This window comes from Erythrolamprus reginae, chromosome 2, assembly GCF_031021105.1.
Source record: "Erythrolamprus reginae isolate rEryReg1 chromosome 2, rEryReg1.hap1, whole genome shotgun sequence".
NCBI lineage: Eukaryota > Metazoa > Chordata > Lepidosauria > Squamata > Dipsadidae > Erythrolamprus > Erythrolamprus reginae.
This window is the reverse complement of record NC_091951.1, coordinates 14,237,686-14,306,949: the sequence shown is the minus strand read 5'-3', so window position 1 is coordinate 14,306,949 and position 69,264 is coordinate 14,237,686. Positions and strand designations below refer to the sequence as shown.

Genomic DNA, 69,264 nt, shown 5'->3' with positions numbered 1-69,264 from the left:
TCCTCCAGACACCGGCACTTCCACTGCTTTGCTGAGTAGACATGGGTTGGAGATGTACAGCTGAGTGTCTTCAGCGTACTGATGGTAGCTCACCCCATGCCCTTGGATGATCTCACCCAATGGTTCCATGTAGATATTAAACAGCAGAGGGGAGAGGACCGACCCCTAGGGAACCCCACAAGGTAGGGATCTAGGAGTCAAGCTCTGACCCCCCCGTTAACACCAACTGTGACTGGCCAGAGATGTAGGAGGAGAACCACCATAGATCGGTGCCTCCCACTCCCAACCCCTCCAGTCGGCACAGTAGGTTACCATGGTTGATGGTATTGAAAGCCACTGAGAGGTAAGGAGCACCAGGACAGAGGATAAATCCCTGTCCCGGGCCCACCAAAGATCATCCATCATTTGCGACCAAAGCAGCTTCTGTACTGTAGTCAAGTCTGAATCCTGACTCCCGAGGGCCTAGATAACCAGCTTCTTCCAAGGACTGCTGGAGCTGGAGTAACACCACCTTCCCAACAAACTTCCCCATAAAAGGAAGGTTGAAGACAGGACGATAGTTAAATACAGCTGGGTCCAGGGAAGGCTTCTTGAGGAGGGGGGCACACAAGTTGGTAAACTCCTGGACCCAGCTCCATGTCACCCCCTTGCTGGCTAAAAGCAGCCAGGAGGGGCACGGGTCCAACAAACAGTTGGCGGAACTCACAGCTCCAATTTCATCATGTGTCACCAGTCAAACCCGCTCTAAACAGGTGGACCAAGACGAGCCCCTGACAAGGTACCTCGACTGACTCATTGTCAGCTCACTCTGCACTCCAATTGGAGTCAGGATCAGTCCAGATCTGAGTGATTTTATCTGCGAAAAACTTGTTAAAGGCCTCAGCACTAACCTGCAAGGGCTCCCCATCCCTCCCCCCTGGTTGAGAAGGGAGAGGCGGCCTGGTGGGATTCCACAGAGGCAATCAGGCTGACATTGTAAGCATGTTTTGTCAACCTGATTGCCACTTTGTAAATCTTAATATGAACTTTTACAAGTGTTTGGTCAGATTCAATTCTGGTCTTTCTCCAACACTTCTCCAGACTTCTCTTCTGGTGTTTCATTCCCCGGAGCTCCTCGGTAAACCAAGGAGATCTCCAGGGTCTGTTGCCACAGAGAGGTCGCAAAGACGCAATTCGGTCTATAGCCTCTGTCACAGCTGTATTCCAGAATGGTGTATTCCATTGTAACTACCTGCCCATCTCCAACCAAAACCAACTCCCATTCAACCAAGACTAGGAATGCATGCCCCTTACTTCCTCATTATTAACCACTTCTAACATTAAATGTAAACTAATAAACGCAAGAAGCACTGCTAACAGAATACCCAAACTCCTTCTCATACTAAAACCCACCAAATTTGACATAATGAGCCGAGGTGGCGCAGCAGGTAGAGTGCTGTACTGCAGGCCACTGAAGCTGACTGTAGATCTGAAGGTCAGCGGTTCTAATCTCATCACCGGCTCAAGGTTGACTCAGCCTTCCATCCTTCCGATGTGGGTAAAATGAGGACCCGGATTGTGGGGGCAATATGCTGGCTCTGTTAAAAAGTGCTATTGCTAACATGTTGTAAGCCGGCCTGAGTCTAAGGAGAAAAGCGGCATAAAAATCAAATAAATAAATGAATAAATAAATAAATAAATAAATTTTTAGATGTGAAACATAGTTAATTACATCCCTCCCTGACTCCATTATCACTACAAAAGACTACCACATTTTCTGATCTGATTCCGCAACCCGTAGAGGAGGTACAGTTGCAATCTTCTACAAGAAATCACTCAACATAAAGCAAATCCAAGTTAAACAAGAACTTTACCTCCCTGAAACTATCATCAACCTCAGACACCACACTCCACTTCCTCCTATGCTATAGAGCCCCTGACTATGACATCTCACATGTGAACAAATTAACCTCACTACTAATGTGGGCAACCTCCTACCAACATCCCCTCATATTTCTTGGCGACCTAAATCTACCACATATTAACTGGTTCCTAAACGAATGCACAATTGAACCCATTCACTCAACCCTCTACAATGTTATCACTAGTCTATGGCTAGTGCAACTAGTTACTGACAACACCAAACTCAACAACTGCCTAGAGCTCATCTTCTGCAGCAGTGTACATTCAATTTATGGACTCCAAGTAAGAGATCCCTTTTCTAACAGTGAAAACAGCACAATCAACTTTTGCCTCAGAGTACGACCTCTGATAAACAACGCCAAAAGCAGAACAACCAATTTCAATTTTAAGAAGTCCAACTATGACAACCTCTCATCTCTTGATTGGAACACAATATTCTCCAGCTGTAGATGATTATTACAATAAATTTCTGCTCGTGATCCAAAGAGTCATAAAATCACATGTACCGCTAATATACACCAAAACCAAGAGAAATAAATTATCCAAAAATAAGAAAGCTACAATCCAGAAAAAGATTACTTTGGTGTAAAAACAAAACAGGCTATGTTGCAAACCTTAAAAACTGCTATAAAAATTTATGTCATCAAATAAAGACTGAATGTACCAACTATCATATGCCTGCCTAGCGTGGAACCGGCCCAGAGCCCTAGCGCTACGTGGACTCCCCTGAAACCCTGAAACCAAGACTCCTAGAGCCCAGCTACCTGGAGCCCCGACGCCCAGCTGACTACCCGGTGCGAAACCGGCCCAGAGCCCTAGCGCTGTGCAGATCCCCTGGGACCCCAGCATAACCCCAACTCTACAAAGATCTCCAAAAGCTAGGAGGACTCCCCATAGCCTCCGTAGCCCTCAGAAGCCCCACCAAGAAGCCACAAGCCCTTTGCGACCTCCCTCCCCACCGCCGCCATTACCTCGTGGCTGAAGACCAACTCTGCTCCTCATAACCTCTATCCTTCTTAAACCTAAAATCGCACAGCTTACAGTGAAGCTCCAACCCCATCTAGTGGCTGAAAATAAAAATAACAGTGCAGTCACTTCCAATCCCTTCCCATTCAAAGCTACAGATCCTCACAGAATCATCAAACAGAAGCTCCAACCCCATCTAGTGGCTGAAAATATCATTGCAGCCACTTCCATTTCCTACTGATACTCTCAGAATCTTCAAACAGAATTCCAATTCTCACCCCCAAACAATGCCATCCAAGAAGAAACCTCAAGCAAACATTTCTGTTAACAATTGCGTTATATGCAACACTAATGTAAATACACAAGAAGGAACCACAAAGTGTCAATCCTGCAAAAAATTGGCTCACCATACCTGCCTTAACATCAACAAACATGTTGCCACCTTCCGCAACGACAATCCCTCATTCTACTATTCCTGCCCATCCTGCACACCCAAATCAGACTCACTCGACAATTTATCCGAAGTAATCTTATCTGCAGTCTCAAAAACCCATCAAGCATATACCGAAAGTATCGAACCACGGTTCGCCTCCATAGAAAAAAATATCCAAGACCTGATAAACACCAAAACACCTAATCAACCACCCTGCAGCACCCTACCACCACCACCACCACCACCATACTCCCAACCCAGACCACCAAAACCTCTTCCTCTAAACCCTACCACCGACATCTCCACCCTGGTGAACGATGCCATGGAAAGGGCACAAAAACGCCACAATGCCATCCTTTTTGGCCTTGAGGAAAACGGGGAAACTGACTTAACAAATATACAAAACATTATCCACAATCAACATCCTCAAACAATTACCCCTGATGACATCTTAGAGGTTTCCAGAAGCGGCCCCATCCTAAAGTACAGCGATGGATCAACGGCCCCCCGACTGTGCAGAATAGTCTGCACAAACGAAACTTCCAAACAACAATTCATCAGGACCATGAACTCCATCGCCAGAAACTACACCAAATACAACAAACTCAGATGCAGACCAGACCTAACATTACTCCAACGCATCCGCTCCCGTGAACTACGTGCTGAACTTAGGAGACGTCGTGAACTCGGGGAAAATAACCTTTTCATTGACTACTGATCTGATTGCATTAGAACCAGAACCCACAACCCTCCCTTCATCCCCAAACCCACTACCCCTCCTGCCCCTCCCCAACCTTCCCACACTTCTCTGCCCACCAGCCCTCATCAACAATCTGACCTCCCCAGCACCTCCAGCAATGAATAGGAAAATGCGCCCCTTACTACCTTGCCTCAATCCCATCCCAACTCAACCCAATTAAATCTCATCCCTGAACACAAATTCAATCTCAAATGCAAACTCATCAATGCAAGAAGCTTAATCAATAAGTTATCAGAATTCCTCCTTCTACTTGACACCAACCTATTTGACCTAATCTTTGTCTGCGAAACATGGTTGAATAGTTCCTTTCCTGACTCCATCATCACGCATAATAACTACCTGGTTCTACGGTCTGACTGCGAATCCCGCAGAGGAGGTGGTGTAGCCATATTCTATAAAAGCTCACTCAATCTAAAAAACATTCAAGTAGCACATGATCTATCCCTTCCTGAAACCTTAATCTGCGATCTTTCCCTCATCACTCCTCTTCGCTTTTTACTGTGCTACAGAGCTCCAAACTATGACACTACCCATGCATCAAAATTAACCTCCCTACTAACATGGGCATCCTCCTGCCCCTATCCCATCATCTTCCTAGGTGACCTTAACCTACCACACATCAACTGGACACTAAATGAATGCTCCACCGAACCCATACATACCACCATTTATAACACCGTCACCAGCCTGGGACTAGAACAACTAGTATCCAACAATACCAGACTCAACAACTGTCTCAACCTCATCTTCTGTAACAGCAAAAGTGCTATTTATGGACTGCATATCATAGAACCCTTCTCCAACAGCGACCATAGTTTGATCAACTTCAACCTCAACCTATACACCATCATAACACTCAACAGAACAACACGGCACCTAAGTACAATTTCAGGAAAGCCAACTACGAACTCATAGACGCCAATCTCTCACTAATCAATTGGCATTCCTTGTTCTTCAACTGCATCACCATTGATGAACTTTAGAACACGTTCTTACACCAAATTAATAATCTCATAAATCTGCATGTCCCAATTACCTCTCCTAGAAGAAAACAAAAAAATAACATTCCTGTCTCAATAAGGAAACTTCAAACCAAAAAAAGATCCCTCTGGCGTAGAAACAAGAAAGGTCCAGTAACCAACTTTAAAAGCCGCTACAGAAGCATATGCCAACAAATAAAAGCAGAATGTCTCAACTACCACAATGAACAAGAGGAAAACCTCCTACGCTCCAAATCTAACCGTGCCTTCTACAACTTCGTCAACAACAAACTTAACGACTCCAGACCTATTCCACCTCTCGTAGGACCACACAACATAGAATACCACGATGACCCATCCAAAGCTAACCTCTTCAACTCCTTTTTTGGCTCTGTTTTTGTTAACAGTAATGGCTCATCCCCCCTCTTCGCAAACCGCACTTCTAACTCATTAAACAACCTAACCCAAATCATCTTCACTACAGACCACATTGAAAAAGCAATCCGTGATCTCAAACCTTCCCTATCTGCTGGACCAGATGGTCTTTGTGCATACTTCTTAAGAAAACTTTCTTCTGCCATAGCTGAGCCCTTAAGCATTATCTTCCAAAAATCCTTCAGGACCAGTACTCTCCCCAAGCTGTGGTCTAAAGCAGTAGTCATCCCCATCTTCAAAAAAGGAGACCCATCACTAGTTGACAACTACAGACCAATATCTCTATGCTGCATTCCTTGTAAAATCATGGAATCAATCATAAATCAATCAATTACCCTTTACCTAGAGTCTAATAACCTACTATCAAAAAAACAATTTGGATTCAGAAAGAAACTATCCTGCAACCTACAACTACTTCACTGCAAAAACATCTGGACTACCCACCTTGATCAAGGAAAATCCATCGATGCAATTTATATCGACTTCTGCAAAGCCTTTGACTCAGTGGTTCATGACAAACTTCTCCTAAAACTCAAATCCTATGGCATCTCAGGACTCCTCCACAACTGGATTACTGCATTCCTGTCAAACAGGCAACAAGTTGTCAAAATCGGAAGCGCCATTTCCTCCCCTGTCCCTGTCAAAAGCGGCGTTTCCCAAGGCAGCGTACTAGGTCCTACTCTTTTCATCCTATACATCAACGACCTCTGCGATAATATCTCAAGCAATTGTGTGCTCTTTGCCGATGATGTGAAACTTTTCAACACCACTGACAACACACTCACTCTCCAAAAAGACCTTGACTATGTTTCAGATTGGTCTAACATCTGGCAACTTCGAATCTCAACCAACAAATGCTCTACCCTCCACATCGGCAAAAAGAACCCAAACCTCATATATGAACTGAACAAACAAATTCTCACAGCAAACCCACACTCAGTAAAAGACCTCGGAATACTAATTTCAAATGACCTAAGTGCTAAAGCCCACTGCAACAATATCGCCAAAAAGGCTTCCAGAGTTGTAAACCTGATTCTACGTAGCTTCTGCTCTGGCAATCTCACACTACTGACCAGAGCCTACAAAACCTATGCCAGGCCCATCCTCGAATATAGCTCATCTGTCTGGAACCCTCACCACATCTCAGACATCAACACTCTCGAAAACATCCAAAGATATTTCACCAGAAGAGCCCTCCACTCCTCCACCCGAAACAGAATACCATACGGAAACAGACTAACTATCCTGGATCTTGAAAGCTTAGAACTGCGGCGCCTAAAACACGATTTAAGTATTGCCGACAAAATCATTCGCTGTAATGTCCTTCCGGTCAACGACCACTTCAGCTTCAACCGCAACAACACAAGAGCATGCAACAGCTTCAAACTCAATGTTAATCGCTCCAAACTTGACTGTAAAAAATATGACTTTAACAATCGAGTCATCGAAGCATGGAACTCATTACCAGATCCAATAGTGTCAACCCCCAACCCCCAACATTTCTCCCTCAGACTCTCCACGATTGACCTCTCCAGGTTCCTAAGAGGCCAGTAAGGGGCGTACATAAGTGCACTGATGTGCCTTTCGTCCCCTGTCCAATTGTCTTTCCTTTCCCTTTTATCATATATATTCTTTCCTTCCCACCTACTTCTCTTCCTCTTTACTTCCTATCTTTTATATATCACTTAATATCTATTCTCTTTCATATGTATTGTATATTGGACAAAGAATAAATAAATAAATAAAATAAAATAAATATCAAATAACTTTGTAAACAACAAACTTAAAGACTCTAGATCCATCTCATCCCTCATAGAATAGAATAGAATATAATTTTTATTGGCCAAGTGTGATTGGACACACAAGGAATTTGTCTTGGTGCATATGCTCTCAGCGTACATAAAATAAAATATACATTTGTCAAGAATGATGTGGTACAACACTTAATGATTGTCATAGGGGTCAAATAAGCAATGAAGAAACAATATTAATAAAAATCTTAGGATATAAGCAACAAGTTACAGTCATACAGTCAACATGGGAGGAAATGGGTGAAAGGAATGATGAGAAAAACTAGTAGAATAGAAGTGCAGATTTAGTAGAAAGTCTTACAGTGTTGAGGGAATTATTTGTTTAGTAGAGTGATGGCGTTCGGGAAAAAACTGTTCTTGTGTCTAGTTGTCTTGGTGTGCAGTGCTCTGTAGCGACGTTTTGAGGGTAGGAGTTGAAACAATTTGTGTCCAGGATGTGAGGGGTCAGTAAATATTTTTCCCGCCCTCTTTTTGACTCGTGCAGTATACAAGTCCTCAATGGAAGGCAGTTTGGCAGCAATTGTTTTTTCTGCAGTTCTGATTATAGGACCAAATGACAAAGAGTATATTGATGAAACAATTAAAGCCAACCTCTTTAACAACTTCTTCAGCTCTGTCTTTGTGAATAGCAACGGCTCATGCCCAGCATTTCCTAGTCGCACCCCAACTAACTTCAATGATCGAACACAAATCGACTTTACCGAAGAAAACATTAAGAAATCACTGCACAACCTAAAACCAGCTCTATCTATCGGACCTGATGGACTATGTGCATCTCCTCAACTCTGGCTGAACCCCTAAGCATAATTTTCAAAATAACTTCTACAACTAGCTTTTTACCTAAACTCTGGTCTCTAGCCACGGTCATCCCTATTTTCAAAAAGGGTGATCCTAGCAATGTTGAAAATTATAAACCAATCTCTTTGTCCTGCGTCACTTGCACAGTCATGGAATCCATCATTAATCAATCCATTACACTCCATCTTCAAACAAATAACCTACTTTCCAACAAACAATTTGGTTTCAGCAAAAAATTATCCTGCAACCTGCAACTTTTACACTGCCAAAACACATGGACTACCCAAATTGACCAGGGTAAATCAATTGATGCAATCTACATAGACTTTTGCAAAGCTTTTGATTCAGTAGTTCACGACAAACTTCTTATGAAACTAAAATCTTATGGCATCTCAGAACCACTGCACAATTGGATATCAGCGTTCCTGTCAAACAGACAACAGGTGGTCAAAATAGGTAATGCCATATCTAATCCTGCTCCAGTTAACAGTGGCATTCCCCGAGGCAGTGTCCTAGGACATACTCTCTTTATATTCTACATAAACGATCTCTGTGACAATATTACAAGCAATTGTGTTCTCTTTGCTGATGATGTTAAGCTATTTAATACCTCTGATAATACTTCTACCCTTCAAAAGGACCTTGACCATGTAGCTGAATGGTCTAACAACTGGCAACTGGAAATCTCATCCAACAAATGCTCTGTCCTACACATTGGTAAAAAGAATCTGAATACTAAATACACACTTGGACAAACTGAACTCAGTCAAAGACCTTGAAGTACTCATTTCCAATGACCTAAGTGCCAGAGACCACCGCAACAGCATTGCCAAAAAAGCACTAAGAGTCACAAACTTAATTCTATGCAGCTTCTTCTCTAGAAGCACCAATCTACTAACCAGAGCATACAAAACATTTTTCAGACCAATTCTTGAATACAGCTCACCTGTATGGAATCCTCAATGCATAACAGCCATTAATAGGAAATACTTCACAAGAAGAGTCCTCCACTCCTCCTCACACAACAAATTACCTTACTCCTCCAGACTTCAATTACTATGTTTAGAAAATTTACAGCTACGCCACCTCCGAACTGATTTAACTGTTGTTCATAAAATCATACATCACAATGTACTCCCTGTTGGTGACTACTTCACCTTTAACAACAACATAAGAGCATGCAATAGATAAAAACTAAATGTAAATTGCTCCAAACTAGACTGCAGAAAATACGATTTCAGCAATAGAGTGGTCAACGCCTGGAATTCACTACCGGACTTTGTTGTTTCTTCCCCCAATCCCAAAATCTTCAACCTTACATTATCTACAATAGACCTCCCCTTTTCTAAGAGGTCTGTAAGGGGCGTGCATAAGTGCACCATTGTGCCTACCATTCCTGTTCTAATGTGTTTTTATCTTTTCTATCTCTACTTTATCCTTATATTATGTTAAACATACTACAAACAATACTATATTTGTATGACAAATAAAAATAAATGAAACAAAAATACTAATTAAAAATATGTAAAAAAATATGCACAGGAATTGGAAGAAAATATAGGAATTAAATCTGTTAAAAAAGTGAAATATTTAGGAATCTGGCTATCAGCTAAATGTAATTCAATAAAAGAGAATAATTATGAGAAATTATTAAAAGATATCCAGAATGATTTAGCAAGATGGTCCAAACTACAAATATCACTACTAGGTAAAATATCTGTTATTAAAATGAATGTACACCCAAAATTTCTTTATTTATTTCAGACTGCCCCAATAATAAATGAACAAAAATTTTACAATCAATTGGATAAAGCAGTCAGGAAATTCATATGGATGGGGAAAAAAACCCAGAATTAAATATAAACTTTTACACGACATAAAAAGCCAAGGAGGTATGGGTTTACCTAATTGGAAAATATATTACCAAGCAACTATGGCCTTATGGTTAAAAGATTGGGTAACTTTGGAAAATAAAAGACTGTTAACTATTGAAGGCCATGATTTGCAATATGGGTGTCATAAATATTTGTGGAAGAACAAGGAAAAAATACATAAATATTTTAAAAATCACTATATTACAGGCATATTGATACAAAATTGGCTAGAAATTTAAAAAAATTGCTTTAATATCCCAAAATGGCTTTCCCCATTAGAGGCAATAATATATCCAAATTTAATTGAGTTAAACAATACTATTACATATCAAAAATTGTTATCAAATCAAAATGAACTTAAAACAAGGTCAAAATTAGTAGAAGAAGGCATAAATATTGATTGGTGGCCTTATCTGCAATTACAGAATAAACATAAATCTGATCTTGAAAAATGTGGCTTTCAGTCCAGAGAGCAGGAAATTGATATTTTTTTTCTAAATCCAGAGGGAAAAACAATTTCAAAGTTTTATAAATGTTTCTTAAATAAGGAAATGGGGGAACAGAAAGTTAAAGAAGTGATGATAAAGTGGGCACAGAACATAGACCACGTGATAGAATTGGAGAAATGGGAATCCCTTTGGAGCTACAATTTGAAACTGACTATTTCAGCTGCTTATAAAGAAAATTTGTATAATTTTTTTTAGCGTTGGCATTTCACACCAGCTAAATTAGCAAAAATATGTCAAGAAAGATCTCCAAATTGTTGGAAGTGCAAAGAGGAAGTAGGAACTTATTACCATATGTGGTGGACTTGTGGAAAGGCTAGATATTTTTGGAGGAAAATATGGAGATGTGTAAAAGAAATTACTTTAGTTGAGATAAAATTTGAACCGGAAATTTTTATATTAGGAATGATTGATAGCAACATTAAAAAAGAGGATAAATACCTTGTTATTAGTGATGGGCGAACCCAAAGGAGTTTGGGTTCAGTGAGTTGCCATGAAGTTTGGGTGAGTTTGCTGAACCCGAACTCGAACTCCAAACTCTTCTGGAAATAAAGCCACACTTTATTAAAATTAAATTGACACAGAGCTCTAATGGCTTTAGATTGCATAGAAAAAGGAAATGCATAAAAAGAAAGTGTCCCTGTGGTTGACACCAAATTAAATTTAGAGAGAGAACTAGAGGCTTTAGATTACATAGAAAAAGGAAATTCAGATAAAGAAAGTGGCCCTGTAGTTGACCCAAAATTATATTTGCAACAGGGTGAAGAGGGGGAAGCAGAGTAGCAGGAGGAGGCAACAGCAGGCACCTGCTTTTTTCCAGCAATCCTGTGTAATGGAAGGGCATGTCCTGTGTGGTGCACTTGGTCTGGACATCTCCTCTTTCTCCAGGAGAAGCTCCGGGATATCCGGAAGCCAAAGATCTGCAACTGTGGATGGGGCAGGTGCACGGCCCCAATTTAAATTGACAGAGAGCTCTAGTGGCTTTAGATTAATTAGAAAAAGGAAATGCAGAGAAAGAAAGTGTCCCTTTGGTTGACCCCAAATTAAATTTAGAGAGAGCACTAGAGGCTTTATATTACATAGAAAAAGGAAATGCAGAGAAAGAAAGTGGCCCTGTAGTTGACCCAAAATTATATTTGCAAGAGGGGGAAGAGGGGGAAGCAGAGTAGCAGGAGGAAGCAACAGCAGGCACCTGCTTTTTTCCAGCAATCCTGTGTGATGGAAGGGCATGTGCTGTGTGGTGCGCTCAGTCTCTGACCACTGTGGCCAGTAGTAACAGCAGACTAAACGCTGAGGGTTTGCAGCCTTCTCCCTCTTCTGCTGGCTGACTGGGGCTGTGAGACCACCACAGCCTCTTCCTCCTCTGAACTCTGCTGGCCTTCGGTCCATGTGGGATCTAGCACCTCGTCACCCCCCCCCCCGGCATCTTCTTCCACCCACTCCTCCCCGCTAGCCTCCCTCTCAGCCTCAACATTGCAGTAAGCTGCAGGAACAGGGATCTGGGTCTCATCATCCTCCCCCGATTATGTCCTGGACACCTCCTCTTTCTCCAGCAGAAGCTATGGGCTATCTGGAAGCCAAAGGTCTGCAACTGGGAATAGGGCAGGTGGACGGACCATGGCATCCCAGTTACAAGTGTCAACAAAGAGCATTAAAGACTCCACTGCTTTTGACTGAGATGGCCTTACTGCTTTTAAGGTGGGTGATGATGAGGGCTCTTTGTGGCTTTGCACACAGAATTAAATTGGCACACTTTAGAACTGGAACTGGAGGAGAGAGGAACTGGCACTCCGCTCACCAAAGTCTGCTTGTTCTGGTGCCCTGGCAGGCTGGCTTTGCGCAAAGGACATACTGGCACACTGGCAAACTGCAACTGGTGGAGAAAGAACCTGAACCGTGTTCGCTAAACCCGAACCATCATGGGATTCCCCACCTCCTTTTGCTTGCAGCGCCGCGGCGGTGTCCTTTTACATAAAAAAATATTCTCCCATAAATATCTCAGATTTTCAAAAGGCGACAGTTCTGGGAGGAACATGCATTTAGGCTCCCTGGAACCATTTTTCTGAAAGATAATTTCTTTTCCTGGCCAGGTGCACAGTACAGCCATTGACTGGATTTGAACTCAGGACACTCTCAAATGTTCCAATGGAAATACACCTGAATATCTCAGATTTTCAAAAGGTGACACACCTTGGAAAGAACATACATTTAGGCTCTCAGAAAACATCTGTGCAAAAAATAATTTTATTGAACACAAACTTTATTTGAACACAAACTATTCCCAAACATTTACCATAAAAATATACCTGATTATATACATACATAAGATGAATTTTACAGCTGTCGGGAGGGGGGAGGAAGTGGTGTAAATAAAACTATTAAAAAATATATAATTTGTCGGTTGTACAATTCAACAAATTTTGCAATATCCTTCTCCATCGAGTGGGGAGGAAATGGAAATTTTGCAGTATCCTTCCCCTGAAGTGGGGTAGGAATGGATATTTTGCAGTATTATTCCTGTTGTGAAAAGTCAGTTTACAACAACTTATAAAAGTTCTTGGTCCTTTATTCTCTGCCTTGCAAATTCATCACTATCTTCCCTGTTTTGAAGTGTCAATCTTTTTTTCCCGTGATTTTTTTCCTCCTACATTTTTCAGAATTCAAAAATTTCTAAAGAATTAAAATAAACTTTTTTCCATTTTTTAAAATTGAAAAATAAATAGAAAAAATGAGCACATTAAAAATTGAAAAATAAGTTGAAAAATTGTAAAACCAATTTTAAATAATTGAAAAAAATAAAATTTTGAAAAATATAATTTGAAAAATATTGAAAAATAAAATTTGAAAAAGAAAAATTGAAAAAGAATATTTGAAAACATTTTTTAAAATCAAATGTATAAAATTTTACTAAGTTTCTTCGCCTCTGTGAAGTGATATGCACTTCTTATGGAAATCTCTGGCTGTTTTCTAGGAGATGCTTTGTTCTTAACCTCCTGGCCTTGGAAATTAGCCCTTTCCTCCCTGTTTAGAAGTGTTCAGGGACGATTCCTTGGTGTTAAGAAGACAGGGAGCTCTAGAATTAAATGACAGAAATCTACACTGGAACAAAAGTCCACAGATCTGGGTGATCTTCCCCAGCAGTTTGTGGAGACAGTGTACCCCAATGGAGGACTTCACAATGAGACAATTCCCTAGGTATTAAAGTATCTTTCTCCAGCATCACTTTCTGGACATGTCCTGACAGGACTGTAGAAGAGTGTCCCCAGGGATCTATCTGTGAGATTTCATACACATCCTTTTTTTTCTTTGTACACGGAAGAGGCTCAGAAGTCCCAGGGGACAAATGATCACTCACAGTAAATATCCTAGACTGTGAGACATCTGCTGCAATTTTCCCAGTGACTGTCTGTGATATAACATTAGGCTAAAGCAACAGTGAATGCATCAGAAAAAAGGGGGGGGAACCCCTCTACTTGTGCTGAATGATTTGCACAAGATTTAGGGGCTGTTTTGCTGAATGCGCTGTCTTCCTTTTCTATGCGAAACTCGGTTTGTCTGTTCAAAAGGGGAAAGCCACTGGATATTTCCTTTCGTGAAAGTGCTTTGAATTCACATATCTCTTCTTTGGAAACAGAGGATTGATTCAGCCTCATTAATTATGGACCCCCTGCTTCTGCTTCTGCCACTGCTGGTATCCCAGCAAATCTCTGGGAAGCTTAGAAAGAAGTGTTCACTGAACTTGGAGCATCTAGGTGAAAATAGACCATGGAGTTACTACAGGCCAGGAGACCATCTCATAAATATAATCACCAGTACATTTACTATGGCAGAGGATATATTGAGTTTCAACGTGTTTCCTCTAACTAAATCTCACTTGTAAGTCTTTCAGTGTGATGGAGTTGTATTCTCTCCATCTGCATTACTAACACCCTCATTCTTTTATTTTTATTCCACTTACTCCTATATTGTAGGAATTGACTAATCTCTGGAATTCACCTCTCTCAATTCCTAAGAGGTCGGAAAGGGGTTGCATAAGTACACCAGCATGCCTTCCGTCCTCTGTCCTAAGGCTTCTTTTTTACTGGTATCATGTATATCAATATTATTATATCTTTATCTGCCACCAATAGGTACTTCACAAAACAAACAAATAAATAAATTGTTCTGATTTTGATAGGCTCTCTCTCTTTTGTCATTTTTTTTTGAATATGACAGAAATATAGCAGAATAAGTGGCTTGGAAGGTAAACCTGGAGATGTCCCTGTACAAGCAGGAGACTTTATACCATTTCAGACAAATGGCTATCCCATCTCTTCTTAAAATCATCCAGTGATAGAGCAGCCACAACTTGTGAATGCAAGCCATTCCACTGATGAATTCTTCAAACTGTTAGGAAATTTCTCTCCTTGATTAGTTTCCATCCATGGTTTCTTGTTCTGACTTCAGGTGTTTTAATGAATAGATTGTTCATCTCTTATTTTAGATATTGGAACACTGCTATTATATCACTTCCAATGCTTCTCTGCATTGTACTAGAAATACTATGTTCTTGCAACTGTGGTCATATGTTTTTGTTTCCAGCAACCTAATCATTTTCGTTATTCCTCTTTGCATTCTTATTAGACTATCAACCTCCTTTTTTATTGTGTTGACTAAAACTTGACAAAATATTGCATGTGTGCTCTTATCAAGATCCCTTTCACAGTTATTACTATTGAATAATACAATCTATTGTACACTGGGGAATTTGATACCAAACCCCAAAGGTAGAACCTTACTTTTCTCACCACTGAATTTCATTTTGTTACTTAAGACCCAGTGTTCAAGTCTGTCGAGATCATTCTGTATTTTGATTCTATCTTCTGGAGTGTTGTCTATACCTGCCAGCTTGGTGTCATCTGAAAATTATATTAGTCCTCCTTCTATGTCCCCATCTAAAACATTTGTGAAGTTATTAAAGTGTACTAAGCCTACGACAGAGCCTTGGGATACCTCACTGCATATTTCCTTTCAAGTAGATGCAGTTCAGTTAAGGGCTAAATCTTGAGTATGGTTGGTCAGCCAGTTATGAATCCATCTGATGATCATGCTGTCTAATCCAATTTTTTCTATCTTATCAAGTAATAGGTTGTGGTCTTCTTTATCAAATGCTTACTGAAGTCCAAGCAAATTATGTCCACAACATTTCATAGCACTTCAAGGAAGAACCACTCCAAGTCCTCGGAGAGGGGCAGCATACAAATCTAATTATTTATTTATTTATTTATTTATTTATTTATTTATTTATTCAATTTTTATGCCGCCCTTCTCCTTAGACTCAGGGCGGCTTACAACATGTTAGCAATAGCACTTATTGCTATTAAGAGACACAAATGTAATGATAGGATGTAAAAAATACCTGAAAGTCTACATTATTTTCCTCTCTGCCACAAATTATAGAATTAATGACTTAAGGAAGTCATAGTTTCCTTTCACCAGCTCATTTCTATATTTTTATAACCAATCATTGATATTCAGTTCAGTGCCTAATTTGTGTAGGATTGGAGGGTGACTTGAATTAAAATGGCATTTTTTTCAATCACTTTTGAAATATCCACTTCTTTATTACAGTGCTACAAATAATGGACTATTTGTGATTCTTAATCTTATGGAGTAAATGACTATCTCTTTTCCAATTTCTCAATATTTACAAATATTTAATGTTCATGGATTATTTGCCTCTGGGTTTGGATGAGTATTTGCTTTAGACTCAATAGTCATATATTGACAAAGGGGATGAAATTTCAAAAAAAAGTTATTTGATGATTACTCTTGATTATGGTGATATTAACTATAACTGGCTTTTTTTTTTTTACAATAGAGTACCTTATACTAACAAAAACAAAGAACGCTTTATTTTCACCATCCAAGAGATTAACAAGAATATTCAGCTAATGAATAATCTCACACTTGGGTACAACATCCATGAGAACTATTTGCACGCACTTGGCACTTCAAATGCCTTGCTGGACATGCTCTCAACTGGAAAAGCCAATGTTCCCAACTACAGCTGTGGAAGGAAAGACAATATTTTGACTTTTCTTGATGCAGCTGACAGGGAAATATCCATCCAGATGTCAACTTTAGTAGGCACCTACAAAGTCCCACAGGTGTGTGTATGTTTCTGTTGCACAGTTGTAAAGGTGAGGAAAGGCTGATGAATTAAAAACTAATTCAGTACATGAGATGCTGAGAAAGCCTTCAATAACCTCAATTGGAATTTCTTTAAAAAATTAATAAATATCATGGATTTAGGAGGAAATTTTGAAAATACGATAAATAAAATATACTCCAAACAAAAGGCAAGGATAATTATAAACGGAGATTTAACAAATTCATTTGATATTAAAAAAGGAGTGAGACAAGGCTGCCCATTATCTCCCTTAATATATATAATGTCTATAGAAATCCTATTAAATCAAATCAGAGGGAAATCACTAATACAAGGCACCAAAATTAAACAGCAAATATATAAAGCACAGGCTTTTGCCGATGATCTGGTCTTCTTGTTAGAAAATCCAGTCAGCTCAATGATGCATTTAATAAAAGAATTAGAGAATTATGGAAAAGTGGCCGGATTAAAAATAAATAGGAATAAAACTAAAATATTAACCAAGAATTGTAATCAAGATTTAAATAAATTATTAATAAAGGAAACAGGTTTTCAAATAGAAAAAAATTAAATACTTAGGAATTTGGTTCATGGCAAGGTACTCTTCACTAAAAGAATTAAATTATATGAAACTACTAAACAAAACAAAAGAAGACTTAGAAAAATGGACAAATTTAAATTTATCCTTAATGGGAAGAATTAATACCATAAAATCTAATATACTTCCAAGGTGGCTCTACCTCTTCCAAAGAGCACCAATACAATTAAACAAATAATTCTTTTCTAAAATAAATAAAATAATTTCCAAATTTATCTGGTGCAACAAAAAACCAAGAATAAATATGAAAGCCTTACAAGATCTAAGAACAAGAGGAGGATTTGGCTTGCCCAACTTAGAAATATACCACCAAGCCACCAAACTATTATGGATTAAATAATGGGTCAACCTAGAAAACTCTAGGATTTTAACAATAGAAAGTCATGATATAAATGAAGGTTGGCACACACATTTATGGGAAAAAGAACAAACAAAACACTCACATTTTAAGCAACATCAAATTCGGAAGACATTGTTGGAATACTGATGAAAAGTTAGGAAAAAACATTATAATGAAATACCCAGATGGCTATCTAAATTAGAAGCCCAAATTCATCCAAACATAATTAGCCAAAAACAAATAATAACCTATGAAGTTCTCTTAAATACCAAAGGAAGCCTAAAAATTAGAGAAAGACTTAAAGATGAAGGCATAGTAATAGACTGGCTACCATATTACCAAATTCAAAGTAGATACAAAAAGGACCTGGTGAAATTCGGAATATGTCAAAAACAAAATGAAATAGACAAAATATTAACAGGCTCTGATAAAAAATTCATAACCAAAATGTATAACTATCTACTAAACTACAAAAATATCGAAGAAATAGTCAAACATAATATGATAGCTTGGATGACCAACTTTGGCTACGCGATCCAACTGGAAGACTGGGAAAAACTATGGTCAGTAAACTACAAGATGACGCTATCAACACCTTACAAAGAAAATCTCTATAAAATGTTTTTCCGATGGCACTATGCGCCAGCGCACTTAGCCAAAATAAATGTGAATGTAAGCAACAAATGTTGGAAGTGCAAAAAAGAGGTAGGAACATACTACCACATTTGGTGGCAATGCAAGGAAGCAAAAAAAATTTGGACCCAAATCCAGACATGGATGGAAGAAATATTAGATTATAAACTTGAGATAAAACCAGAAATGTACCTATTAGGAATAATTAGAGGCAAACATAGTAAAGAAAATTATTACTTAATAAATCATATACTCACAGCTGCAAGATTAGCATATGCACAAGTATGGAAGCAAAATAAGACACCAAACAAAGAAATGGTGATTAAAAAAATATTAGACTGCGCCAAATTTAGTAAATTAACATACGAGATACAAAACCAACAAAATAAGGACTATTACAGAGTGTGGGAGAAATTATACAACTGGGTGGAAATTAAGAAAAAGGTATAGTAAGTAGAACTGTAAAAGATAAATTTTGTATATATATAAATCGTAAATGTTTAATGTTGTTTGTATGTTGTTGAAATGTTTGTATGTCAAATAAAAAAAAAACCTAATTCAGTACAATAGGAAGATGCAGCACTGATGGAAAGTTCACATTTTTGTACATAATCTTAGAAAAAAAATATTTTTCAATGCTGAACGAATCCAATATTCATGAAAAAAAATCTCCATCTTACCTATTGTTAAGAAAACATACCATATTTTTCAGAGTATAAGATGCACCTTTTTACTTCCTAAAAGAAGCTGAAAATTCAGATGCGTCTTATATTCTGAATGCAGCTTTTTTTGAAGCTTTTCCCCCCAGCCCTAACTAAGTGCTAACGATCTTCCCAGGTTCTTTCATTGTTACTGTCTTTGAAGAATGTTATCCAAGCTCTAAGTCTTTGCAGGGTTTTTTTCATTGATCTAACTAGCTTCAAATGTTTATTTCCAGCCCTAACCAGGTGTTAACAATGTTCCCAGCTCTGACCAGCTTGTAAAGTCTTTCATTGTTATTCTCTGCAAAGAATGTTTTCCAAGCCCTAAGCCTTTGCAGGTTTTTTTCATTGCTCTACTTGCCTAGAATTTTAACCAGGTTCTAACAATGTTCCCAGCTCTTACTGTCTTGAAAGCTCTTTCATTGTTATGCTCTCCAAATAAGGATTTTTTTTAAAGCCCCAACCAGGGGATAAAATAATGTGCTGAAGCTGAGCAGACTAAGGATGCTAGCCAGATGAATATCTGGTAAGCAAATTCTTTTCCCTATTTTCCTCCCCCAAAACTGATGTGCGTCTTATGCTCCAGTGTGTCTTATATTCCCAAAAATACAGGCTCATAGTGATCAATGGCAGTAATTAATCACGTTATTTAAAAAGCTACAAATATATGAGCCAACATGTCAACAACTTTTTACCTTAATGTATTCATAATCAAATGAATCATAAAAGGCTTGAAGAACAATAGAGCCACTGGAAAGGACTTTCTATCAGCTGAATTATTCAAACAATAAAAATAATACCTGCTATAGTTGTGAGGATAATAATAATAATAATAATAATAATAATAATAATTATTATTATTATTATTATTATTATTATTATTTATTAGATTTGTACGCCGCCCCTCTCTGAAAACTCAGGGCAGCTCACAGCAACAATAATCAATGTACAACAAATCCAATAATTAAAACTATGGCTAAAACCCCTATAATTAAAAAACAGACAATACTACTCAATCACAACCATACATAAATCTTACTAGCCAAGGAATACGTCAATTACCCATGCCTGGCGACATAGATAGGTTTTCAAAGTCTTGCAAAAGGCAAGGAGGATGGGGGCAGTTTGAATCTCCAGGGGAAGTTGATTCCAGAGGCAATAATATTTTCTATTTTAAAAAAGTGTATAAAAAGCACCCTAGTTATTATTGCCTCATTGTTCAAGTAGATATTGTGGTTAAAATAAATGCTAGAATCTCTTGAGAAGTGTTGATAGTGGGTAGATGAACAGGGTAAATGTACATGGTGGCTTAGTGGCTAAGACGCTGAGCCTGTTGATGTGAAAGGTTGGCAGTTTGGTGGTTCGAATCCCTAATGCCACATAATGGAGTGAACTCCCATTACTTGTCCCAGTTTCTGTCAACCTAGCAGTTTGAAAGCATGTAAAAACACAAGTAGAAAAATAGGGACCACCTTAATGGGAAGGTAACAGCTTTTTGTGCACCTTTGGTATTTAGTAATGCTGGCCACATGACCATGGAGATGTCTTCGGACAGCGCTGGCTCTTCTGCTTTGAAATGGAGATGAGAACTGCCCCCTAGAGTCAAGAATTACTAGAACATATGTACGAGGGGAACCTTTACCTTTACCTTACTTTACTTAACTCCATATTTTAATCTAATTGTGGTTAATTGTGGAGGTGTTATTCTAATTTATTTTATTTCTTGTATCTGTTTTTATATACAGTCTTATTAATATTATGGGTTTATGTGTTTATGTGTTTGATACTTAAAAAAATGACTAATCAATAAACCATTCAAATATATTTATCAAAACAAACCTCGTCATTTTTCATTACTTTTTTCAGATCAGGGATAAAATTGCTTCAGAGATTCTGAGTGATAAAAGTGATTTCCCCTTTTTCCACCGGATGCTTCCCAAAGAAGGGTTTCACTACCCAGCAATTATCCAGCTGCTCCTCCATTTCAGATGGACCTTGATTGGTCTCCTTGCTCCAGAAACAGAAAAGGGAGAGAATTTCCTGAGGAGTTTTCCTCCTTTGCTTGTCAGGAATGGGATTTGTGTTGTTATATCTCACCAAATTCCAATGACTATTTATCAAGAACCCCTTGGGGGATGCAGCTCTACGTGGAAACAAGTCAATGTCTTTGTTCACCTCACAGAATATATTATTGTTTCGAGCGCATTCCGTACTTTCCATTTAACACTTAAAGATTTGCCAGGACCCATTGAAGGGAAAGTCTGGATCACTACAACTTTGGGGAAATATTCAATATATCATCATGGGTATCTCAAATACATCCATAGTATTTGGAAGTTTGATTTTCTGCAACAATCAAGGCCAAAGTATGGTGATTTTGAACCCTATTTCTTTCTAGATCACCAGTTTGTACAACAATCTTTTCACTGTTCTTCTTCAAAATATGCCTTTTCTGTCAAAGGTCGAAGAAGATGCATCCAAAATGATACAGTAAAAACCCAAGAGAAAAAGGGCGCGATTAAGATTGCAAATAGTGACTCTATTTATACTATGCTTATTACTCTGGCCCACATCCTGAAGGATGCGTATTCATCCAGATCTTGGAGAAGGAAGAAGGTCCAAGAGACATTGGAAGCTCCAAGACTCCAGCCATGGCAGGTATGGGATCCCAACAAGGATCCAACAAATTAAACTCTTTTGGAGAAGAAATCCATAGGAAAAGGAGGAGATGATCTCTGGTGGAGATGATTTGATGGATGATCTCTGGCGGGCCCGGGAAAGGGGATTATCCTCTGTCCTGGTGCTTCTTGACCTCTCAGCGGCTTTCGATACCATCGACCATGGTATCATTCTGCGCCGGCTGGAGGGGTTGGGAGAGGGAGGCACTGTTCTTCAGTGGTTCTCCTCCTACCTCTCTGGTCAGTCACAGTCAGTGTTAGTGGGGGGCCAGAGGTCAACCCCGAGGTCTCTCCCTTGTGGGGTGCCTCAAGGGTCGGTCCTCTCCCCCCTGCTATTCAATATCCTCATGAAACCGGTGGGGGAGATCATTCAAGGGCATGGGGTGAGGTATCATCAGTACGCTGATGATACCCAGCTTTGCATCTCCACCCCATGTCCAATCAACGAAGCAGTGGAAGTGATGTGCCGGTGTCTGGAGGCTGTTGGGGCCTGGATGGGTGTCAACAGACTCAAACTCAATCCTGATAAGACGGAGTGGCTGTGGGTTTTGCCTCCCAAGGACAATTCCATCTGTCCATTCATCACCCTGGGGGGGGGATTGTTGACCCCCTCAGAAAGGGTCCACAACTTGGATGCCCTCCTCGATCCACTGCTTACATTAGAGAACCATCTTTCAGCTGTGGCGAGGGGGGCGTTTGCCCAGGTTCGACTGGTGCACCAGTTGCAACCCTATTTGGACCGGGAGTCACTGCTCACAGTCACTCATGCCCTCATCACCTCAAGGTTTGACTACTGTAATGCTCTCTACATGGGGCTACCTTTGAAAAGTGTTCGGAAACTTCAGATCGTGCAGAATGCAGCTGCGAGAGCAGTCATAGGCTTCCCTAGGTATGGCCATGTTACACCAACACTATGCAGTCTGCATTGGTTGCCGATCAGTTTCCGGTCACAATTCAAAGTGTTGGTTATGACCTATAAAGCCCTTCATGGCATCGGGCCAGAATGTCTTCGAGACCGCCTTCTGCCGCATGAATCCTAGCGACCGATTAGGTCCCACAGAGTTGGCCTTCTCCGGGTCCCGTCAACTAAACAATATTGTTTAGCGGGACCCAGGGGAAGAGCTCCCCCCAGAGATTGGAACTGCCCCCACCCTCCTTGCCTTTCGTAAACTCCTTAGAACCCACCTTTGCCGTCAGGCATGGGGGAATTGAAACATCTCCCCCGGGCCTATATAGTTATGTATGGTATGCTTGTGTGTATGTTTGCTTTTGATAATGGGGCTTTTAGTGTTTCTTTTAAATTATTAGATTTGTTATATATTGTTTATTATTGCTGTGAGCCGCCCCGAGTCTACGGAGAGGGGCAGCATACAAATTTAATAAAGAAAAGAAGAAAGAAACTTTGGAGTGTTCTGCATGCCGAACCCGAACCCGAACTTTTTTAAAAGTTCAGGTGAAGTTCGGGTTCGGGTTCGCCTGGGAGGAGAGTTGGATTCTGGGGGCATGGCTTTGATGTCACAGAGACTACTTCCTGGCCAGCTGAAATGGGGAGGAAGAAGTCTCAGTGATGTCAAAGCCCCGCCCCTGGAATCCCTTCATGGGATTTCCCACCTCCTTTTGCTTGCAGCGTCGCTGCAGCATCCTTTTCTGTAAAAAATAAAAGGAAGCAAAAGGAGGTGGGGAATTCCCCACCTCCTTGTTTATTTTTAAAGAAAAGGACGCTGTAGTGGCTGCTGCTGTTCAGGTTCGGCTAAAGTTCGGGTTCGGCGAACTCATCCGAACTTCACGGCAAAGTTCGGGTGAGTTCGCTGAACCCAAGCTTCATGAAGTTCGCCCAACACTATTCTTTAGATCTTTTTTGTATTACTTTTTGTATTACTTTTTTAAAGTTTATATTTTAATGTTTCAAATAAAATAAAATAAAATTTAAAGGAAAAAATGTAACATGAAAATAAGAGGTAGGATAAGAAACAACGGTTTCTGCTTTTAAAATTCTTAGGTGTTTCCATTCTAGTTCCATCCCTTTCTGAAGAAAAATGAGTTCTATAATCTTTCTCATTGGAAACTCTACATGGACCAAAATGGAGAAGTAACTGCAGACATAGACATTATGTGCTTGTTGGCTTCAAGGGGTTTGAAGAAAAGGAAAGTGGGGAGTTTTGAAAGACAGAGACTTGTTATTGACCAAAGTGCTCTTTCATTGGTAAAGTTGCCCCACCAGGTGGGTAAAATATTTCTGTGTTTTTTCCTTATGAGCCATTTCAAGCAGATTAATTTTAGTTATAATGGCAGATTACTGTTTTCTGATACTACTTGTTGTTATCTTTTTTAAGGGTAGGCTGTATATGCAGAGCAACCCTTGAGTTATAAAGGACATGTACCTAGAAGTGGGATATTGCAGTAGATATAAATAATTATTCAGTTTCTATGTTAATTCAAGGGTTGCTCTGTACACACCTCTAACCTATGTTATGGGCCCAGTGAGATATTGCCAGTGAGATATGTTATAGTGTGAATATTCAGTTTTTCTTTTTGGCGGGGGGTGGGGTGGGTATAAATTTTTTATTGTTTTTTTTCCTTCGTACACTTTAGTAATATCTTCTTTTCCTTCGTACACTTTAGTAATATCTTCTATTTCCAGTGCAATAAAATGCAGTATTTTGTTAGTAACTCGTATAATCCCAGAAAAAAATCATAATACAAAATTATTAATTTCTCTATAAATCTTTTATCCCTTATTGCATTTTTTTAATCTAATCTTGTCGTCCAGCAATCACAATCATCATGTATTACCTCTCTTCATTAATGTTCCCTCAAGTATATACTGACAAATAAACAATATTTCTAACATTCTAATTAACTGGTAGGCTGTAGCGCCTCCTATTTCTCTTTACACATTTTACTTAAATCTAAATCACATTGAAAATACTAAAGAAAGGGGGGGGAAGAGAAAAGAAAAAATATAACCAATTTCATTCCTTTTTTTTAGTGCACCAGAAATCATCTATTGTTCATTAATTCCATTTTTATGATTCTTTCAAAATAATTTATGTTCTTATATTCCAATTTTACTTATCAAATTCGACTTGCTTTATTAATATACTTCTTTAAAAATATCGCTATTCTTATATTTCAATGTTACTTATCAAATTCAATTTGCTTTATTTGTACATTTCAATAAAACTAATTAAATTTATTTTAATATAATCAACCAACCTAATATTTCCTTAATATATTCATTAAAATTATTTGAATCTATTTTAATATATTCAACAAATCAAATATTTCCCCAAATTCTGAGCATATTTAATACATTTAATTAAATTCAGTTAAACCTATTTTAATATAATCAATAAACCTAAAATTTCCATAAAATCCACACATCAAATCCTAAATAGGACATATATTAGAAGCTAATAATTGTAATCTAAATCTAGTAGTATTTTGTGTTTTCCTGATCTTTCAGCTCCAGTGTTAATTTGTTCGCTTCTGCACAATCCAGCATTTTTTAATCAAGTGTCGATCGTTAGGCAGTGATTCATTTTTCCAAAACTGCGCTATAGCTATCTCGTCATTAGATGTTGAGTCAAATAATATTGTTCTTTTGTCATACTTTTATTGATAATACCAAGTAAAAATATTTCCAGTTTCATTTCTAATTTGATGTTAATTATTTCTTTTATCCATTTTTGTAACTTATACCAAATTTTCTTGACTAGTGGGCACGTCCACCCCATATGAAAGTAAGAGCCATGTTATTCTCCACATTTCCAGCAATTAGGTTTGACGTTAGTGTACATCTTGGCTGGGGGTGTATGCCACCTGTAAAACATTTTTACTGAATTTTCTTGATAGGAAGTAGACCTGGTCATTTTATAATTTATGTGCCACATTTTTTCCCATTGATCCAGATGAATGGGGTGTCCAATATTCTTAGCCCAAACTCTCATATTACCTTTGACAATTTCTTCTAAATTTTTATGTTCTGACAATAGTTTGTATATATTAGTAATTGCTTTTTTGTTTGGGCCCAGTAGGATTTTATCAAGCGGTGAGTCACACTTCTGAATTCCATATTTTTCTTTATCAACCCGTAGTCTAGATTTTATCTGAGTGTAGGGCAACCAATCTATTTTAATTGCTTCTTCGTTTAGCTGTGTTAATGATTTCAGGTTCGTGTGTCTATCTAGCACTTGTGCATATTTCACCATTTTTCCTAGACTTCATACTTGAAAACCATAACGGTGCCTTAATATAGTGCTGTTTCTTAATTATATTCCAGATGTATAGGAGCTATCTTCTAATCAAGTGATATTTAAAATATGAATGTGTAAGAGACCTGTTATCCCAAATAAAACTGTGCCAGCCTGTTTGGATGTCGTGACCTTCTAAAGCTAATAATCTTGTGTTCTTAAGTTGGATCCATTCTTTAAACCAGCGTTTCCCAACCGGTGTGCGGCGGCACACTAGTGTGCCGCGAGACACGGTCAGGTGTGCCGCAAAGCTCCTAGGGAAGCTCCAGCTGGGCGGGGCGCTGCCGGTGCCGGTGCCTCAGACCTGGAGCTCCCACTCGCAGCTGTGCCCCGGCTACTGCCTGATGCCGCTGTTTTAGGTGCTCTCCTGCTGGGCCCCAAAGAAGGAAGACGGGAAAAAGGAGAGCGTCATTCTTCGCGCCGCGGCATCGGGCAGTAGCTGGGGGACATCTGCGAGTGAGAGCTCCATGTCGGAGGCACCAGCACCAGCAGCGCTCCGCCCAGCTGGAGCTTCCCTGATGTTGGCGGCAAGTGCCCTTTGGGGCCCGGCGGGAGGGCAATGGTGGCGGGAGCAGGAGGGTGCCGGCTGTAGCAGCCCCAGGCAGTCGCGGGGAGATGGCAGCGGCGAGATGAAGCTCCAGGGTGGAGGCAACGGTGGCGGTTGGACGTGCTGCTGGAGACGTACATGCTGGCACTGCGGGGCTGGCACTAGCTTGCTGGCTGGGCCGGAGGTGCCAGCCCCACGCCCATGCCCAACGCAGCGCCAGCATATACGGCATCCAGCAGCACGTCCAGCTGCCACCGTCAGGCCTCCCGCTCGCAGTCAGCCCCTCTGCCGCCACCCTTGGCTACTGCCTGATGCCGCTGTTGTCGGCATGGTAGAAAGAGAGAGAGAGACAGAGAGAGAGAGAAAGAAAGAAAGAGAGACATAGCAAGAAAGAGAGAGAGAGAAAGAAAGAAAGAGAGATAGTAAGAGAGAGAGACAAAGAGAGACATAGCAAGAGACAGAGAGAGAGAGAGAAAGAAAGAATGATCACAAGAGAGAGAGAGAGAGAAAGAAAGAGATAGAGAGAGAGAGAAAGAGAGAGAGAGAGAGAAAGAGAGAGAGAAAAAGAATGAAAGAAAGAGAGATAGCAAGAGAGAGAGAGAGAGAGAGAGAAAGAGATAGCAAGAGAGACGGAGAGAGAAAGAAAGAGACATAGCAAGAGAGAGAGAGAAAGAGAGACATAGCAAGAGAGGCAGAGAGAGAGAGAAAGAAAGAAAGAGATAGCAAGAGAGACAGAGAGAGAGAGAGAGAAACAGCATGAGAGAGAGAGAAAGAGAGAGGGAGACATAGCAAGAGAGGCAGAGAGAGAGAGAGAAAGAGAGACAGCAAGAGAGACAGATAGAGAGAAAAAGAAAGAGAGACAGAGAAAGAGAGACAGAGAAAGAGAAAGAGAAAGAGAAAGAGAGACATAGCAAGAGAGGCAGAGAGAGAGAGAAAGAAAGGGAGACACAGCAAGAGAGACAGAGAAAGAAAGAGAGAAAGGGAGACATAGCAAGAGAGGCAGAGAGAGAGAGAGAAAGAAAGAGAGACATAGCAAGAGAGACAGAGAGAGAGAGAAAGAGAGAGAAAGAGAGAGAGAGAAAAAGAGAGAAAGAAAGAGAAAGAGAGAGAATGAAAGAGAATGAAAGAGAGATAGCAAGAGAGGCAGAGAGAGCAAGGGAGAGAGAAAGACATAGAGGGAGGGAAGGAGGGAAAGAGAAAGAGAGCAAAAAAGAGAGGATGAAAGAAAGAAAAAGGGATGGAGAGAGAGAAAGAAGGGAAGGAAGGAAGAGAGAGAAAGCGGAAGGGAGAAATAGAGCGAAATGGAGGAAGAGATTTTTTTTGGTCCAAACTTTTCTTTAGCCGCCCCCCGCCCCCCAGTTCAGTGTTCCCCAGGATTTTGAAAATATGAATAATGTGCCGTGGCTCAAAAAAGGTTGGGAAACACTGCTTTAAACCACACTAGAACTGCCACTTGATAGTATGTTCTGAAATCGGGTAAACCCAGTCCACCTTGCTTTTTACTGTCTTGTATCCATTTAAGTCTAATTCTTGGTTTTTTGCCTTCCCATACAAATTTGGATATTAACTTTTCTAATTTTTTTTAAAAGTTCCATCTAATTTGATTGGAATTGTTTGAAAGAGATATAGGAATTTAGGTATTGACTGCCGCTATTCTTCCTAATAATGAAATTGGAAGTTTAGCTCTGCTCTCTAATTGTAACTTTATTTTGTTCATTAACAAGTCGTAGTTATCTTCTTTTATGGTAATGCATTCAGGAGATAGGTTTATTCCTAAGTATTTAATTCTTTCCATAATTTCCAAATCTAGGTCTCTAGCTAGGTGTTCCTTGGCATTCATTGTCATATTTTTAGTAATAATTTTGGTTTTAAATTTATTAATTCTGAACCCTGCTAGGACTCCATATCTGTTTAACTCATCCATCAGTTTTAGACCGACTTCAGTAGGATTTTCAACAATAAAAGCTATATCATCGGCGAAGGCTTGTAATTTAAATTCCTGTCCCTTAGACTTGAGGCCTGTTATCTCTTTGTTGTTGCGGACTTGTCTTAATTAAATTTTGATGCAGAAGATAAAAAAAGTAGTTTTGTATATCATTTTCCTTTATTTTTTCTTTCTGATATAGTCTTTGGTAGAATTACATTGCTATCTTTTTTTTCCTGTTAATGTAAATTGTGCTACTCCTTTCTTGTCCTCTAATTGTTGGATATATTTATTTTCCTTCTCCTTTTTAAATTTATATGCCAACCATTTACCTATTTTGTTTGCGTGTTTGAAATGGTTTTGTTTTACTTTTTTAATTTGGGACACTATATCCTCTTAGATAACCAAATTAATTCTGTGTTTTAATTTATCTTTTTCTTCACCAAGGGTATCTATCATCTTGGGTCACTTTGTAATTTGGTCTTGTATTTCTTCTAGTTTTTGGTTTTTATTTCTATTTTTCCTACATACGTATGAGATTGATAAGCACCTAATATAGGCTTTAGCGGTGTCCCAGAGGTTTTGTAGTGGGGTATCATTGTTCCAGTTTTCTTTTAGAAAGAAAGTTAGCTCTTTTTCCATAAATTTAATATATTCTTTATCCTTCATTATATTAGCATATAATGACCATCTCTTATTTCCCTTTTCAGTTCCTTTTAGCATTAATATTGTTGGTTGGTGATCTGCCCCAAATGTTCGTTCCAATGCTAATTTTTTATATTTGATTTTCTATCTCACTATTGGTCCATATCATATCTAATCTAGACCATGATTGGTGGGGTGGTGTAAAGTAGGTGTATTGTTTTTTAAGTTTATTCCTTTCCCTCCATACATACTTAAGTCTGAATTCTTCCACCATGTCAAAGAATACAGAAGGCAATTGCTTTCTGTTGTTACCTTTATTTCTTTTATTCCCTAATTTGTAATCAATATCATTTTATGGTCTACTGAGATTTCTAGGATTAAAATTCTACCTTCATCGTCTGAGTATATATGTCTGGGGACAAACCATTCTTTCACATACACTGCAATACTTCTTTTTTTGGTTTCCGCTGAGATTACAAATAGTTTGCCAAATTTTATATATTTTAATATTTTATTTTCAGATTTTTTAATATGTGTTTCTTGTAAAGAAATTACGTCTGCATTTTCTCTTTGTAATTTTTTAATTGTTTGTTTCCTTTTGATTATAGAATTTAGTCCATTAATGTTAATATTAGAAGAACTTGAATTATTAAAGACAAATAAGGCAATGCGTCCAGATGGCATCCAGCCCAGAGTTCTGAAAGAACTCAAATCTGTGAATGCTGCCCCCCTGACTGATTTTTTTAATCAATCCCTTTTAACAGGAGATGTTCCTGATGATTGGAGAATGGCCAGTGTTGTGCTTATCCACAAGAAGGGCAGTAGAAAAGAGGCTGGTACCTACAGGCCAGTTAGCTTGACATCAGTTATAGTTCAAATGATGGAGACTCTACTCAAAAAGAGGATAAATCAGCACCTAAAAAACAACAACTTATTGGACCCAAACCAGCAAGGCTTTACTGAGGAAAAATCATTAATCTCATTGATTTCTTTGATTATGTCACAAAGGTGTTGGATTAAGGTGGTGCCGTGGATATTGCCTATATGGACTTCAGCAAAGCCTTTGATATGGTTCCATATAAAGAGCTGATAGATAAATTAGCGAAGATTGAATTTAATCCCTGGATAGTTCAATGGATTTGCAGCTGGCTGAAGTGGAGATATAAGAGGGTTGTTGTTAATTACGAGTATTCTGAGCAGAGTCTGGTTACAAGTGGTGTGCCACAAGGGTCTGTTATGGGTTCTCTTTTTTAAAATATCTTTGTGAGTGACATAGGGAAAGGTTTGGTAAGGAAGGTTTGCCTATTTGCTAATGACTCTAAAGCAGTGGTCCCCAAACTATGGCCCGCAGGACACATGCGGCCCGCTGAGGCCATTTATCCAACCCGTGGAGGAATGTGGGTGGAAGGAGGGAGGAATAAGGTGGAAGAGACTGAGGCTGCGACAAACGCATACAGAGAAAGAGAAAAAAAAGAGGAAAGGAGGTTGGTTGTGATGTTGGCACACTCAGGGATACCCCTCCCCCTCCTCCCCCTCCCCCTCCACTGCTCTCCTTCACCCCCATGGAACATGCAACCACAACACCGCAAGAACAATATCCCACCCACGCCTTCGTCCTAAGAAAACGGGATTCCCAGATAGACATACACACACAAAACCAGGAGGCGGGAGACCTGTATCTCTCTCTCTCCTGGGAGGGGCCCCAAAACACCCCAAGCCAGCTCCCTGCAGGGAACCCCAAGCAATGCCGCCAGCAGCTTCTTTCCTGGAGGGAAATCCTGGGCTGGATGGAGGAGAGACAGGGGCCACTCACCCTTTGCTTGGTGACACTGGTGAGACCCCTTATAAAGGCAGGGTTCCTTCCTGGGGTTCCCGAAGAGCATCCAAATGTTCCTGGCACCAAGTGGGAAAGAAGACCCAAAGGAAAGAAATTCCCGCGCTGGCTGTGATTGTGGCTTGGAGGAGATAGGAAGCCCCCACCCCTCCTTGAAAGACCCCCCTCCCTCCCTTCCACAGTTGCCTGCCCTCTGGTGAGACCCCCTTCCCAGGGATGCTCCTCTTGACCCCTCACTCCCGGCCAGACCCCACTGCAGCCTATTGACTGGGGGGAAAGGAGTGTTTAGGTGCAAAGGGTGGCAGGGAAGGGACGGACGCCAGGGAAGCCTTTCCTCCACTCCCCCCTTCGTGCCTTTTCAGCTGGGGAGCAAGAGAAGTAGAGACGGGCAAAAGGTGGATGTGCATGCTCAGTTCCCTTTGGAAGCTAACGAGCTGCCAAAGCAGCGCCGCCAGCGGAGGGAGCCCCCTGGTGGTCAGCCACGGCCACAGCATCCCCCCTTGTGATTCGGAGGGAAGAGAGATGCGCCTTTGCCCCTTCCTGCCAAGAGGGAAAGTGAACGGCTCTGATGTGTCAAGAAAGGAGGGAGGGAGGAAGAGAGAGAGAAAGAGGGGGGAAGAAAGAGGGAGAGAGAAAGGGAGGGGAGGAAGGGAGGAAGAGAAAGAGAGAGAGAGAGAAGTGACTCTTGATTTAAGCATATGGTAAAAAGCACCCAAATAATAACAGGGGGGAAAAATCCAGCCCCCTCACCTGTTTTTGAAAATGGTTCAAAAGTTCATACACACACACACACACACAAAACGGGGTAGGAGACAGGGATAGAAGAAGAAAGGAGAAGTGAGATAGGGAAGGAATGAGAGAAAAATGGAGGAAGAGGTAGAAATGAGAAACAAATGAGAGAGGAAAGGGGGAGAGACAGGAGAGGTACCCAGAAATGAGAACAGTGGTAGAAATTTGAGGAGGGATGATTGATTATTAAATATGGATTGACTATGGAATATTGGTAAAATATATATTTAGGTGTTATTTAATATTAGAATGTATTAGTTCGTAAAATTGGATTAGAATTTTAGAACTATAGAATTACATAGGTAATATTAATGAAAGATGCATTTGATAAGGTGACACAGAGCTGGGTCCAGGAGATTGTCAATGCCTCCTTGGGGAGGGGGTCCTTTCCGGCTCCTTATAAGGAGGCATTGTGCACCCCCTCCTCAAGAAGCCTTCCCTGGGCCCAGCCGTGCTCAATAACTATTGTCCAGTCTCCAACCTTCCCTTTATGGGGAAGGTTGTTGAGAAGGTGGTGGCACTTCAACTCCAGCGGTTCTTGGAAGAAGCCGATTATCTAGGTCCTCAACAGTCTGGATTCAGGCCCGGTTACAGCACGGAAACTGCTTTGGTCGTGTTGATGGATTATCTCTGGCGGGCCTCTAGGTCTCTCCCTTGTGGGGTACCTCAGGGGTCGGTCCTCTGCCCCCTGCTATTTAATATATACATGAAACCGCTGGGTGAGATCATCCAGGGGCATGGGGTGAGGTATCATCAATATGCCAATGATACCCAGTTATACATCTCCACCCCATGTCCAGTCAACGAAGCAGTGGAAGTGATGTGCCGGTGTCTGGAGGCTGTCGGGGCCTGGATGGGTGTCAACAAACTCAAACTCAACCCAGACAAGATGGAGTGGCTGTGTGTCTTGCCTCCCAAGGACAATTATTAATTGGGGAGAATCATTGACCCCCTCAGAGAGGGTTCCTCCTCAATCCACAGCTCACATTAGAGAACCATCTTTCAGCTGTGGCGAGAGGGGCGTTCGCCCAACTTTGCCTGGTGCACCAGTTGCAACCCTATTTGGACCGGGAGTCACTACTCATGCCCTCATCACCTCGAGGCTTGACTACTGTAACACTCTCTACATGGGACTACCTTTGAAAAGTGTTCGGAAACTTCAGATTGTGCAGAATGCAGCTGCGAGAGCAATCATGGGCTTTCCCAAATATGCCCATGTTACACCAACACTCCACAGTCTGCATTGGTTGCCGATCAGTTTCCGGTCACAATTCAAAGTGTTGGTTATGACCTATAAAGCCCTTCATGGCACCGGACCAGATTACCTCAGGGACCACCTTCTGCTGCACGAATCCCAGCGACCAGTTAGGTCCCACAGTGTGGGTCTTCTCCGGGTCCCATCAACCAAACAATGTCACTTAGCGGGACCCAGAGGAACAGCCTTCTTTGTGGCGGCCCTGGCCCTCTGGAACCAACTTCCCCCAGAGATTAGGATTGCCCCCACCCTCCTTGCCTTTCGTAAACTGCTTAAAACCCACCTCTCCCAGCAGGCATGGGGGAACTGAGATACACTTTCCCCCTAGACCTTTACAATTTTATGCATGGTATGTCTGTATGTATGATTGGTTTTTATATAATGGTTTTTAACTGTTTTTAGTATTGGATTTTGTTGTATACTGTTTTATTGCTGTTGTTAGCCGCCCTGAGTCTGTGGAGAGGGGCGGCATACAAATCCAATGAATAAACAAACAAACAAACAAATAAATAAATAAATAAATAAATGAATGAATGAATGAATGAATGAATAAATAAATAAATAAATAAATAAACAAGGGGTGAGTTTGCATTATGGATTTAAAATATACTTTGAAATGTAGAAGATTGATGAAAGTTAATAATAGTAAATACTAAGTGCCTGAAAATTAATTGAGCTTGGAAATATTGAATGAAAATATAGAAAAGTACAATTTATGGAAATATATTAATTGATGCATTATTTTCTATTGGTATTTTCCTCTTCCATAGGTTTTTTTTTACACTCCGGCCCTCCAACAGTCTGAGGGACAGTGAACTGGCCCCCTGTGTAAAAAGTTTGGGGACCCCTGCTCTAAAGTGTGCAATAGGGTTGATATTCCTGGAGGTGTCTGTAATATGGCAAATGATTTAGCTTTAATAGATAAGTGGCCAAAACAATAGAAACTGCAGTTTAATGTTCCCAAATGTAAAATAATGCACTTGGGCAAAAGGAATCTTCAATCTGAGTATTGTATTGTATTGCATTTCTTTATTTCTTTATTTCTTTATTTTTTTAATTTCTTTATTATTTCTTTATTATTTCTTTATTTCTTTATTATTTCTTTATTATTTCTTTATTTCTTTATTATTTCTTTATTATTTCTTTATTATTTCTTTATTTCTTTATTTCTTTATTTCTTTATTTCTTTATTTCTTTATTTCTTTATTTCTTTATTTCTTTATTTCTTTATTTCTTTATTTCTTTATTTCTTTATTTCTTTATTTCTTTATTTCTTTATTTCTTTATTTCTTTATTTCTTTATTTCTTTATTTCTTTATTTCTTTATTTCTTTATTTCTTTATTTCTTTATTTCTTTATTTCTTTATTTCTTTATTTCTTTATTTCTTTATTTCTTTATTTCTTTATTTCTTTATTTCTTTATTTCTTTATTTCTTTATTTCTTTATTTCTTTATTTCTTTATTTCTTTATTTCTTTATTTCTTTATTTCTTTATTTCTTTATTTCTTTATTTCTTTATTTCTTTATTTCTTTATTTCTTTATTTCTTTATTTCTTTATTTCTTTAATATTTCTTTAATATTTCTTTAATATTTCTTTAATATTTCTTTATTATTTCTTTATTATTTCTTTATTATTTCTTTATTTCTTTATTTCTTTATTTCATTTTTATGCCGCCCTTATCCTTAGATTAAGGGTGGCTTACAACATGTATTTGCAGTTCTGTGTTAGCAAAAACTTCAGAAGAGGAGGATTTAGGGATAGTGATTTCTGACAGTCTCAAAATGGGTGAACAGTGCAGTCAGGCGGTAGGGAAAGCAAGTAGAATGCTTGGTTGCATGGCTAGAGGTATAACAAGCAGGAAGAGGGAGATTGGGATCACATTTGAAATATTGTGTTCAGTACTGGAGACTTCACCTACAAAAAAATATTGATAAAATTGAACGGGTCCAAAGAGGGACTACAAGAATGGTGGAAGGTCTTAACCATAAAACGTATCAGGAAAGACTTAATGAACTCAATCTGTATAGCCTGGAGGACAGAAGGGAAAGGGGGGACATGATCAAAACATTTAAATATGTTAAAGGGTTAAATAAGGTTCAGGAGAGAAGTGCTTTTAATAGGAAAGTGAACACAAGAACAAGGGGGTAAAATCTGAGGTTAGTTGGGGAAAGATTAGAAGTAATATGAGAAAATATTATTTTACTGAAAGAGTAGTAGATGCTTGGAGCAAACTTCCAGCAGACGTGGTTGGTAAATCCACAATAACTGAATTTAAACATGCCTGGGATAAACATAGATCCATCCTAAGATAAAATACAGGAAATAGTATAAGGGCAGACTAGATGGACCATGAGGTCTTTTTCTGCCATCAATCTTCTATGTTTCTATATTTCTATGTTTCTATGTTGGCAAGCACCTAAGCGAATGCTTAGATATTTGAAACATACAATATTATTAGCTGTATTTGGAACTGAGGTCAGAACTGGTATTAACTGCATATGCTGATGCAAGTTTTGCCACTGATATAATAACGCACAAATCTACATGAGAGGACACACGAGTGAGCGAGATTTCCACATATATTTTTTTGCGTCTGCACAAACATAGAAACAGAAAGTCCCTGAATTCTCATGTGTGTGTGCATTCCCTCATAAGATTTTGCTTCCTACACATGCGCAGAAGCAAAATCATGCTGGGATGCACACGCGCACATGCCGGCAACCCAAAGATGGAAGCACATCTACCATTTTACTATTGGTGCGTAGTATGGCTCGTACCAGGTAGGAACCCGATATTGGTTGGATGGAAATCTATTAGGCAACAACATATTAGTTTATCTACTATGGAAGCAGAATTTTCATGTTTGACCTTAATGTGTACAGAATTAATATACTGTACTATAAGCAATTGTTAAAAGGTATGGGAATTATTGTAACTGATCCGTTTACTGTATATGAGGATAATCAATCAGCAATTAGTATGGCTAATAATTTGGGTGTTAAAGCAAGATCAAAACATACTGACTCGAGGTATTTAAATGTTAGACAGTGTGTACAGAAAACAATATTGCAGATCAGTTTACAAAAGCTTAAGTATAAGGAATGCTGTGAAAGCTATAATTTGAGAATGTAAAGTGTTATATATCAGCCTATCCAAAAGGGAGAATGTTAGTACTCTGCACAAATGGTTAGGTTGGTAATATATAAACAAGCCAGCAATGCATGGTTTTATGGATTGATATAATATAGCTTTAAAATGAATGCTATGTTCTGATTGGCTATAATGATACAGGTGGCCATAAGAGGGAGCTAGAGATCATGGCTTATTCTCACTGATATCTCCGATATTCTGATGTGTTCGTAAGCTCTAATATCTTTGTTGAATGTATATAACAAGGACAAACTAGAAAGAGAATTATTGTATTTCTATAGATTGACTAATTTATTTATTTATTATTTATTTATTTATTATTTAGATTTGTATGCCGCCCCTCTCCGCGGACTCGGGGCGGCTCACAACAAGGCATAAACAAATCGTAACAAATCCAAATAGATTAAATATTTTAAAAGGTTTAAAAAGAACCCCAATATACTAACAAGCACACACACAAACATACCATACATAAATTGTACATACCCGGGGGAGATGTTTCAGTTCCCCCATGCCTGACGACAGAGGTGGGTTTTAAGAACTTTACGTAAGGCAGGGAGAGTAGGGGCAGTTCTAATCTCCGGGGGGAGTTGGTTCCAGAGAGTCAGGGCTGCCACAGAGAAGGCTCTTCCCTGGGGCCCCTCAACCGACATTGTTTAGTTGACGGGACCCGGAGAAGGCCCACTCTGTGGGACCTAATCGGTCGCTGGGATTCGTGCGGCAGGAGGCGGTCTCGGAGGTATTCTGGTCCAATGCCATGAAGGGCTTTAAAGGTCATAACCAACACTTTGAATTGTGACCGGAAATTGATCGGCAACCAATGCAGACTGCGGAGTGATGGCGAAACATGGGCATACCTAGGTAAGCCCATGACTGCTCTTGCAACTGCATTCTGCATGATCTGAAGTTTCCGAACACTTTTCAAAGGTAGCCCCATGTAGAGAGCGTTACAATAGTCGAACCTCGAGGTGATGAGGGCATGAGTGACTGTGAGCAATGAGTCCCAGTCCAGATAAGGCCGCAACTGGTGCACCAGGCGAACCTGGGCAAATGCCCCCCCTCGCCACAGCTGAAAGATGGTTCTCTAATGTGAGCTGTGGATCGAGGAGGACGCCCAAGTTGCGGACCCTCTCCGAGGGGGTCAATAATTCCCCCCCAGGGTAATGGACGGACAGATGGAATTGTCCTTGGGAGGCAGGACCCACAGCCACTCCGTCTTATCCGGGTTGAGTTTGACTCTGTTGACACCCATCCATGCCCCAACAGCCTCCAGACACCGGCACATCACTTCCGCTGCTTCGTTGACTGGACATGGGGTGGAGATGTAAAGCTGGGTATCATCAGCGTACTGATGATACCTCACCCCATGCCCTTGGATGATGTCACCCAGCGGTTTCATGTAGATATTAAATAGCAGGGGGGAGAGGACCGATCCCTGAGGCACCCCACAAGGGAGAGACCTTGGAGTCGACCTCTGACCCCCCCACTAACACTGACTGCGACCGGCCGGAGACGTAGGAGGAGAACCACTGAAGAACAGTGCCCCCCACTCCCAACCCCTCCAGCCGGTGCAGAAGGATACCATGGACAATGGTATCGGAAGCCGCTGAGAGGTCAAGGAGCACCAGGACAGAGGATAAACCCCTGTCCCGGGCCCGCCAGAGATCATCCATCAACACGAACAAAGCAGTTTTCCGTGCTGTAACCAGGTCTGAAACCCGACTGCTGGGGACCTAGATAATCGGCTTCTTCCAAGGACCGTTGGAGCTGGAGCGCTGCCACCTTCTCAACAACCTTCCCCATAAAGGGAAGGTTGGAGACTGGGCGATAGTTATTAAGTATGGCTGGGTCCAGGGAGGGCTTCTTGAGGAGGGCGCGCACAAGCGCCTCTTTATAGAGAGTTGGAAAAACTCCCCTCCCCAAGGAAGCATTGGTAATCTCCTGGACCCAGCTCCGTGTCACCTCCCTGCTGGCCGAGACCAACCAGGAGGGACACGGATCCAGTAAGCAGGTGGCGGAACTTACAGATCCAATGGCCTTGTTCACTTCATCAGGTGTCACCAGATCAAACTCTTCCCAGACAAGTGGACAAGTACGTGCCCCAGTCACCTCGACTGACTCGTTGTCAGTCAACTCTATTTCCCAATTGGAGTCGAGATCGGCCCCGGATCTGTTTGATTTTATCAGCGAAAAACATGTTAAAATCCTCGGCACTGCTCTGCAAGGGCTCCCCAACTCCCCCCTGGTTAAGAAGGGAGCGGGTCACCCTAAACAGTGCGGCCCGGGCGGGATTCCGCTGATGCAATCAAGGCGGCATGGTACGCACATCTTGCCGCCTTGAGCGCCACTTTGTAAGTCTTAATAAAAGCTCTTATAAGTGTTTGATCAGATTCAGACCTACTCTTCCTCCATCGCTTCTCTAGACGTCTCTTCTGGCGTTTCAACTTCCGGAGCTCCTCGTTGAACCATGGAGCTCTATGGGGTCTAGCGCCACAGAGAGGTGGCAAAGGCGCAATCCGGTCGAGAGCCTCCGCTGCGGCCTTGTTCCAGGCTTCTGCAAGAGACTCTGCCAAACTGTGGACAAGTGCCTCTGGTATAACCCCAAGCACCGTCTGAAAGCCCTCTGGGTCCATCAGGCGTCTGGGGCGGAACATCTTAATTGGTTCCGCCTCCCTGCAGGGAAGGATTTGAGCCAGGAAGTCAAGTCATAGTAGAAAATGGTCTGACCATGACAAAGGCAATGCTTCTAAGCCCCTTAGTCTCAGACCATTACTCAGTTGCTCGGAAAGGAATACCATGTCAGGTGAACCTGTATGACCTGGACTGTTTATTTGGACTGTGCTAAGTAAACACTATATGCACTTTCATGTATCTGTGTGTATGACTGAATAATTACTCATATCTACTGCAATATCCCATTTCTATGTGCATGTCCCTGATACCTAAAGAGTTGCTCTGCACACACCTCTAAGAGAGGCAGGGACTTCAGTACTATTCACAAAAATGTCCCTCAGATGCTAAGATATGGAACCCTGTTTTAAAACTGATTCAGCCATGACCAATATTGTATGCTGCTTGATTGTTCTTTAGGATACAAACCATGGTTCTTTTGTATTTTTTAGATTAATTATTTATATTAATTGGATCAGCTATGTTATTGTATATTATTTTTATTGATGTGTTGTGAGCTGCCTTGAGTCCATGGAGAGGGGCAGCATACAAGACCAATAAATAAATAAATAAATAAATAAATGAATGAATGAATGAATGAATAAATAAATGAATAAATGAATAAATGTATAAATGAATAAATACATAAATACATAAATACATACATAAATAAATTCTTCTATAATTTAGTATCTCTATCAAACTAATGAGAAACCTTCTAGTGCTGCTATATGTGTCTCCATTAAGATTTGAATTGAATCAGATTGAAAAAATAGAGCAGAATAATAGAGCTGGAAGGGACCTTGGAGGTCTTCTAGTCCAACCCCGTGCTTAGGCAGGAAACCCTACACCATTTCAGACAAATGTTTATCCAATCTATTGGAACACTGATATCATATCTCCTCTGATCCTTCTCTTCACTAGACTATTATATGTAGTCCCTGAAAAAGTTCTTCATGTATCTTAGCCTCCAATCCCAATCATCTTTGATGCTCTTCTGTACATATGATTATGACTCTGCATATGATCATGAATAGTTAGAGGTTAGGGTTAGAGTTGATATTTCTCCAAGTGAAGCCCACAAAGTCTCCTATCTATCTATCTCCATTTTCCATTGATACTTAGTGCAGAAACATTTTTGTGGCATTCTTGATTTGTCTTCTTAGGCTTGGCCTCAATCCAAATGTGTGGAAAATTGTCATCCTGGATTTGTCAAGCGAAAGCGAGAAGGAGAGCCAGTTTGCTGCTACGATTGTGTTCCTTGTCCAGAGGGGACTATTTCCACTCAGGAAGGTGAGTGACACCAAGGAAAAGTGCAGGTTTATGGAAGGGGATTCATCTAGAGCAGGGGTGGGTTCCAGATTTTGCTACTGTCAATTTTCTGAGGGACACCCTGCATGGACATGGGCATTTTGTGTGCCTGTGCATGCGCAGTACTTAAAAAACATATGGCACCACTGAGAAAACTAGCTCAGGGGCATAGCAGGCCTGATCAGAACCAGCTCAGGGGCGTGGCAGGCCTGATCAGAGAAGTTGTGAAAAGTATGCACTGCCAGTTGGGAGGAGAGCTGAAGAATTTGGGGAGGAGGAAGGGCCTCAGCTATCACAGAAGTGCCCTTGGGAACCGAGCCAGGCCCAGCAGGGGCAGCAGAGACATCAGCAGCACTGTCTGCCCAGGCCCACCCTGCAAGGGGGATGATTCCCAGGAGGTGTCAAGTTCCGATGGTTTCTCTAGTGGGAGTATAATACAAACGGGAATCCCAACGCTTTGGGATTTTTCCTGACCCAGGTGCAGAATCACATGCAAGAATATGGGGACGATTTCCCTACAGCAAAAATGTGATGCATTACCATGGCCCTGGAAGGTATCATGGCTGAGTGGACGGTGGGCCTCCAAAATGACGATTCCTCAGTGATGAGGAATTATTATGCTTTTATGGCTGCCCTCTGGTTGCATTTTGATGACCCCCTGGCTGAACATAATGCTAGAACCTGGATGAAAATCATGACTCAGGGGAGGAGATTGGGGACTGAATACACAAAACTACTTTCAACTGCCCCCTGGTTAGTTTCCAATTTTAGGTGCTCTACTTCAGTGTACAGAGGGCACCGGCAATGTATATGCAACTGATCAACGAAGTCTTCTATGAACACCTTTACGAGGTTTTTTTTATTTATTTGGATGATATTCTCATATTCCTCATCTACTCGGAGACAATGCACAAACATGTGAAACTGGTGCGATCAGTCTTGAAGAAACTCAGGGCGTATGAACTGTATGCCAAACTGTCAAATGTGAATTCCACCAAAGCAAGATTGACTATTTAGCTTGCCACATATCGCATATAGGGTATTAGAAATTTTGCTATTTTTCTTTTAGAAAATACTTTTTATCTCATTTTCTGGAGATGTCTATTCTGGAAAATGCTCCTGGAATCAATTGTCATCCCAAAAAAAGATATTTCATAAGATTGAAAGGATAGGTTACTAAAGAAAGGTTTCTCTTGGGTTTTCTCAGATACAGAAAAATGCACCAAGTGTCCAGATGATAAATATCCAAATGAGGATCGAGTTCAATGTATCCCCAAACTTATAACATTCTTGTCTTATGAAGAACATTTGGGCATCCTCCTCCTATCATTTGCCCTTCTCTTGTTCCTAACCACATTGCTTGTATTAATTATATTTATTAAATACCGAGAAACACCCATGGTCAGAGCCAACAACCGGGACCTCTCTTTCATCCTCCTGGTCTCCCTCCTGCTTTGCTTCTTGTCTTCTTTTCTGTTCATTGGTCAACCAAGGAAAGACACCTGTCTACTACAACAAGTGGTGTTCAGCATCATCTTCTCAGTTGCCATTTCTTCTCTCTTGGCCAAAACAATCATGGTGGTGCTGGCTTTCCAAGCCACAAAACCAGGAAACCGAGTGAAGATGTGGTTGGGGAAGAGTTTGACCAATTCCATTATCCTTTCTTGTTCCACTGTCCAAATTATCATCTGTTCCATCTGGATGGGAGTTTCTCCTCCATTCCCTGACTCTGACCTCCACTCTCAGCCTGGAGAGATCATCCTGCAATGCAATGAAGGACCTTTTGGCATGTTCTACATTACTCTCAGCTACATGGGCATCTTGGCTGCAATTTGCTTTGTGGTGGCTTTCCTGGCCAGGAATCTCCCTGGGGCTTTCAATGAAGCCAAACTGATCACCTTCAGTATGCTGGTTTTCTGCAGTGTCTGGGTGACTTTTGTGCCTACCTATCTCAGCATCAAAGGGAAATACATGGTGGCCGTTCAAGTCTTCTCCATGTTGTGCTCTAGTGCTGGTCTCCTGGGCTGTGTTTTCTTCCCAAAATGCTTCATTATTCTTCTGAGGCCAGATCTGAATACGAAGGAAAAGCTTACATCTAGAAGAAATGTTGAAATGTGAGACATGGGAATGTCAATTCTCAACATGTTCTAACAGAAAATGGTCCAAGATCTTCTCCATGGATGACTACACCAACAGTTTTGCTTCAGAGTGTTAAAGGGTAACTGGAACATAGGATAAAGTCCTCAGAGAGGGGCGGCATATAAATCCAATAAATAAATAAATCGTGAGGAATGCAAGTTCCTAGAGTAGTGGGTGGATTTTAACAAGCTGGGAATTTAGTGGACACCATGACACACTTGTTTCTCAAAACACTTTAGCAAAACTGCTGTGGTATAAGCAACTGATATTTCTTTTTATTTAGACAATAACTCTTACTTAAGGATAGTAACAATAAATGGATTATGAATAATCATTCTTACATCATATGTTAAATATGGGCATGTACTATTATTTTCCTGAAATGTAGATATATGAGTGCATCCATTCATCTCTTGGATTCCCTCCCACTATTTTCTTGGAAGAAAATTCCTCCAGTGTACACTGAATAAATAATCTGCAGTGAATAAGGATTTTTTTGGGCGGGTGGGTGGGTGTTTCCTATATTTGTTCCTAGAGAAATTGGTGCCAGCAATGAGATTTACAATCTAAATCTTGGTGATCACAGATATTCAGATTTGATCTTGCTTATAAATGACAAAGATGGAATGTCAGTATTTTCAAATTATTTGGTGGGTCTGAGTTCATTGACACTCAAGGAAAAACATAATGAAGATGGCATAGATGAGGGAGGTCTTCCTATAATTTCACAATCATTTTGTTTGTTTGTGTGTGAGTGTGTAACCAGAATATTTTATACGTAACCAAATAGGTTACTTTAAAATAGCATGTTCATTACAGTTTTACTTTTTGTTAATTTGCAGCACACTTTCTTAAAAGAGGCTGATTTTTCTCTAGAGGTTACGAAAAGTAATAAAGAAGTGTGCAATACCATATAAAAACTAATGCCTTAGTGCTGGCTGTTTGCTTGAGGGCACAGATAACCACCAAGTGGCCTCAGGTGAGCTAAGCGGTGATGGTCATGATGCTCCAGTCAGGAGTCATCTAGCCCAGTTTGCCCCAATCTCCCTTTCCTCAAGGTGTTTTGTTTGTTGTTCCATCTTCCAAAAAAACTCTCATGGATGAGGCTGTACAGTACCTGCTGGATATTTGAGCCATCCAGTAGGTACTCTGGTCCAATAAGGACAGGTTTTCCTCTATTCTTGTTGTGGTCCCCAAAACCTTGGGGGGATGGAGGGCGACTCCAGATTTAAAGCATCTGAATGCATACATTAAGTATCAAAAGTTCAAGATGCATCCCCTACTTTCAATCCTGGCTTGTATCCACCAGGGAGACTTCATGGCCTCTCTAGATCTGGTGGAAGCCTAACTGCACATTCGGATTTCCCATCATCATCAGAAATATCTTCAGTTTTGTTATGCAGGTAAGCACTTCCAATATTGGGCCCTACTCTTTTGGCTACCTTTGGATAAAGGATTTAGGGGTAGTGATTTCTGACAGTCTCAAAATGGGTGAATAGTGCAGTCAGGCGGTAGGGAAAGCAAGTAGGGCTGCATAGCTAGAGGTATAACAAGCAGAAAGAGGGAGATTATGATCCCGTTATATAGAGTGCTGGTGAGACCACATTTGGGATACTGTGTTCAGTTCTGGAGACCTCACCTACAAAGATATTGACAAAATTGAACGGGTCCAAAGAAGGGCTACAAGAATGGTCGAAGGTCTTAAGCATAAAACCTTTCAGGAAAGACTTAATGAACTCAATCTGTATAGTCTGGAGGACAGAAGGAAAAGGGGGGACATGATCGAAACATTTAAATATTTTAAAGGGTTAAATAAGGTCCAGGAGGGAAGTGGAAAATGAACACAAGAACAATCTGAAGTTAGTTGGGGGAAAGATCAAAAGCTACATGAGAAAATATTATTTTACTGGAAGAGTAGTAGATCCTTGGAACAAACTTCCATCAGAGGTGGTAGATAAATCCACAGTAACTGAATTTAAACATGCCTGAGATAAACATATATCCATCCTAAGATAAAATACAGAAAATTGTATAAGGGCAGACTAGATGGATCATGAGGTCTTTTTCTGTCGTCAGTCTTCTATGTTTCTATGTTTCTGTAGTTGATCAGGCCGGTTGATAGAGAAGGTTGTAGGCTATATAGTGCTTTTTCAATGTTGTCTTCAGTGAAGTCTATTTGTGTTAAATCGTTGTGAGTATTTGTGGTGCAACTAAGGAATTTTGAGCATGAGCCATGGCTGATTTGTTTGTTTGTTTGTTTTTTGTATGTATTTATTTATTTATTTATTTATTTATTTATTTATTTATTTATTTATTTATTTATTCATTCATTCATTTATTCATTCATTCATTTATTTATTTATTGTTAGAGTTGAAAGGGACCATGCAGGTCATCAAGTCCAACCCCCTGCCTGAGCAGGAAATCCTACACCACCCCAGCCAAATGGCAGTCCAATCTCCTCTTGAAAGTGTCCAGAGTTGGGGAGTTCACAACCTCTGCAGGCAGGCTATTCCACTGGTTGATCACTTGGACCATCAAGAAGATTTTACTTTTTTCTTTTTAAATAAATTATATTGAATTATATACATATTTTAAAAACACACATAAACAAATCGTTGTATTCTTAGTTTGTGAATACAATTATAGATTGTCTGTTAAAGGACAATACAACATATAATTCCGTCCCACCCTCTACCCCTGCTGCCTCTTTGCAGCTTATCTTATTATAAATTTACGGATAATCGTATCAGCGAGATTATATACATATATATATATATATATATAAATTATACATATGTACATATCTATACTTATATAGAAATAACAATAATAGCTCAGTTAAAAAGAATTTGTCAACAAATAAATAAAGTGATATTTATCTTTATTTAAATTGTTATTGTGTTTTCTTTCCATTTTTTATATCAGCCTTACGTGCATCTATTTTCCCCCGATCATTGACCCAATTATAAAAGTTTTCCATGTGTCTATATCTTGTGATTTTTTAAAATCGTTTTTCACTTTTTGTGTTAGTGTATCGTATTCTGCACAGTCAAGCATTTTTTTTAATCATATCTCTCTCTGTTCGTGGATCTTCTTTCTTCCAGTTTTGTGCTATAGTGATCCTGCTTGCCATTATTAACTGTTGTATTAGATGGTATTCTTCTTTTTTGACTCTCAAATCTATTATACCTAGTAAAAAAATCTCTGGTTTGAGTTGTAGCTTAATTTTAGTAATTTCATACATCCAATTTCTAATTTTAATCCTTATTGTTCAAATTTTTAGGCAAGTCCACCACATGTGGAAGAATGTTCCATTTGTGTTTGTACGTCTCCAACAGTTTGGTTTTAATAAATTTGGGCTAGTCTTGATGGTGATATATGCCACGTTTAAAACATTTTTATAATATTTTCTTTGTATGCTGCTGATTTGGTTATTTTATCATTCTTTTTCCATACTGCCTCCCATTGGTCAATGTAAATGTTATATCCAATGTTTCTTGCCCAACTAATCATAGTCCATTTCACTAATTCTGTTTCCATTTCATAATGTATTAAGTAGTTGTATGTTTTTGTTATGAAGTTTTTTTCTCCTCCTAATATCAATTTGTCAAAATCTGTATCTTTTTCTTGTATCCCTTCCTTTTTTTTTAAATCAATTTGCCATTTTGAGTATGTTAACGTATAAGGGCACCATTCAATTTTAATATTTTGTTCTGCTAAAGCTTCTCTTGATTTGATATTACCTTCTGAGTCTAATATTTGATTATAACTTACCATTATTTTTAGTTCTGTTGTGTTCGAATGTGTCAAGGCTTCCATGATGGAATACCATCTGGGAATTTTTGTGTAATGTTCTTTTTTTTATTTTTAGCCATGTTGCTATTAGGGAATCTCTAATCATATGATTTTTAAAATATGTTGGAATTTTTTTGTTTTGATTCCACAAGATGTTATGCCAACCGGTTAGCATATCGTGGCCTTCTAATGATAATAATCTTTCACATTTAATTTCTATCTAGTCTTTGATCCAAAGAAGGATGGCTGCATGGTAGTAGATTTTGAAATCTGGTTATACTATTACATATCAAAAATTGTTATCAAATCAAAATGAAGATTATGGCCTTATCTGCAATTACAGAATAAACATAAATCTGATCTTGAAAAATTTGGCTTTCGGTCCAGAGAGCAGGAAATTGATAATTTTTTTCTAAATCCAGAGGGAAAAACAATTTTCAAGTTTTATAAATGTTTCTTAAATAAGGAAATGGGAGAACAGAAAGTTAAAGAAGTGATGATAAAATGGGCACAGAACATAGACCACGTGATAGAATTGGAGAAATGGGAATCCCTTTGGAGCTACAATTTGAAACTGACTATTTCAGCTGCTTATAAAGAAAATTTGTATACATTTTTTTAGCGTTGGCATTTTACACCAGCTAAATTAGCAAAAATGTATCAAGAAAGATCTCCAAATTGTTGGAAGTGCAAAGAGGAGATAGGAACTTAATACCATATGTGGTGGACTTGTGAAAAGGCTAGATATTTTTGGAAGAAAATATGGAGATGTGTAAAAGAAATTACTTTAGTTGAGATAAAATTTGAACAGGAAATTTTTATATTAGGAATGATTGATAGCAACATTAAAAAAAGAGAATAAATACCTTGTTATTAGTGATGGGCGAACCCAAAGAAGTTCGGGTTCGGTGAGTTGCCATGAAGTTTGGGTGAGTTCGCCAAGCCCGAAACCGAACTCAAACTCTGAACTCTTCTGGAAATAAAGCCACGCTTTATTAAAATTAAATTGACACAGAGCTCTAGTGGCTTTAGATTAGATAGAAAAAGGAAATGCAGAAAAAGAAAGTGACCCTGTGGTTGACCCCAAATTAAATTTAGAGAGAGCACTAGAGGCTTTTTCTTAGATAGAAAAAGGAAATGCAGAGAAAGAAAGTGTCCCTTTGGTTGACCCCAAATTAAATTTAGAGAGCACTAGAGGGTTTAGATTACATAGAAAAAGGAAATGCAGAGAAAGAAAGTGGCCCTGTAGTTGACCCAAAATTATATTTGCAAGACGGGGAAGAGAGGGAAGCAGAGTAGCAGGAGGAGGCAACAGCAGGCACCTGCTTTTTTCCAGCAATCCTGTGTGATGGAAGGGCATGTGCTGTGTGGTGCACTCGGTCTCTGACCACGGTGGCCAGTAGTAACAGCAGACTAAACGCTGAGGGTTTGCAGCCTTCTCCCTCTTCTGCTGGCTGACTGGGGCTGTGGGACCACCACAGCCTCTTCCTCCTCTGAACTCTGCTGGCCTTTGGTCCACGTGGGATTAGCACCTCATCATCCCCCCTGGCATCTTCTTCCACCCACTCCTCCACGATAGCCTCCCTCTCAGCCTCAACATTGCATTAAGCTGCAGGAGCAGGGATCTGGATCTCACCATCCTTCACTGATTATGCCCTGGACACCTCCTCTTTCTCCGGCAGAAGCTATGGGCTATCTGGAAGCCACAGGTCTGCAACTGGGGATGGGGCAGGTGGATGGACCATGGCATCCCAATTAACAATCTGTCAACGAAGAGCATTAAAGACTCCACTGCTTTTGGCTGAGACGGCCTTGCTGCTTCTAAGGTGGGTGATGACAAGGGCTCTTTGTGGCTTTGTACACAGAAACAATTTGGCACAGTTTAGAACTGGAACTGGAGGAGAGAAAATTAGCCTTTTCCTCCCTGTTTAGAGGTGTTCAGGGATGATTCCTTGGTGTTAAGAAGACAGGGAGCTCTAGAATTAAATGACAGAAATCTACACTGGAACAAAACTCCATAGCTCTGGGTGATCTTCCCCAGCAGTTTGTGGAGACAGTGTACCCCAATGGAGGACTTCACAATGAGACAATTCCCTTTCTCCAGCATGACTTTCTGGACATGTCCTGACAGGACTGTAGAAGACTGTCCCCAGGGATGTATCTGTGAGATTTCACACACATCCTTTTTTTTCTTTGTACATGGAAGAGGCTCAGAAGTCCCAGGAGACAAATTATCACTCACAGTAAATATCCTGGACTGTGAGACATATGCTGCAATTTTCCCAGTGACTGCCTGTGATATAGCATTAGGCTAAAGCAACAGTGAATGCATCAGAAAAAGGAGGGGAACCCCTCTACTTGTGCTGAATGATTTGCACAAGATTTAGGGGCTGTTTTGCTGAATGCGCTGTCTTCCTTTTCTATGCGAAACTCGGTTTGTCTCTGTTCAAAAGGGGAAAGCCACTGGATATTTCCTTTCGTGAAAGTGCTTTGAATTCACGTAACTCTTCTTTGGAAACAGAGGATTGATTCAGCCTCATTAATTATGGACCCCCTGTTTCTGCTTCTGCCACTGCTGGTATCCCAACAAGTCTCTGGGAAGCTTAGAATGAAGTGTTCACTGAACTTGGAGCATCTAGGTGAAAATAGACCATGGAGTTACTATAGGCCAGGACACCATCTCATTAATATAATCACCAGTGCATTTACTATGGCAGAGAAAATATTGAGTTTCAACGTGTTTCCTCTAAGTAAATCTTACTTGTAAGTCTTTCAGTGTGATGGAGTTGTATTCTATCCATCTGCATTACTAACACCCTCATTCTTTTATTTTTATTCCACTGACTCTTATATTGTAGGAATTGACTAATTTCTGGAATTCACCTCTCCCAATTCCTAACAGGTCAGAAAGCGGTTGCATGAGTACACCAGCATGCCTTCTGTCCCCTGTTGTAAGGCTTCTTTTTTACTGGTATCATGTATATCAATATTATTATATCTTTGTCTGCCTCCAATAGGTACTTGACAAAACAAACAAATAAATAAATTGTTCTGATTTTGATAGGCTCTCTCTCTTTTGTCGTTTTTTTTTTTTGTTTGAATATGACAGAAATATAGCAGAATAAGTGACTTGGAACATAACCCTGTAGATGCCCCTCTCCAAGCAGGAGACTTTATATCGTTTCAGACAAATGGCTATCCCATCTCTTCTTAAAAACAACCATTGATAGAGCGGCCACAACTTGTTAAAGCAAGTCATTCCACTGATGAATTCTTCAATCTGTTAGGAAATTTCTCCATAGTTCTCTCCTTGATTAGTTTCCATCCATGGTTTCTTGTTCTGACTTCAGGTGTTTTAGTGAATAGATTGTTCATCTCTTATTTTAGATATTGGAACACTGCTATTATATCACTTCCAATGCTTCTCTGCATTGTACTAGAAATACTATGTTCTTATAACTGTTGTCATATGTTTTTGCTTCCAGCAACCTAATCATTTTTGTTATTTTTCTTTGCATTCTTATTAGAATATCAACCTCCTTTTTTATTGTGTTGACTAAAACTTGAAAAAATATTGCATGTGTGCTCTTCTCAAGATCCCTTTCACAGTTATTACTATTGAATAATACAATCTATTGTACACTGGTGCATTTGATACCAACCCCAAAGGTAGAACCTTACTTTTCTCACCACTGAATTTCATTTTGTTACTTAAGACCCAGTGTTCAAGTCTTTTGAGATCATTCTGTATTTTGATTCTATCTTCTGGAGTGTTGTCTATACCTGCCAGCTTGGTGTCATCCGAAAATTACATTAGTCCTCCTTCTATGTCCTCATCTAAAACATTTGTGAAGTTATTAAAGTGTACTAAGCCTATGACAGAGTCTTGGGGTACCTCACTGCATATTTCCTTTCAAGTAGATGCAGTTCAATTAGGGACTAAATCTTGAGTATGGTTGGTTAGCCTGTTATGAATCCATCTGATGATCATGGTGTCTAACCCAATTTTTTTCTATCATCAATTAATAGGTTGTGGTCTTCTGCATCAAATGTTATATCCACAACATTTCTCAACACTTCAAGGAAGAACCACTCCAAGTCCTTGGAGAGGGGCAGCATACAAATCTAATAAATTATTATTATTTATTTCTTTATTCATTTCTTTATTTCTTTATTCATCATTTATTTATTTATTCAATTTTTATGCCACCCTTCTCCTTAGACTCAGGGCAGCTTACATGTTAGCAATAGCACTTATTATTATTAAGAGACACAAATGTAATGATAGGATGTAAAAAATACCTGAAAGAAGTCTACATTATTTTCCTCTCTGCCACAAATTATAGAATTAATGACTTAAGGAAGTCATAGTTTCCTTTGACCAGCTCATTTCTATATTTTTATAACCAATCATTGATATTCAGTTCACTGCCTAATTTGTGTAGGACTTGAATTAAAATGGCATTTTTTTCAATCACTTTTGAAATATCCACATCTTTTTTACAGTGCTACAAATAATGGACTATTTGTGATTCTTAACCTTGTGGAGTAGAGGACTTTCTCCTTTCCAATTTCTCAATATTTACAAATATTTAATGTTGATGGATTATTTGCCTATGGGTTTGGATGAGTATTTGCTTTAGACTCAATAGTCATATATTGACAAAGGGGATGAAATTTCAAAAAAAAGTTATTTGATGATTACTCTTGATTATGCTGATATTAACTATAACTGGTTTTTTTTTTTACAATAGAGTACCTTATGATAACAAAGAAAAAGAATGCTTTATTTTCACCATCCAAGTGATTAACAAGAATATTCAGCTAATGAATAATCTCACACTTGGGTACAACATCCATGACAACTATTTGCTCGCACTTGGCACTTCAAATGCCTTGCTGGACATGCTCTCAACTGGAAAAGCCAATGTTCCCAACTACAGCTGTGGAAGGAAAGACAATATTTTGACTTTTGTTGATGCAGCTGATAGGGAAATATCCATCCAGATGTCAACTTTAGTAGGTACCTACAAAGTCCCACAGGTGTGTGTATGTTTCTGTTGCACAGTTGTAAAGGTGAGGAAAGACTGTTGAATTAAAAACTAATTCAGTACAATAGGAAGATGCAGCTCTGACGGAAAGTTCACATTTTTGTACATAGTCCTGGAAAAAAATATTTTTCAATGCTGAACATATCCCATATTCATGAAAGAAAATCTCCATCTTACCTATTGTTAAGAAAACATACCAATACAGTATATTTCTGATAGGCTCATAGTGATCAATGGCAGTAATTAACCACGTTATTTAAAAAGCTACAAATATATGAGCCAACATGTCAACATCTTTTTACCTTATTGTATTCATAACCAAATGAATCATAAAAGACTTGAAGAGCAATAGAGCCCCTGGAAAGTACTTTCTATCAGCTAAATTATTCAAAAAATAAAAGTAATACCTCCTATAGCTGTGAGGAAAATAATAATAATAATAATAATAATAATAATAATAATAATAATAATAATAATATAATAATAATGTACAACACTTTGTCACTGGTAAATTTATTTATTTATTCATTCATTCATTCATTCATTCATTCATTCATTTATTTATTTATTGGATTTGTATGCCGCCCCTCTCTGCAGACTCGGAGCGGCTAACAACAGCAGTAAAACAGTATAACAAAATCCAATACTAAAAACAGTTAAAAATCCATTATATAAAAACCAATCATACATACAAACATACCATGCATAAAATTGTAAAGGCCTAGGGGGAAAGTGTATCTCAGTTTCCCCATGCCTGGCGGCAGAGGTGGGTTTTAAGCAGCTTATGAAAGGCAAGGAGGGTGGGGGCAATTCTAATCTCTGTGGGAAATTGGTTCCAGAGTGTCGGGGCTGCCACAGAGAAGGCTCTTCCTCTGGGACCTGCCAAGCGACATTGTTTGGTTGATGGGACTCGGAGAAGACCCACTCTGTGGGACCTAACTGGTCGCCGGGATTCATGCAGCAGAAGGCGGTCCCTGAGGTAATCTGGTCCGGTGCCATGAAGGGCTTTATAGGTCATAACCAACACTTTGAATTGTGACCGGTAACTGATCGGCAACCAATGCAGACTGCGGAGTGTTGGAGTAACATGGGCATATTTGGGAAAACCCATGATTGCTCTCGCAGCTGCATTCTGCACGATCTGAAGTTTCCGAACACTTTTCAAAGGTAGTCCCATGTAGAGAGCGTTACAGTAGTCAAGCCTCGAGGTGTTGAGGGCATGAGTGACTGTGAGTAGTGACTCCCAGTCCAAATAGAGTCACAACTGGTGCACCAGGCAAACCCGGGCAAACCACAGCTGAAAGGTGTTTCTCTAATGTGAGCTGTGGATCGAGGAGAACCCTCTCTGAGGGGGTCAGTGATTCTTCCCACAGGGTAATGGACAGACAGATGGAATTGTCCTTGGGAGGAACGACCCACAGCCACTCTGTCTTGTCTGGGTTGAGTTTGAGTTTATTGACACCCATCCAGGCCCCAACAGCCTCCAGGCACCAGCACATCATTTCCACTGCTTCGTTGACTGGACATGGGGTGGAGATGTATAACTGGGTATCATCGGCATATTGATGATACCTCACCTTATGTCCTTGGATGATCTCACCCAGCAGTTTCATATAAATATTAAATAGCAGGGGGGAGAGGACCGACCCCTGAGGTACCCCACAAGGGAGAGACCTAGAGGTCGACCTCTGACCCCCCACTAACACCGACTGTGACCGACCGGAAAGGTAGGAGGAGAACCACTGGAGAACAGTGCCTCCCACTCCCAATCCGTCCAGCTGGCGCAGAAGGATACCATGGTCGATGGTATCGAAAGCCGCTGAGAGGTCAAGAAGCACCAGGACAGAGGACAAGCCCCTGTCCTGGGTCTGCCAGAGATCATCCATCAACACGACCAAAGCAGTTTCCGTACTGTAACCGGTCCTGAATCCAGACTGTTGAGGACCTAGATAATCGGCTTCTTCCAAGGACCACTGGAGTTGAAGCGCCACCACCTTCTCAACAACCTTCTCCATAAAGGGAAGGTTGGAGACTGGACAGTAGTTTTTGAACACGGCTGGGTCCAGGGAAGGCTTCTTGAGGAGGGGGCGCACAAGTGCCTCCTTATAAGGAGTCGGAAAGGACCCCTTCCCCAAGGAGGCATTGACAATCTCCTGGACCCAGCTCCGTGTCACCTCTCGACTGGCCGAAACCAACCAAGAGGGACATGGATCCAGTAAACAGGTGGCGGAGCTTACAGCTCCAATGGCCTTGTCCACTTCATCAGGTGTCAACAAGTCAAACTCCCCCCAGACAGATGGACAAAGACGTTTAGCCCCAGTCACCTCGACTAACTTGTTGTCAGTCGACTCTGTTTTACAATTGGAGTCGAGGTCTGCTCTGATCTGAGCGATTTTATCAGCGAAAAACATGTTAAAGTCCTCAGCACTACTCTGTAAGGGCTCCCCAACTCCCCCCTGGTTAAGAAGGGAGCAGGTTACCCTAAACAGTGCGGCCGGGCGGGATTCCGCTGATGCAATCAAGGCGGCATGATACGCGCATCTTGCCGCCTTGAGCACCACTTTGTAAGTCTTAATATGAGCTTTTACAAGTGTTCGATCAGATTCGGACTTACTCTTCCTCCATCGCTTCTCTAGACATCTCTTCTGTCGTTTCAACTCCCGGAGCTCTTCATTGAACCATGGAGCTCTACGGGGTCTAGCGCCGCAGAGAGGTCGCAGCGGCGCAATTCGGTCAAGGACCTCCACTGCCGCCTTGTTCCAGGCCTCAGCCAGAGACTCTGCCGAGCTGTGGATGAGTGTATCTGGAAGAATCCCAAGCGCCTTCTGAAAACCTTCTGGATCCATCAGGTGCCTGGGGCGGAACAACTTAATCGGTTCCGCCTCCCTGCGGGGGAGGATTGGAGCCAGGAAGTCAAGCCGCAGCAGAAAATGGTCTGACCATGACAAAGGCAACACTTCTAAGCCCCTTAGTCTCATACCATTACTCAGTTCTTCAGAGAGGAATACCATGTCGGGTGCGTGGTCCCCCTCATGAGTCGGACCCTGTACTACTTGGGTCAGGTCCATGGCTGCCATGGTGGCCATGACCTCCTGTGCCAGTCCAGAGGATTCGCCGAGCGACAGCAGGTTGAGGTCCCCCAAGACAATAAGTCTGGGGAACCCCACCGCCAGCCCGGCTACCTCTTCGAGTAGCACAGGCAGGGCTTGTGCTATGCAGCTGGGAGGCAGGTACGTGAGAAACAAGCCCACCTGAACCCCTAGGTCCAACTTCACCAGGAGGGACTCGCAACCCGCAATCTCTGGAGCAACGAGTCTACGTAGGCACAGGCTCTCCCTGGCTATAATAGCCACTCCTCCCCCCTTCCCTGGGGTCGAGGTTGATGCCATATGTGAAACCCGGTTGGGCAGATTTCAGAGAGAGCAACTCCTCCCTCTGGGCCCAACCAGGTTTTAGTTACATATGCCAGGTCGGCCTCCTCATCCAGGATCAAATCCCGGATAAGGAGAGCTTTATTTACGACTGACCTGGCATTGTGGAGCAGCAACCTGAGCCCAGTGCCAGAATTACACTCATCACCAGTGCCCAGGGTTGGGCTCACAGAGCCAGAAGAAGGGATCATTATTAAGCAACGATCCCTCATTTCGCTGGAATGGCTAGCTCCGTGGCTCCCGCCATATCTGCCTCTCCCCAGCAACACCAGAATATCCTGACCCTCTGTCACCCCAGAGATAGGTGCTCTCCCCACTCCTGTCTCTCCTGCGCCAGGTAGGCCAGATATATTATTTACATCATTCCCATTCATCTCACTCACATTGTAACCCCACCTATCCCACCCATCCCACCCATACCATTCATTCATTCCATACTTCCTACACCCACCCCATCTATCCATCATTTTTTTAAAAAAAAACCCAATAATTTAATGAAAATATAATTAATTAATAATTAAAAGTATTAATATTAAAACACCAATAAAACTGAATAAAAAATAAAATATATAGAGAATACAAATATAGGTAATAGTGCAATAATTCAGTTCATTGAGAAAATCCGATCAGCAGCAACTAATAAAAGTGCTAAAGTTCTCAAAAGTGCCAAGCTTCTCAAAGTGCCAATTTCTCAGAGGGTAGAGTCAAAGGTTATTCAAAGTCAAGGATCATTTAATATCTCTCCCCCCCCAGAACAGGGAGGGGGTGTCCATGTCCAGGGTATACTGTTCATCCAGCTGTATCACATTCTTTTTGCCTCCCCCATTTTCACGGCCCCTCTCCATTCTTGTAAGTCGCTCTGGATATCTGTCAATGCTTCCGCTGGTGTTGGGGTGCATCTCTGAATCTCCTGGCCCCTAGTCGTAGAATACAGCCTTCGCATGACTCTCACACCAACAGACCTCGGTCTACCAGTCCTCCTCCCTTGATCTCCTTTCAGTCTCCACTCTCCTATCACAATGGTCAGTACTCCATCCAATAGGTCCTCCAGCGCTGAGCGCACCCACCGTACAGCTGCTGGGCGTCCCGGGTCTGTCTGGCTGATCTACTGGAACTTGTGCCGGAACTACCATTTACCAGTGACAAAGAACTGGTGGGATCATAAGCCCAAAAAAGTGGTCGAAAATGAGCAAGAAAAACTACTGTGGGACTTTTGACTTCAGACTGACCGAATTCTGAAGCATAACACACCAGACGTTGTGATAGTGGAGAAAAAGAAAGTATGGATCATCGACATCGCAATCCCAGGAGACAGCAGAATTGAGAAGAAGCAGCTAGAGAAATTAGTGAAATACGAAGATCTAAAAATCGAGCTGCAAGGACAGTGAAAGTGGTCCCTGTGGTACTTGGCACGCTGGGCACAGTGCCAACGGATCTCAGCGGACATTTGAAAAGCATCGGAATTGACGAAATCTCCATCTGTCAATTGCAAAAGGCCGCTTTACTGGAATCGGCAAACATAATTCGCCACTACATCACGAAGTCCAGATAGGTTTTCAAAGTCTTGCAAAAGGCAAGGAAGGTGGGGGCAGTTTGAATCTCCAGGGGAAGTTGATTCCAGAGGCAATAATATTTTCTATTTTTAAAAAGGATATAAAAAGCACCCTAGTTATTATTGCCTCATTGTTCAAGTAGATATTGTGGTTAAAAAAAATGCTAGAATCTCTTGAGAAGTGTTGATAATGGGTAGATGAACAGGGTAAATGTACATATCTGTTTAATATTTAAAACAATGACCAATCAATAAACCATTCAAATATATTTATCAAAACAAACCTCATCATTTTTTATTACTTTTTTAGATCAGGGATAAAATTGCTTCAGATATTCTGAGTGATAAAATTGATTTCCCCTTTTTCCACCGGATGCTTCCCAAAGAAGGGTTTCACTACCCAGCAATTGTCCAGCTACTCCTCCATTTCAGATGGACCTTGATTGGTCTCCTTGCTCCAGAAACAGAAAAGGGAGATAATTTCCTGAGGAGTTTTCCTCCTTTGCTTGTCAGGAATGGGATTTGTGTTGTTATATCTCACCAAATTCCAATGACTCTTTATCAAGAACCCCTTGGGGGATGCAGCTCTACGTGGAAACAAGTCAATGTCTTTGTTCACCTCACAGAATATGTTATTGTTTCAAGCGCATTCCGTACTTTCCATTTAACACTTAAAGATTTGCCAGGACCCATTGAAGGGAAAGTCTGGATCACTACAACTTTGGGAAAATATTTAATATATCATCATGGGTATCTCAAATACATCCATAGTATTTGGAGCTTTGATTTTATGCAACAATCAATGCCAAAGTATGGTGATTTTGAACCCTATTTCTTTCTAGATCGCCAGTTTGTACAACAATCTTTTAACTGTTCTTCTTCAAAATATGCCTTTTCTGTCAAAGGTCGAAGAAGATGCATCCAAAATGCTTCAATGAAAACCCAAGAGAAAAAGGACACGATTAAGATTGAAAATAGTGACTCTATTTACATTATGCTTATTACTCTGGCCCACATCCTGAAGGCTGCATATTCATCCAGATCTTGGAGAAGGAAGAAGGTCCAAGAGACATTGGAAGCTCCAAGACTCCAGCCATGGCAGGTATGGGATCGCAACAAGGATCCAACAAATTAAACTCTTTTGGAGAAGAAATCCATTGGAAACGGAGGAGACCCATCTCATCCTCCATGTGCTACAAAAGACCAGCAGATTTCGTAGGTCAAATGATAGTGTACCAAGGAATTGGCATCAGATATATTTTGATATTAAACACTGTTAATTTTAAATTATGTCTGCATTTTTAAAGCTATTCCTGATTTATGATTAACATTGTAGAAGTTTACTCTTATAAATTTGATGGAGACTCTGGGAACATCTGATGGCCTGAGCTGGATTCTATTTTCACAGAGCAAGTGGCCAATAAATCATGTTGAAATAAGGAATGATTTCTTATTGAGATGTTTATTCCTGCAGAAATAAAGAGCCTCATTCTTTGGGCAGAGGACTCAATGAAGGGCTCTGGAGTAAAAGATGGCTCAGATATTTATAGAACTACATGTTTTATTTTGTTATTTACAGTCAATTATATGATGTCTTTCACACTTGATTATTTATATTTATCCTTGTTGGTACAAGATTGTATTTGTGACATTGAGAACAACAGAGTGAAATCCTCATAAGCCTATCGTTGTCTGGAATTTCTGCTGTATGTCTATAGTTTGCTTTTCAGTTTCACAAAGAAACCAGCACAGATGGCAGTATATAAAGTCAAATTGTTAATTTAATTAATTGCACATTTTTATGTAGCCTTCTTTAGAAGTGTTGGGTGAACCGAACTTGCAAAGTTCGGGTTTGTGCCGAACTTTGGAGTGTTCTGCATGCCGAACCCGAACCCAAACTTTTTAAAAAGTTCCTGTGAAGTTCGGGTTTGGGTTCGGCCAAAGACCGCGAAAACGCCACCGCCCGGGGAATAGAGTCGGGAATCCCATCGTGGGATTTCCCACCTCCTTTTGCTTGCAGCGCTGCAAAGATTAGATTAGATGTATTGGATTTATATGCCGCCCCTCTCCGCAGACTCCGCAGACTCCGCAAGCAAAAGGAGGTGGGAAATCCCACAAAGGGATTCTGGGGCGGGGCTTTGAAGTCACGGAGACTACTTCCTGGCCATCCGAAATGGGAAGGAAGGAGTCTCCGTGACATCAAAGCCCCGCCCCTGGAATTCCTTTGTGGGATTTCCCACCTCCTTTTGTTTGCAGCATCGCTGCTGCATCCTTTTCTGTAAAAAATAAAAGGAAGCAAAAGGAGGTGGGGAATTCCCCACCTCCTTGTTTATTTTTACAGAAAATGACGCTGTAGCGGTGCTGCTGCTGTTCAGGTTCGGCTAAAGTTTGGATTTGGTGAACTCACCTGAACTTCACGGTAAAGTTCGGATAAGTTCGCCGAACCCGAACTTCATGAAGTTCGCCCAACACTATTCTTTTGTATTACTTTTTTTTAACTTTTTTAAAGTTTATATTTTAATGTTTCAAATAAAATAAAATAAAATTTAAAGGAAAAATGTAACATGAAAATAAGAGGTAGGATAAGAAACAACGGTTTCTGATTTTAAAATTCTTGGTGTTTCCATTCTAGTTCCATCCATTTCTGGAGAAGAATGAGTTCTATAATCTTTCTCATTGGAAACTCTACATGGACCAAAATGGAGAAGTAACTGCAGACATGGACATCGTGTGCTTGTTGACTTCATGGGATTTGAACAGAAGTAAAGTGGGGAGTTTTGAAAGACAGAGACTTGTTATTAACCAAAGTGCTCTTTCATTGGTAAAGTTGCCCCACCAGGTGGGTAAAATATTGCTGTGTTTTCTCCTTATGAGCCATTTCAGGCAGATTAATTTTAGTCATGATGGCATATTTCTGTTTTCTGACACTACTTGTCATCTTTTTTAAGAGTAGGCTGTATATGCAGAGCAACCCTTGAGTTATAAAGGACATGTACCTAGAAATCGGATATTGCAGTAGATATAAATAATTATTCAGTTCCTATGTGCATGTCCTTGTTAATTCAAGGGTTGCTCTGTACACACCTCTAACTTAGGTTATGGGCCCAGTGAGATATTGCCAGTGAGATATGTTATAGTGTGAATATTCAGTTTTTCTTTTGGGGGAGAGTGGTGGTATAAATTTTTTGTTGTTTTTTTCCTTCGTACACTTTAGTACAATGTCAAATATCTTCTATTTCCAGTAAAATAAAATGCAGTATTTTGTTAGTAACTCTTGTATAATCCCAGAAAAAAATCATAATACAAAATTATTAATTTCTCTATAAATATTTTATCCCTTATTGCAATTTTTAAAAAATCTAATCTTGTCATCCAGCAATCACAATTATCATGTATTACCTCTCATCATTAATGTTCCCTCAAGTATATACTGACAAACAAACAATATTTCTAATATTCTAAGTAACTGGTAGGCTATAGCACCTCCTATTTCTCTTTACACATTTACTTAAATCTAAAAACCCCTATATAGTCTATCAAATCATATTGAAAATACTAAAGAAAGGGGGGGGAGAGAAAAAATATAACCAATTTCATACATTTTTTTCAGTGCACCATAAATCATTTATTGTTCATTAATTCCATTTTTATGATTATTTCAAAATAATCTCTGTTCTTATATTCCAAATTTACTTATCAAATTTGACTTGCTTTATTAATATGCTTCTTTAAAAATATCATTTTTCTTATATTCCAATGTTACTTATCAAATTCAATTTGCTTTATTTGTACATTTCAATAAAACTAATTAAACTTATTTTAATATAATTCCTTAATATATTCATTAAAATTATTTGAACCTATTTTAATATATTCAACAAATCAAATATTTCCCCAAATTCTAAGCATATTTAATACATTTAATTAAATTCAGTTAAACCTATTTTAATATAATCAATAAACCTAAAATTTCCATAAAATCCGCACATCAAATCCTAAATAGGACATCTGTTAGAAGCTAATAATTAGAAATTAATCTAAATCTAGTAGTATTTCGTGTTTTCCTGATCTTTCAGCTCCAGTGTTAATTTGTTCGCTCCTGCACAATCCAGCATTTTTAAATCAAGTGTCGATCGTTAGGCAGTGATTCGTTTTTCCAAAACTGTGCTATGGCTACCTAGTCATTAGATGTTGAGTCAAATAATATTGTTCTTTTTTCATACTTTTATTGATAATACCAAGTAAAAATATTTCCAGTTTCATTTCTAATTTGATGTTAATTATTTCTTTTATCCATTCTTGCAACTTATACCAATTTTTTCTTGACTATTGGGCACGTCCACCACATATGAAAGTAGGAGCCATGTTTTTCTCCACATTTCCAGCAATTAGGTTTGAGGTTAATGTACATCTTGGCTAGCCTGGCTGGGGGCATATGCCACCTGTAAAACATTTTTACTGAATTTTCTTGATAGGAAGTAGACCTGGTCATTTTATAATTTATGAGCCCTATTTTTTCCCATTGATCCAGATGAATGGGGTGTCCAATATTTTTAGCCCAACCTATCATATTAACTTTGACAATTCCTTCTAAATTTTTATGTTCTAACAATAGTTTGTATATATTAGTAATTGCTTTTTTGTTCGGGCCCAGTAGGATTTTATCAAGTGGTGAGTCACACTTCGGAATTCCATATTTTTCTTTATCAATCCGTAGTTTAGATTTTATTTGAGTGTAGGGCCACCAATCTATTTTAATTCCTTCTTCGTTTAGCTGTGTTAATGATTTCAGGTTCGTGTCTCTATCTAGCACTTGTGCATATTTCACCATTTTTTCTAGACTTGTGTTTGGAAAAGTAATGGCCTCCATACATGTAAACCATAACGGTGCCTTAATATAGTGCTGTTTCTTAATTATATTATTATATTATAGGAGTGATCTTCTAATCAAATGATATTTAAAATACGAATGTGTAAGGGACTTGTTTATTCCTAAGTATTTAATTATTTCCATAATTTCCAAATCTAGGTCTCTAGCTAGGTGTTCCATGGCATTCATTGTCATGTTTTTAGTAATAATTTTGTTTTTAAATTTATTAATTCTGAACCCTGCTAGGACTCCATATCTGTTTAACTCATCCATCAGTTTTGGACCGACTTCGGTCAGATTTTCAACAATAAAAGCTATATCGTCAGCGAAGGCTTGTAATTTAAATTCCTGTCCATTAGACTTGAGGCCTATTATCTCTTTGTTGTTGCGGACTTGTCTTAATAAAATTTTGATGCATAAGATTAAAAAAGTAGTTTTGTCTATCATTTTCCTTTATTTCTTCTTTCTGATATAGCGTTTGGTAGAATTCCATTGCTATCTTTTTTTTTCTGTTAATCTAAATTGTGCTACTCCATCTCTTATTTCCCTTTTCAGTTACTTTTAGCATTAATATTGTTGGTTGGTGATGTGCCCAAATGTTTGTTCTAATTTTTTCTATTTGATTTTTTATTTCACTATTGGTCCATATCATATCTAATCAAGACCATGATTGGTGGGGTGGTGAAAAGTAGATGTATTATTTTTTAAGTTTATTCCTTTCCCTCCATACATCCTTAAGTCTGAATTCTTCCACCATGTCAAAGAATACAGAAGGCAATTGGTTTCTGTGGTTACTTTTATTTCTTTTATTCCCTATTTTGTAATCAATACTCAGGTCTACAATAGCATTAAAATCACCTAGCAATCATATATTTTGGTTTTTATCATATTAATTTGTTCATGTAGCTTTTGTAAAATTATTTTTGGTTAATATTAGGTGTGTATATTACAATTAAAGAAATTCTTTTATGGTCTACTGAGATTTCTAGGATTAAAATTCTACCTTCATCGTCTGAGTATATATGTCTGGGGACAAGCCATTGCTTTACATACACTACAATACTTCTGTTTTTGGTTTCAGCTGTGGTTACAAATATTTTGCCAAATTTTGGATATTTTAATATTTTATTTTCAGATTTTTTAAATATGTGTTTCTTGTAAACAAATTACGTCTGCATTTTCTCTTTGTAATTTTTTAATTGTTTGTTTCCTTTTGATTATAGAATTTAGTCCATTAATGTTAATCTTAGAAGAACTTGAATTATTAAAGACAAATAAGGCAATGCATCCAGATGGCATCCAGACCAGAGTTCTGAAAGAATTCAGATCTGTGAATGCTGCCCCCCTGACTGATTTGTTTAACCAATCCCTGTTAACAGGATATGTTCCTGATGATTGGAGAATGGCCAGTGTTGTGCCTATCCACAAGAAGGGCAATAGAAAAGAGGCTGGTAACTACAGGCCAGTTAGCTTGACATCAGTTATAGTTTAAATGATGGAGACTCTACTCAAAAAGATGATAAATCAGCACCTAAAAAACAACAACTTATTGGACCCAAACCAGCAAGGCTTTACTGAAGAAAAATCATGTCAGATTAATCTCATTGATTTCTTTGATTATGTCACAAAGGTGTTGGATGAAGGTGGTGCCGTGGATATTGCCTATCTGGACTTCAACAAAGCCTTTGATATGGTTCCACATAAAGAGCTGATAGATAAATTAGTGAAGATTGGATTTAATCCCTGGATAGTTCTGTGGATTTGCAGCTGGCTGAAGCGTAGATATCAGAAGGTTGTTGTTAATTACGAGTATTCTGAGCAGAGTCTGGTTACAAGCGGTGTACCACAAGGGTCTGTTATGGGTTCTCTTTTTAAAAAATATCTTTGAGAGTGACATAGGGGAAGGTTTGGTAAGGAAGGTTTGCCTATTTGCTGATGACGCAAAAGCAGTGGTCCCCCAACTATGACCCGCAGGATGCATACGGCCAGCTGAGGCCATTTATCCAGCCCGCGGAGGAATGTGGGTGGAAGGAGGGAGGAATAAGGTGGAAGAGACTGAAGCTGCAACAAACGCACACAGAGAAAGAGAAAAAAAGAGAGAGAAGGAGATCGGTCGTGGTGTTGGCACACTCAGGGATGCCCCTCCCCTTCCTCCCCCTCCACTGCTCTCCTTCACCCGCATGCAACATGCAACCATAACACCGCACCAACAATATCCCACCCACGCTTTCATCTTAAGAACACGGGATTCCCAGATAGACAAACACACAAAAAACCAGGAGGCGGGAGGCTTGTATCTCTCTCCCTCTTGGGAGGGGCCCCAAAACACCCCCCGCCATCCCTCTGCAGGGAACCCCCAGCAATGCCGCCAGCAGCTTTTTTCCTGGAGGGAAATCCTGGGTTGGAGGGAGGGGAGACAGGGGCCATCCACCCTTTGCTTGGTGACACTGGGGAGACCCCTTATAAAGGCGGGGTTCCTTCCTGTGGTTCCCGAAGAGCATCCAAATGTTCCTGGCACCAAGTGGGAAAGAAGACCCAAAGGAAAGAAATTCCCATGCTGGCTGTGATTGTGGCTTGGAGGAGATAGGAAGCCCCCACCCCTCCTTGAAAGACCCTCTCCCTCCCTTCCACTGTTGCCTGCCCTCTGGTGAGACCCCCTTCCCAGGGATGCTCCTCTTGACCTCTCGCTCCCGGCCAGACCCCACTGCAGCCTCTTGACTGGGGGAAGGGGGTGTTTCGGTGCAAAGGGTGGCGGGGAGGGGACGGACGCCAGGGAAGCCTTTCCTCCTCTCGCCCCTTCGTGCCTTTTTGGCTGGGGAGCAATAGAAGTGGAGATGGGCAATAGGTGGACATGCATGCTCAGTTCCCTTTGAAAGCTAATGAGCTGCCAAGGCAGCGCTGCCTGCGGAGGGAGCCATCTAGTTGTCAGCCACGGCCACAGCAGCCACCCTTGCAAGCCAGAGGCAAGAGAGATGCGTCTTTGACCCTTCCTGCCAAGAGAGAAAGTGAACGTCTCTGCTGTGTCGAGAAAGGGAGGGAGGGAGGAAGAGAGAGAGAAAGAGGGGGAAGAAAGAGGGAGAGAGAAAGGGAGGGGAGGGAGGGAAAGGAAGGAAGGAAGAGAAAGAGGGAGAAGTGGCGCTTGATTTAAGCATATGGTAAAAAGCACCCAAATAATAACAGGAAAAAAAACCCCCAGCCCTCACCTGTTTTTGAAAATGGTTCAAGGGTTCACACACACACACAAGTGGGTAGAAGACAGGGATGGAAAAAGAGAGGAGAAGTGAGAGAGGGAAGGAGTGAGAGAAAAAGGGAGGAAGAGGGAGAAATGAGAGACAAATGAGAGAGAAAAGGGGGAGAGACAGGAGAGGTACCCAGAAATGAGAACAGTGGTAGAAAATTGAAAAGGGATGATTGATTATTAAATATGGATTGGTAAAAGATATATTTAGGTGTTGTTTAATATTAGGATGGATTAATTTGTAAAATTGGATTAGAATTTTAGAACTAAATAGAATTACATAAGTAAAATTAATAGAAGATACATATGATAAACAAGGGGTTTATGATACCTACTGTATGATTTTATGAGTTTGCATTATGAATTTAAAATATAGTTGGAAATGTAGAAGATTGATGAAAGTTAATAATAGTAAATGCTAAGTGCCAGAAAATTAATGTAGCTTGGAAATATTGAATGAAATTATAGAAAAGTATAATTTATGGAAATATATTAATTGATGCATTATTTTTCTATTGGTATTTTACTTTTTCATAGGTTTTTTTCAATACCCCGGCCCTCCAACAGTCTAAGGGACAGTGAACTGGCCCCCTGTGTAAAAGGTTTGGGGACCCCTGCTCTAAAGTGTGCAATAGGATTGATATTCCTGGGGGCATCTGTAATATGGCAAATGATTTAGCTTTAATAGATGACTGGCCAAAACAATAGAAACTGCAGTTTAATGTTCCCAAATGTAAAATAATGCACTTGGGCAAAAGGAATATTCAATCTGAGTATTGTATTGCATTGCATTGCATTGCATTGCATTTATTTATTTATTTTTTATTTATTTATTTATTTATTTATTTCATTTTTATGCCGCCCTTATCCTTAGACTAAGGGTGGCTTACAACATGTATTTGCAGTTCTGTGTTAGCAAAAACTTCAGAAGAGAAGGATTTAGGGGTAGTGATTTTTGAAAGTCTCAAAATGGGTGAACAGTGCAGTCAGGCGGTAGGGAAAACAAGTAAAATGCTTGGCTGCATGGCTAGAGGTATAACAAGCAGGAAGAGGGAGATTGTGATCCCGCTGTATATAGCGCTGGTGAGACTACATTTGGAATATTGTGTTCAGTTCTGGAGACTTCACCTACAAAAAGATATTGATAAAATTGAACGGGTTCAAAGAGGGACTACAAGAATGGTGGAAGGTCTTAAACATAAAACCTATCAGGAAAGACTTAATGAACTCAATCTGGAGGACAGAAGGGAAAGTGGGGACATGACCAAAACATTTAAATATGTTAAAGGGTTAAATAAGGTTCAGGAGATAAGTGTTTTTAATAGGAAAGTGAACACAAGAACAAGGGGATAAAATCTGAGGTTAGTTGGGGGGAAGATTAGAAGTAACGTGAGAAAATATTATTTTAATGAAAGAGTCGTAGATGCTTGGAACAAACTTCCAGCAGATGTGGTTGGTAAATCCACAGTAACTGAATTTAAACATGCCTGGGATAAACATAGATCCATCCTAAGATAAATACAGAAAATAGTATAAGGGAAGACTAGATGGACCATGTGGTCTTTTTCTGCTGTCAATATTCTATGTTTCTATATTTCTATGTTTCTATGTTGGCAAGCACTTAAGCAAATGCTTACATATTTGAAACATACAATATTATTAGCTGTATTTGGAACTGGGGTCAGAACTCGTATTAACTGCATATGCTGATGCAAGTTTTGCCACTGATATAATAACACACACATTTACATCTTGTATAGTGATAATGTTTTGAACTGTGTTGCCTGGATGTAAACAGGCAGGGGTTGCGACTTACCACTGCTACTTGTGAGCTTCTGCGTGCGGCTTCAGATTGCCAATGTGCTTGTGCGCATGTCCCAGTATTCGCTGGCTGGTGTATTCTGGGAGTTGAAGTCCAGATATCTTCAAGTTGCCAAGGTTGGGAAACACTGGGTTAACTCCATCTTCTTTGCAGCAGCCCCATAGATATTGGAACACTGATATCATATCTCATGTGATCCTTCTCTTCACTAGACTAGTTATATGTAGTCCCTGCAAATGTTCTTCATGTATCTTAGCCTCCAATCCCTAATCATCTTTGATGCTCTTCTGTGCATATGATTATGACTCTGCATATGATCATGAATAGTTAGAGGTTAGGGTTAGAGTTGATATTTCTCCAAGTGAAGCCCACAAAGTCTACTTCATATCTATCTCCATTTTCCATGGATACTTAGTGCAGAAACATTTTTGTGGCATTCCTGATTTGTCTTCTTAGGCTTGGCCTCAATCCAAATGTGTGGAAAATTGTCGTCCTGGATTTGTCAAACAAAAACGAGAAGGAGAGCCAATTTGCTGCTACGATTGTGTTCCTTGTCCAGAGGGGACCATTTCCACTCAGGAAGGTGAGTGACACCAAGGAAAAGTGCAGGTTTATGGAAGTGGATTCATCTAGAGCAGGGGTGGGTTCCAGATTTTGCTACTGCCAATTTGATGAGGGACACCCTGCATGGGCATGGGCATTTTGTGTGCCTGTGCATGTGCAGTACTTAAAAAAAGTATGGCACCACTGAGAAAACCAGATCAGGGGCGTGGCAGGCCAGATCAGAGAAGTTGTGAAAAGTATGCACTGCCAGTTGGGAGGGGAGCTGAAGAATTTGGGGAGGAGGAAGGGCCTCAGCTATCACAGAAGTGCCCTTGGGAACCGAGCCAGGCCCATCAGGGGCAGCAGAGACATAAGCAGCGGTGTCTGCCCAGGCTTCTCACATATTGCATATAGAGTATTAGAAATGTTGCTATTTTTTTTTAGAAAATACTTTTTATCTCATTTTTTGGAGATGCCTATTCTGGAAAATGCTCCTGGTATCAATTGTCATCCCAAAAAAAGATATTTCCTAAGATTGAAATGATAGGTTACTAAAGAAACGTTTCTTCTGGATTTTCTCAGATACAGAAAAATGCACCAAGTGTCCAGATGATAAATATCCAAATGAGGATCGAGTTCAATGTATCCCCAAAGTTATAACATTCTTGTCTTATGAAGAACCTTTGGGCATCCTCCTCCTATCATTTGCCATTCTCTTGTTCCTAACCACATTGCTTGTATTAATCATATTTATTAAATACCGAGAAACACCCATGGTCAGAGCCAACAACCGGGACCTCTCTTTCATCCTCCTGGTCTCCCTCCTGCTTTGCTTCTTGTCTTCTTTTCTGTTCATTGGTCAACCAAGGAAAGACACCTGTCTACTACAACAAGTGATGTTCAGCATCATCTTCTCAGTTGCCATTTCTTCTCTCTTGGCCAAAACAATCATGGTGGTGCTGGCTTTCCAAGCCACAAAACCAGGAAACCGAGTGAAGATGTGGTTGGGGAAGAGCTTGACCAATTCCATTATCCTTTCTTGTTCCACTGTCCAAATTATCATCTGCTCCATCTGGATAGGGGTTTCTCCCCCATTCCCTGACTCTGACCTCCATTCTCAGCCTGGAGAGATCATCCTGCAATGCAATGAAGGACCTTTTGGCATGTTCTACATTACTCTCAGCTACATGGGCATCTTGGCTGCAATTTGCTTTGTGATGGCTTTCCTGGCCAGGAATCTCCCTGGGGCTTTCAATGAAGCCAAACTGATCACCTTCAGTATGCTGGTTTTCTGCAGTGTCTGGGTGACTTTTGTGCCTACCTATCTCAGCATCAAAGGGAAATACATGGTGGCCGTTCAAGTCTTCTCCATGTTGTGCTCTAGTGCTGGTCTCCTGGGCTGTGTTTTCTTCCCAAAATGCTTCATTATTCTTCTGAGGCCAGATCTGAATACGAAGGAAAAGCTTACATCTAGAAGAAATGTTGAAACGTGAGACTTGGGAATGTCAAATCTCAACATGTTCCAACAGAAAACGGTTCAAGATCTTCTCCATGGATGACTACGCCAACAGTTTTGCTTCAGAGTGTTAAAGGGTAACTGGAAGATAGGATGAAGTCCTCGGAGAGGGGTGGCATATAAATCCAATAAATAAATAAATCATGAGGAATGCAAATTCCTAGAGTAGTGGGTGGATTTTAACAAGCTGGGAATTTCGTGGAAACCATGACACACTTGTTTCTCAAAACATTTTAACAAAACTGCTGTGGTATAGGCAACTGATATTTTTATTTAGACAATAACTCTTACTTAAGGGTAGTAACAATAAATGGATTATGAATAATCATTCTTACATCATATGTTAAATATGGGCATGTACTATTATTTTCCTGAAATGTAGATATATGAGTGCATCCTTTCATCTCTTGTATTCCCTCCCACTATTTTCTTGGAAGAAAATTCCTCCAGTGTACAATGAATAAATAATCTGCAGTGAATAAGGATTTTTTTTTTTGGGGGGGGGGGTGTTTCCTATATTTGTTCCTAGAGAAATTGGTGCCAGCAATGAGATTTTCAATCTAAATCTTGGTGATCACAGGTATTCAGATTTGATCTTGCTTATAAATGACAAAGATGGAATGTCAGTATTCTCAAATTATTTGGTGGGTCTGAGTTCATTGACACTCAAGGAAAAACATAATAAAGATGGCATAAGTGAGGGAGGTCTTCCTATAATTTCACAATCATTTTGTTTGTGTGTGTGTGTAACCAGAATATTTTATACATAACCAAATAGGTTACTTTAAAATAGCATGTTCATTACAGTTTTACTTTTTGTTAATTTGCAGCACACTTTCTTAAAAGAGACTGATTCTTCTCTAGAGGTTACGAAAAGTAATAAAGAAGTGTGCAATACCATATATAAACTAATGTGTTAGTGCTGGCTGTTTGCTTGAGGGCACAGATAACCACGAAGTGGCCTCAGGTGAGCTAATCGGTGATGGTCATGATGCTCCAGTCAGGAGTCGTCTAGCCCAGTTTGCCCCAATCTGAGAAGAGGCCACCCAGGATTCCTGGGTCCTGGAAACCTTCAATTTTGGTCTCTCTCTAGAATTTCTCTCCCTTTCCTCAAGGATTTTTGTTTGTTGTTCCATAGGGGAAGGTTGACATAGGATACTTGGCTGCATAGCTAGAGGTATAACAAGCAGGAAGAGGGAGATTGTGATCCCCTTATACAGAGCGCTGGTGAGACCACATTTGGAATACTGTGTTCAGTTCTGGGGACTTCACCTACAAAAGGATATTGACAAAATTGAACGGGTCCAAAGACGGGCTACAAGAATGGTGGAAGGTCTTAAGCATAAAATGTATCAGGAAA

At 40.0% G+C, this 69,264-nt stretch overlaps 2 protein-coding genes across 2 annotated transcripts; both read left to right on the top strand.

The window, feature by feature from the left end:
• Positions 1-11,990: 11,990 nt before the first annotated feature.
• On the top strand, positions 11,991-42,064 carry LOC139159156 (vomeronasal type-2 receptor 26-like). Its single transcript, XM_070736508.1, has 8 exons — positions 11,991-12,163; positions 12,556-12,646; positions 14,100-14,341; positions 16,326-16,614; positions 20,755-21,546; positions 23,581-23,769; positions 39,802-39,928; positions 41,154-42,064. Exons 1-8 carry the CDS (start codon positions 11,991-11,993, stop codon positions 42,062-42,064), a joined length of 2,814 nt encoding a protein of 937 aa, XP_070592609.1.
• A 5,560-nt stretch (positions 42,065-47,624) lies between these two features.
• LOC139159155 (vomeronasal type-2 receptor 26-like) lies at positions 47,625-67,881 on the top strand. Its single transcript, XM_070736507.1, has 7 exons — positions 47,625-47,707; positions 50,636-50,924; positions 56,226-57,017; positions 58,548-58,677; positions 62,009-62,250; positions 66,302-66,428; positions 66,971-67,881. The coding sequence occupies exons 1-7, from the start codon at positions 47,625-47,627 to the stop codon at positions 67,879-67,881; spliced, it is 2,574 nt and encodes an 857-aa protein (XP_070592608.1).
• Positions 67,882-69,264: the final 1,383 nt, after the last annotated feature.

What these genes read in the sequence shown, in the direction of transcription:
- LOC139159156 (XM_070736508.1), top strand. Translation starts at nt 11,991, where the DNA reads ATGTCCTGGACACCTCCTCTTTCTCCAGCAGAAGCTATGGGCTATCTG. An exon ending in ATATCTCAGATTTTCAAAAG is followed by an intron (nt 12,647 to 14,099) that starts GTGACACACCTT and finishes CTTTGGAAACAG; the next exon opens with AGGATTGATTCAGCCTCATT. An exon ending in GCACCTACAAAGTCCCACAG is followed by an intron (nt 16,615 to 20,754) that starts GTGTGTGTATGT and finishes TACTTTTTTCAG; the next exon opens with ATCAGGGATAAAATTGCTTC.
- LOC139159155 (XM_070736507.1), top strand. Translation starts at nt 47,625, where the DNA reads ATGGCATCCCAATTAACAATCTGTCAACGAAGAGCATTAAAGACTCCA. An exon ending in ACGGCCTTGCTGCTTCTAAG is followed by an intron (nt 47,708 to 50,635) that starts GTGGGTGATGAC and finishes TTTTTACAATAG; the next exon opens with AGTACCTTATGATAACAAAG. An exon ending in GACCATTTCCACTCAGGAAG is followed by an intron (nt 66,429 to 66,970) that starts GTGAGTGACACC and finishes GGATTTTCTCAG; the next exon opens with ATACAGAAAAATGCACCAAG.